General features: G+C 49.0%; 1 protein-coding gene across 5 annotated transcripts; it reads right to left on the bottom strand.

The window, feature by feature from the left end:
• Window positions 1-41,110: 41,110 nt before the first annotated feature.
• Window positions 41,111-61,346, bottom strand: ITGA7 (integrin subunit alpha 7). 5 transcript variants are annotated; one of them, XM_056120305.1, is made up of 26 exons: window positions 61,071-61,345; window positions 55,895-56,022; window positions 55,718-55,797; window positions 53,769-54,024; window positions 53,228-53,359; window positions 52,848-52,967; window positions 51,981-52,188; window positions 51,699-51,892; window positions 51,329-51,417; window positions 51,127-51,254; window positions 50,322-50,417; window positions 50,133-50,194; window positions 49,859-50,028; window positions 49,225-49,374; window positions 48,283-48,398; window positions 47,124-47,316; window positions 46,955-47,035; window positions 46,798-46,877; window positions 46,615-46,689; window positions 46,355-46,457; window positions 45,562-45,738; window positions 45,309-45,440; window positions 44,394-44,507; window positions 44,077-44,175; window positions 43,872-43,997; window positions 41,111-41,777 (listed from the first exon to the last, which is right to left on the bottom strand). In XM_056120305.1, the coding sequence occupies exons 1-26, from the start codon at window positions 61,274-61,276 to the stop codon at window positions 41,547-41,549; spliced, it is 3,546 nt and encodes a 1,181-aa protein (XP_055976280.1). In that variant the 5' UTR covers window positions 61,277-61,345; the 3' UTR covers window positions 41,111-41,546. The 5 variants fall into 5 exon arrangements, with proteins under 5 accessions (XP_055976280.1, XP_055976276.1, XP_055976277.1 ...); XM_056120301.1 differs by lacking the exon at window positions 52,848-52,967 and having other exon boundaries at window positions 61,071-61,344; XM_056120302.1 differs by lacking the exon at window positions 53,228-53,359 and having other exon boundaries at window positions 61,071-61,344.
• Window positions 61,347-71,354: the final 10,008 nt, after the last annotated feature.

The raw sequence follows: 71,354 nt of genomic DNA, 5'->3' as shown, positions 1-71,354 counted from the left end.
CAAAAAAAAATATTTTTAAGTAAAAAGTCGGGTCTGGGACTTAGATGATAGAGCACATGCCTTGCATGTGTGAGGCACTGGCTTGATCCCCAGCACCATGTGGTTCCCAAGCACCAACCACTGCTTATAGAGGAAGTGACCCTATCACCCTCTCCCACTACCACTGGGTGTCGCCACCACCTTCACAATAATGACAAAAAATTTTAAGTGAAAAATTAATATTGTTGATACTAACCTTCTTTGGCAAGGGCAGGAGACATCCCAAGAAGTGCTCAGAGCATCTGGGGGCCACTAGCTTAGCTGGCTACTCGACCAACTAAACTAGGCTAGGGTTTTGACGATGCAATGCTGCTCAGGCCCTCCAAGTTGGGACCCTCCAGGGCTACCTTTGGGTGCTCAGTGACCTCTAGAGATTTACCCAGGAAGCTCAGGAAGCCAGGGATTGAACCCTGTATTCTCTCCTGAATCCTCAATGCTATCTATTCCTACATCTCTTCTCTGTTCCCACACCTTTAATATGTTTACCTAAAACTTCAAGAGGAATAAAAGGAGGAATTAAAAGGAAAAGAATAATTAATTTGGGGTCGAATCATTGCAATTCAAGGTACACAGGTTCACGCAGAAAATCTAAAACACACTCCCAAAGGAAGATAAAGTTGTGAGGGAAGGGGGTGAACATATGGAAGGAAAAGAGGAAGATGAGGAAAAAAGAGTTAATTCATGTCAACAAAGTTTAAATTATTCTGACTATACACAATTGATTTCTGATTCTTTAGAAAGAATGAAAAGGAAACTGGCCAAATTCTCTGACTAAAAGTCTATAATCTCTTGTGATCAGGTGACTTCTCAAGCAATTGTTTGTTTAATGCTTTCTTTAAGCTAATTGCTTTTTGTGAGGTCCAGAGGTCTTTGGCCCAGTTGAAAGATCTTTGACCTGGAGCTGGAGCAATAGTACAGTGGGTAGGGCATTTGCCTTGCACACTAATGACCCAGGTTCAATTCCCAGCATCCCATATGGTCCCCTGAGCATGGTCAGAAGTAATTTCTGAGTAACCCCTGTGCATCGCCGGCTGTGACCCAAAAAGCAAAAAAAAAAAAAGATTTTTGACCTGATTAAAATAAGATTGGTCACCAAGAGATGTCCAGAATGTAAACATCATGGTCTAGAAGCTTTGAAACATTTCTGAGTGAGCCTTCATTTTTCATTTCATTTCATTTCATCATCCTGTTAATCGTCGATTGCCTCGAGCAGGCCCCAGTAACGTCTCTTTCATCCTAGCCCTGAGATTATATTCACGGCTCTTTAGGAGAATGAGACCCATCATTGTTACTGGTATTTGGCATATTTGGTACGCCACGGGGAGTTTGCCAGACTCTGCCCTGTGGGCAGGCTACATTTGATAGCCTGTAAGTTTGTCCAAAGTAGGAATGAGATAATAAGATGTCATAATAAAAAATTTTGATAAGATGTCGCGCGGCCGTGAATGCGGCCGCGCGGTTCCGGGATCTGGATTTTATAGTCTCTGAGTCTTGGCCGCTGATGGGATTACACGGGGCCGGGGGGCCAGGTGGTGGGTGTGACCCCCGCCTGCTGGAATTTGGAGGATCTGAATGGAAGATGCTCAACTCCAATCCGAGTAGGCTTGGAGGTCTCGGCCCCCGGAACCCACGTGGCTTTGTCCCTCTGCCAGTACCTTGGAGACTTTGTTGTTACTGTGTTTGGCATATCAAATACGTCACTGGCAGCTTGCCAGGCTCTGCCGTGCGGGAGAGATACTCTTGGTAGCTTGCCAGGCTCTCAAAGAGGGGCGGAAGAATCGAACTCGGGTCAGCCATGTTGGCTGCGTGCAAGGCAAACGCCCTACTGCTGTGCTATCGCTCCAGCCCAAGATTGTATATTATAATAGTATATTTGCTTATCCTATGCAATGTAATTAAACTGAATAATTAATAAGGTTATGCTCAAATCTATCTCCTTTCTCTGAATTTAGAAATGATTTTAGGTTCATAATGTTTTAATGTCATTAAAACATACTCTTATAATTAAAACATACTCTTATTATTATTTTTACTTTTTACTTTTTACTCTTATAAAGTAAAAATAATAATATAATAAAATAAAACAAGATTGGTGAGGTCTGAGTGTAGCTCAGTGCTAGAGCACTTGCCTTGTATGAGTGAGGTCCTGACACCAATAAAAAATAATTAATAAATAAATAAAATGAGACAGATAATGCAATTCCTCTGTAATGGCTCTTTGGCTCCATTTTTTAAAAATGTTACAGATGTCACATCTTTACAGTTCCAATTCTTGTTATCCTTTCAACGAACTGTTGTAAACCATTTCTCAACTTCAAACTCCAATTCATTTTACCTCAAAACTGGTCCTCAGAAAAATGTTTCAAACAAGACAGTCCTGAGTCTTATTTCCTGTGGGATAAAATCTAAACCCCAAGGGTCAGTGGGCTAATTACTTACCTTGAACAGGTCAATCTGGGTTCAATCCCAGACACCCAGACACCGCATCTGGTCCTCAAAGCTTGGTCAATCAGGAGTGATTCCTGAGCACAAAGTCAGGAATAGCTCCTGAGCACTGTTGGGTGGGGTCGAAGCCCTTAGCCCATAACTGACTCTCCCAACACACACACACACACACACACACACACACACACACACACACACACACTATCCTTCTTTTTAATTTTTCTTTATTGAGGCACTGTGATTTACAAATTTCTTCATTCTTGAGTTTCAGGCATATGATATTCTAGCATCAATATCATTGCCAGTTACAACTTCCCTCCACAGAGTTCCCAGGCTCCCTCCCAGCCCCTAGCCTGCCACATTAACAGGCACATCTTTAAGTCTGGTTGTAATAGTTTAAATCTCCTGTTTCCAGTGTTTATGCCCCGTGGTTTACATACATAGATGCGCCTCCCACCACCAATGTGCTACCGCCCCTGATACCTGCTCTCGTTACCTTCCATCTGCCTCTTCTTATTTCCCCCTCAATTTTTTTCCTTCCCTGTCCTTTTCTTTTCATAATCTGGGTGATCAAGTGCAATCTGTTTATCCCCACTTTGCATTCCCTCTTTCTGTTAGTGTATTATACCACAAACAAGTGAAACTCTCCAATATTGTCCTTCTTCTGACTTACTTCATGTAACATGACGCCCTTCATTTCTAACCAAGCTGCAACAAATTGTATGATTTTATCATTTCTTACAGCTGAGTAGTATTCCACACCTTCATTATTCACTCACCTGTCATTGAACATCTGGGTTGATTCCATATCCTAGCTATTGTGCTAAGTGCTAAAGTAAATAATGATGTGCAAATGTCCTTTTCTGTGATTTTTTTTGTGTTCTGGGAGTAGATCCAAGAAATGATATTGCTGAGTCATATGGCAGCTCTATTCTTACTTTTCTGAGAAATCTCTCAGATTTTTCCAGAGTGGCTGAACTGCACAACTTCCCACCAATGGTGTCATCCTACCAAAAAAGTTCATAGATAGGCACTAATCAGATAATACACAAAATTGCTAAGTTTGCACAATCTAGGTTGAGGAAGAGAAAAAATGCCTGATCTAAGACCTAAAAAGTGAGTGAGTAAGATTAAATAAAGGCAAGGAGGGAGGAGGAGAGCAGCTGAAGAGGAAGAAATATTATTAAACAAAGGAAATGGCAAGTTTAAAGGCATGAGGAGTCAGAATATGAGGAACTGAAAGATGTGAGACTAAAGCACAGGGTGGTAAGGGGGAGGGCGTGTGGGAAGTGGGTGGGCAGAGGACAGATCATTCACCATCTTATGAGTCATAGTAAGGACTTTGGAGTTTACGAGAAAGGTGAAAGTGAAGTCAGTGGACCCCCACGGGTGGTTTCTGTGAGGAGAGGAGAGAGATGTCCACTTTCTCCCAATCTGTCTCTGCCACCCGGGACCAACTGGGAAGGCTAGGCTGATAAAGTCTGAGATGAGCCCTGACACAGCCTAGACCTTAAATCCACCAGCCCCACAAGGCAGCCATCAAGCCACACCTGACTTCTGCTTGGTCTTCTTGGTATGGGAGTTGATCCCCACCACCCCATCTCTCCGGGAGCCACAGACTCAGGCTGGAGTGAGTAAGTGCTCTTTGGAGAAAAGGAAAGTCAGTCCTAGGCCTTCCCCAGGGTTTCCAGCTCTTTCTCACGAAAAGGAATTTCAGGTGTAGACAGCAATAAAACAAGATTGGTGAGGTCTGAGTGTAGCTCAGTGCTAGAGCACTTGCCTTGTATGAGTGAGGTCCTGACACCAATAAAAAATAATTAATAAATAAATAAAATGAGACAGATATGAAGTGAAAGCAGATTTTATTTGAAGACTTTTAGGAAAGGGAAAGAGGGAGAGAAAGTGTGTGTGTGTGTGTGTGTGTGTGTGTGTGTGTGAGAGAGAGAGAGAGAGAGAGAGAGAGAGAGAGAAATCCAATCAAGAGAGAATGCAGGCTTCTCCAAAGATGTAGAGAACCCCAGTACACATTTCAAGAGGGGAGAACATGTACATGTGCTTGGTCACGTGTGTGGGCACAAGCAACACATGAGCCTGGGCAGCTAATGCATGCACTTCCTTTGTTCAAGGTGGCTTTTATAGGGTTTTTCCCAAGCCTTCCTGATTTAAACAGATAGGTTAGGGAAGGACCCCCATATCATGGTAATGAAATTTCTGGTAATAAAGCCACTAGTCCTAAATCTGACCCACCCTGTGATTACAGAAATCAAGAATTGATAAGACCTTCTCAAGCAGCAGACCCTGATGAAGCTGGACCCTTCCTACAGAAAGGACCTGAAGGAAATTACTGAGAACCCTCAGTGCCTTTCCTTAATCTGATTAACCCTCAGCTAGCCCAGAGCAGAGAAGGCTGGACCCACCCTCCAAGAAAAGATCCAGCAGGAACAAAGGTCAAGAAAAGGAGTTTTCAAAGAGTGTGGTCAACCAATCCCAACTCTACCACTTAATAACAACCCTAGTAGTGGTCTCTTACCTAGCCAGAAAGCCCCATGTGTGGCATCTTGAGAAATCCCTATGAAAGCCACCTTGAGCAAAGGAAGGGTGCACATATGCTGCCCAAGCTCTTGTGCCCATGTAGCACATGTGTTTACTTTTTAAAGTAAAGACAATAAAATCTGTTTTTATTTTAATGCTCATCTACTCCTGAAATTCTTCTCCGCGGGGCAATAGGAGAACCCAGTAACCCTGGGTAAAGTCTAGGACTGACTTTCCTTTTCTGAAAATAACAATTCCTCGCCCCAACCTGAGTCCATGGCGCCCTGAGAAATCAGGTGGTGGGGATCAACTCCTGTGCGAGAAGACCAAGCGGACACCAGGTGTGGCTTGATGGCCACCTGGTGGGGCTGGTGGGGCACTGGTCCATGTGATGAGCAGGGCTCATGGAAGACTTGATTAATCCTCTTCTCCCTAGCTGGGTCTCAGGGGGGCAGAGGTGGATCAGGAGAAAGTGACCGTCTCTCTCCTCCCCACATCACACAAGCCACCAGTGGGGGGCCACCGACATCAGTCCCAAATGGGCCTTTCTAGCTAGGTAAGAGCCTGTTGTCTTTGAAATTCTTTTTCTTTTTTTTTCTTTTTTTTTTTTTAATTTTTATTAGTGGCTGGCCTCCAAGCCATGGAGCAAACCTCCTGGTACTAATCTCGGCCACTCTTGGGTGTTAGTCTCCTATGTTGTTACTTTATGTTCCCCAGATGAATGCAATCTTTCTATATCTATCCCTCTCTTTCTGACTCATTTCACTTAACATGATACTTTCCATGTAGTACCACTTATATGTAAATTTCATGACTTCATCTTTTCTAACAGCTACATAGTACTCCATTGTGTAAATGTACCAAAGTTTCTTTAACCAGTCATCTGTTCTCAGGCACTTAATTTTTTTTCCAGATTCTGGCTATTATAAAGAGTGCTGCAATGAACAAACAAGTGAAACTTTTTCTTGACCTTTGTTCCTGCTGGATCTTCTATCCGAGGGTGGGTCCAGCCTTCTCTGGTCTGGGTTACCTCCACATAAAGGTCTTATCAGGTCTTAGTTGCTGTAGCCACAGGTGGGTCCTGACAGCCTTAGGGCTAGGTGGTTTTACTACTCCATAGGAATTTCATTGCCATGGAGTGAGGGGAGGGAGAGAGTCCTTGCCTACTCTACCTGCCTACATCAAAAGAAATCCTCTAAAGTATTTAGGGGCTAGAGCGATAGCACAGTGGGTAAGGCGTTTGCCTTGCATGCGTCCAACTGGGTTTCGACACCTTTGCCCCTCTTGGAGAGCTGGGCAAGCTACCAAGTGCACCTCTCCCGCACAGCAAAGCCTGGTAAACTACCCGGGATGTATTCAATATGCCAAAAACAGTAACAGCAAGTCCCACAGTTTGTTGTGAGACGTTACTGGTGCCCACTCAAGCAAGAAATTTTGAAGAGTAAGGGGAAGTAAGGAGACATATTGTGAAACCACTACAGTGGGTCAGGCAGAGGCAGTTTACCTGCTCTAGTGTCGTGCCAAGGGGGATGATGGATGTGCATGAAACAGGGAACATCAATACACAAAAACCCTGTTTGATGACGCCTGGACGCTGGGAAGGGTGCATACACATTCACACATCAGCATTTCCTGCATCTCCTCAAGAGATGATGCTCTTGGGGCAGAGCGATAGTACAGTGGGGAGGGTGTTTGCCTTGCACATGGCCGACCCGGGTTAAATCCCAGCATTCCATATGGTCCCCCAAGCACCGCCAGGAGTGATTCTTGAGTGCAGAACCAGGAGAAACCCCTGAGCAGCACTGGGTATGGTCAAAAAAGAAAAAAAGAAAAAGAGATGATGCTCTTTTCACTCCTGCAGAATTGAGGAGGCAGCTGAATAGACAAATCTAGTTTTCCTTGTTTGTGGTGCTGAGGATTTAAGATCAAACCCAAAGGGGAAAAAATCCAGAAGTAGAATAACTGGGAAAAAAAAAAAACTAAAGTCTTGGAAAGAAGACTGCCCATGGAATATTAGTGGTAGCCAATGATGGGTCCTTTTCTTTCTTTAAACCTGATCCCTTTGGTAGCAGGCTGGTCATAAAGACCAGGCGAGGCCAGGCCCTCCCAGAAGCCAGCAACAGGGAGTGCAACTGACTCTCATGAGAGTGTCAAACATACCTCCCAGTCATGTGGTCATGTCAACAACTTTCTCCTAGTTGTAGTCAAATCTCCGAGAAGAGAAATATATAACTCTATGCCTGCAGCAGCCACATCATGCACCAGTTAGTGATAGTTCAGTGTTTCAAACATTCTTCAGGTTGGGGCTGGCATGATAGTACAGAGGGTAGGGCACTTGCCTTGCATGCAGCCACCTGGGTTTGATCTCCAGCATATGGTTCTCTGAGCACCGCCAGGAGTAACTTCTGAGAGCAGAGCCAGGAGTAATCCCTGAGCATCACCAGGTGTGGGGAAAAAAATAATAAAACAATCTTCAGATTCAGTATGACTTATGATTCAGTAAGGTACTTGCCTTGCACGCGGCAGACCCGAGTTCGATTCCTCTGCCCCCTCTCGGAGAGCCCAGCAAGCTACTGAGAGTATCTCACCCACGCAGTAAAGCCGGGCAAGCTCCCCTTGACAAATTCTATATGCCAAAAACAGTAACAAGTCTCACAATTTGTTGTGAGACGTTACTGGTGCCCACTTGAGCAAATCGATGAACAATGGGATTGGACTCAGGTTGGCTGCATCCAAGGAAAATACCTACCCACTGTACTATCAGTTGGGCCCCAAAAGTGATCTCTTTAGAGATTCAATAACTGAATGTTTGTTGTAAAAAACTACGCACACTGAAGGGTGTGTGTTCACCTGCTGTCCCGGCAGCTCTATCTCACCGCCCACGTTTGGTGCTCTAGAGTCGCTGTGTGTGGACTGGATGAGGATGGCTGGTGGCGAAGAGCAGGCGAAGGAAAAACGAGAGACAGGCTGGTTGATCTCAGGAGCCGTTTATTCCAATCTCATCCCCATTCATTCCTGTCTCTGTCTTCTCTCCCGCCCCCAGCCCCCATCTGGACCCCCTTTCTCCTTCTGGCTCTGGTTCTTGATCCCTCAGCCCACTCTTACAATCAAGTTAAATCCCAAAATCATGAGGGTCTGGGCTTACACATAGGTGTGGTCACAATCAATAGAGTTAAAGTTCTTTCCCTCAGCAGCTTTCCCTCAGCTGCTTCTAAGACAGATACTCTTTCTTTTTTTTTTTCTTTTTTTTTTTTACACAACGAAGAAGAATTTTTTTTTACAGTTGTAGACTTACAAATTGTTGTGCTTGTGTTTCAATTATACAATGATCAAGTACCCATCCCTCCACCAGTGCCCATTTCCCACCACCACGGATCCCAGTATCCCTCCCACCCTCCATCCCCCCACCCCCATCCCACTCTGCCTCTGGCAGGGCATATCCTTTTGTTCTCTCTCTCTTTTTGGGTGTTGTGGTTTGCAAAAGAGGCATTGAATGGCAATCATGTTCAGTTTATAGTCTACTTTCAGCATGCTTCTCCCATCCTGGGAGGATCCTCCCAACACCCTTTATTTGGTGCTCCTTTCTCTATCTGAGCTGCCTTTTCCCCTAGCATGTGTGACTGGCCTCCAAGCCATGGTGCAAACCTCCTGGTACTTATCTCTGCTATTCTTGGGTGTTAGTCTCCTATTTTGTTACTTTACAGATTCTCTTTCAGCAGGACAACCCCCAAGGATGGACTCCCGTGAGTGTGTTTCTCCTTTCCTTGTCCAACAAACATATAAGCATTCATAATATTAATCATTTTGTATAGACACAGTAAGAGATGCATTAAGCTTATAGAATTTCTCTCCTGGGGTCATCCCAATCTCAGACTACAGTGCTCAGGCCAGATTAGTCTTTCCTATCCCTAACAGGGTCCTAGTCTCGTCGTTACTTTTGGATCATGACAGCATTTGTCCATGATCAAGCTCTTAACTTATAGTTAAGAATTGTGGCACTTTGGCCAGGCCCATCTCGATGCCAGGGTAGCACATAGTTTACTGCTTGCTCTGGTTCCATTCAGTCTTCCGTCAGGATCCTGCTTTGGGGGGCGCTCGGAAGGGCAGCTGAGGCTTAGGTTGAGAGAACAGATGCCCAGGAGGAAAATAACACTGAGAGTCACATTACAAAAGCATAGCATATACTGTCTTCTTGTGTCCATACAAAAAGGACATTGCTCTGAATAAACTATGCAAAGGACTTAAGGAGAAGAAAAAGACAATATTTACAAGTCAAAAGAGCACAAAGAAGGAAGTTACAAATAAACAGAGGAATGGGAGCACTGTGATGGGAGCAACCCAATAAACCTAAACTACCTGAGGCTGTGCAAGAAGGACAAAACAGTGTTATCCTACAGTTTGTGATACTCTTTGATTGAAAAACCTTCACAAATCACAATCACAAATCATCCTGTTAATTGTCGATTGCCTCGAGCAGGCCCCAGTAACGTCTCCTTCATCCTAGCCCTGAGATTATATTCAAGGCTCTTTAGGAGAATGAGACCCATCATTGTTACTGGTATTTGGCATATTGGGTACGCCACGGGGAGTTTGCCAGACTCTGCCCTGTGGGCAGGCTACATTCAGTAGCAGGCTACTGAAAAACCTTAATCTACACTTAATCTACAAAAGAAAGCACCTTAAGGTGAATTGGATAATCAACTGTAACAAAAACCTAGCAGATTTGTTTTCTCTACTTTCTGCCACAAATTCACTGAATTTCCTATCCTCCACCTCTTCACCCACGGAATTAGTGAAAACTGCATCTAAGTAAGCTTCCTACCTTTTCCAGTTCAAGTTATAATGGATTATATGGTGTCTGGAGCAAATAATATAATAGGAAATATGTAAAATGAAAAAAGTTTTGTGAAAGTATTTTTCTCCACTTCTTTATGTAAGATCTGGAAGAACAAACGGTGATTTAAAACTCCTAGAGATAGGAGCCAGAATGATAGTGTAGTGAGTAAGGCATTTGCCTTTCATGCTGCAAACCCAGGTTCGATTTGGTGTCCCATATGATCCTTAGAATCCCTCTAGAAGTGATTCCTGAGTGCAGAATCAGGAGTAAGTCCGGAGCACCACCAGATATGGCCCCAAAACAAAAATAAATTTAAAATCCTGGAGGAACTCGAGAGATAGTACAGAATTGTTTTGTTTGGGGGTATTTTAGGGTTTTGTAGGGGGCTGGGGGGCAACACCTAGTAATTCTTAGGGGTTACTCTTGACTCTGTACCCACTCTGATAGTACAGAGGTTAAAGCACTGACCTTACACATGACCAACCCAGTTGGATCTCCCGCACTATGTAAGTTTCTTTGAGCACTGCCAAGAATGATCTCTGAGCAAAGAGCCAGGAGTAAACCCTGAGCACTGACAGATATGGCCAGAAGAAACCCTCAGAAGATAGTTCAACCAGTAGAGCCCCACCTACAAAGTACAAGGCCCTGGGTTTTATCCCAGGCACCATATGGGCCCCTGAGCACCACCAGGTATGGCTCTGGTGAGCCTCAGCATGGTGGAAAGTCAGCCAAGGATCTCCATCCCCAGCACAGTCAGGAGTGGTCTCTATTTTTTAATGGAGATATCACTTTTAAAAATATTGTGAAATAGTAAACAAAATCTCCAAACTTAAAATAAGGGACCAGAGCAATAGTACTGTGGGTAGGATCCTTGCCTTGCATGAGGCCAAACTAGGTTTGATTCCTAGCATCCCATATGGTCCCCTAAGCACCACCAGAAGTGGTTTCTGAGTGCAGAGCCAGAAGTGACCTCTGAGCATTGCTGGGTATGGTCAAAAACTAAATGAAAGGATTCAAATTAGCTTATATGGTTGGAAGCTCAGTAGGAAGTACAGTAAGTGACTCAGCACTGACAGGGCTTCCAGCTTTCAGATCAGATACTTGAGGATCAGCCAGAACTCCAGCTGTCCACTGTGGTTTGTTGGTTTAAAGTCAAGCTATGCGAAATGAGTCAGAAAGAGCGGGATAGACATAGAAAGATTGCATTCATCTTGGAAACATAAAGTAACAAAATAGGAGACTAACACCCAACGGTGGCCGAGATTAGTACCAGGAATTTTGCTCCATGGCTTGGAGGCCAACCACACATGCTAGGGGGAAAGGGAGCTCAGATAGAGAAGGGAGCACCAAATAAAGGGTGTTGGGAGGATCCTCCCAGGATGGGAGAAGCATGCTGAAAGTAGACTATAGACCAAACATGATTGCCACTCAATGCCTCTTTTGCAAACCACAACACCCAAAAGGAGAGAGAGAACAAAAGGGAATGCCCTGCCACAGAGGCAGGGTGGGATGGGGGGGATGGGGTGTGGGAGGGATACTGGGATCTGTGGTGGTGGGAAATGGGCACTGGTGGAGGGATGAGTATTTGATCATTGTATAATTGAAACCCAAGCACAAAAATTTGTAAGTCTACAACTGTACCTCATGGTGTCTCACTAATAAAAATTTAAAAAACAAGTGAAAAAATAGGTTCTATCAGATAATAAACACTTCTAAATGAAAAATAAATAAATAAAGTCAAGCTATGGCTTAGTTTCTCAATCTTATCTCCTTCCCCTGATAAATTCCATGGATGTGCCAGAAATCTAACTAGCTATATGAAGGATGCAGCAATTTCATTGGGTGCACTAGATGGGCATCAGCCCCACGGATTCTACTACAATCAGAAGATCCTATTAAATCATGTATGTTTCCCACAGATATGAGTGAACCTTGTATGTGAATTTCAGAGGAATATTTTTCACCCAGATTATCAAGTGAAGTGTGATCTCTTTGGACTAAAGCTGCTGACCTCAGGGCCAGTGAGATAGTCCAGCGGGAAAGGCACTTGCCAGGCAGGAGTGATCCCTGAATGCAGAGCCAGGAGTAAGTTTTGAGCACTGTCAGCGTGGCCCAATAAATAAAGACAAACACATAAATCTATTGACCTCTTTGAGTCTGCAGGGGCCAAAGTAATTGAATTTTCCCTGCCTCACATCAGCTATTTAATTGTCTGCTGCCACTTAGTATATCAGCAGTAGCCTCCAACATGGTAAGACTTCAACTAGAATATGGTCACCATCAAGGCACTACTGTGGCTTTTAAAGCCTTTTCCACCACAGCAGACAAGAAGCGTTCAGTAAAGTGAGAGGATGAGATCTCTAGGGAAACGTTTTCTTTTCTATTTTCCGCCATTATTATTTATTCATTGGTTCATATTTTCTTTATTTTATCTCTTAAGTCTAAGTATTGCCTAAGGTTTTTTTTCCTACTTTTTTTTTTCATATATTATAATCACTCTCTTGGCCACTTTATTTGGGGTCTTTTTTTTCTTCATTTTTGGGTCACACCCGGCAATGCACTGGAATTACTCCTGATTCATACACTCAGGAATCACTCCTGGCGGTGCTCGGGGGACCATATGGGATGCTAGGAATCGAACCTGGGTTGGCCATGTGCAAGGCAAACGCCCTACCTGCTGTGCTATTTCTCCAGCCCCTATTTGGGGTCTTTTGATATTTTTTACCATTTATTTTCTTGTTCTTTTTGTTTATTTGTTTGTTTGGGGGCCATACCCAAAGATGATCAGGGGTTACTCCTGGTTCTCCACTCAGAAATTACCACTGGTAGTGCTTGAGGAACTATAAGGGATGCCAGGGATTGAACAAGGGTCAGTTGCATAAAAGGCAAGCTCCCTACCCACTATACATACTATCACTCCAGACACTTTTTTTGTTGTTTTAAAAGTGAGTCATGTGACTTAGTGGTAGGGAATATGCCATGTATGTATGTGACCCTGGGTTCAATCCCTGACTCAAAAAAAAAAAGCAATGTTTTCTGGTTGGGTTGGATTGATTTGGAGGCCATATATAGAAGTGCTCAAGGCACACACCCAACCCCCTTGACTGCTCAAGGATTACTCCCAGTGTTGTTCAGGGGACCAAGTAGTTCCAGGGATCATAACCAGGCCTCCAGAATGCAAAACATGTGCACTGACCCTTTGAGTCATTCCTGACCCTGCCCCCCAAATTTTTAAATTAAAAGTCACAGAATTTTTAGGGGCTGGAGAGATAGCACAGTGGGTAGAGCCTTGCATGCGGCCAACCCAGATTCGATTCCCAGCATCCCATATGGTCCCCTGAGCACTGCCAGGAGTAACTCCTGAGTGCAGAGCCAGGAGTAACCCCTGTGCATCACCAGGTGTGTCCCAAAAAAAAAAGAAAAAAAGAAATTAGTGGAGAAGAGAGGTAGGTCCAAGATAGCTAGAAAGACAGCAATCTGAGAGTATTCCCAGGACACCACAGCAAAAACTGTATCAAACCCAGAACTAAATCCAGAATCCAATGAGAAAGTTCTGTGGAGAACCCCACCACCACCTCCAGCAGATTCTCTGCTGCCAGTCTGAAAGCTGAGAAGGAGGACCCTGCCAGGGCAGAAGTGGAATAGGCAGGGACGGTGAGCGTGCAAAACACTGTTGGGAGAAGAGAGGACCGAGCCCAAAACTAGTACCCAGCCTTAAAATTCTGCTCTTTATAAACCTGACGTCGAGGCAAGAACTAAAGCAGGCAAGATATTTGAGCAAGGATTACATTGGGCTGTACATCAGCAGCCCTCAGCAAGCCAGACTGCAGCCACCTGTTCTAATGCCTTTTGGAACAAGAAGTTCCCTGAAAGCAAATTCCACTATTTCAAGCCACAAGTAGAACAGTGCTGGTGTCATCTGCTGGCTGCAAGTTAAACAAAACTAGCTCTGACCCAATCCACCTCTGACTGATTCAAGATAGAGAAATCGTCAGCACTTGTAAGGACTAAAAAAAACAGGCAGCAAACATACCATGCATGGTCTGTTTTACCCACACTCAGCCCTTGTTTGAAAGTTGAGCATTGGCTTGCAGCCCAGAACTAGTGAAATTTAGGATCAGACAACAGGACACTTCCCAGCTCATCTGGAGCCCAGCAATACAGAGTCCTCCAGCATCAACAAACACAGTTATCCCAGTACACACCAGGTCTGTTCAGCGTTACAATTGTTACTGGGGGCCCTGGAGCATGAGTCCCCTTTTGTTGTCCCAGGTTATTACGATATCAACACCACAACCACTGTGAAGCTCTAGCAACTATGAACTCTGGGCGAGGGCATTAGTCTGCCAGATCTTACAGACACCGTAAGTTTGTGATCACAGTTTCCCAGTAGTGGGTTAGAGTGATACAAACTCAAACCCACAGTACCTGAGTGGCATGAATCCCAAATCGCCACCCGGGGTATGTGGGAAATCACCCTGCTAAGACAGGCCCCAAGATTTGGACAATCTCATGGTTAAAGCAAGTTCAGTAAGGAACATTTAACAGGAAAATGTGCATCAGAGCTGCAAACATGCAGCAAAACAGGAAATGTCCAGTTAGGTATGTATAAGGTTAGGCAGGTTTATGAGAACTGAAAATCACTTGGCCTTGCAGGGAACATTCTGCCCAGAAAAACAGGACAATCAAAGTTAGACATTAAGTATGCAGGTTGGTTGCTTATCTACCATATACCCATAGATTTCCAACTGTATAAATATCTTATCCTTTGTTCTAAAAAGATATGTACTGACTTCTCTAAGTAGCAATATGATAACAAAGAGGGGTATGAAAAAATGCTCTATATCACTTATCATTAGGAAAATGTAAGTCAAAAAAACAACAACGTGATAGCATCTCATATCAGTGAGATCAGCACACATCAGAAAGAAAAACAAGAGGCTCGAGAGATAACACAGGGATAGGGCATTTGCCTTGCACGCGGTCGACCTGGGTTCAATTCCCAGCATCCCATATGGTCCCCTGAGCACCGCCAGGAGTAATTCCTGAGTGCAGAGCCAGAAATAATCCCTGTGCATCACCAGGTGTGACCCAAAAAAGAAAGAAAAAGAAAAACAACAGCGAGTGTTGGTGTGGGTGTGGGGAAAACAGTACTCACATTCACTGCTGGTGGAAATGTCAATTGGTCCAGTCTTTTTGGAAAACAACAATGGGCACTGTTCAAAAAAACTAGAAATTGAGCTCCCATATGACCCAGGAATTTCACTTCTTAGCATCTACACCAAAAACCATTCATAAAGGACATCTGCACTTTCATTTTCATTGTAGTACAGTTCACAATAGTCAAAATCTAGAAACCACCCAAGTGTCAAATAACAGATTATTGGATTAAAAAAAAACACTATGGTATATATATATACAACATATTACTTGGTTTAAAAAGGGGGGGGCTGAAACGATAGTACAGCGGGTAGGCATTTGCCTTGCACATGGCTGACCTGGGTTCGATTCCTAGCATCCCATCTGGTCCCCCGAGCACTGCCAAGAGTAATTTCTGAGTACAAAGCCAGGAGTAACCCCTCTGCGTCGCTGGGTGTGACCTAAAAAAAATGATGAAATCATTCAATTTACTGCTACATGGATGGATTTGGGGAGTATCATGCTGAGTGAAATTAGTCAGGAGAAGAGAGGGACAGACATAGAATGATCTCTCTCATAAAGAGAGATATAAAGAAACACAGGAGGGGAGTAACAAATGCCCAAAGGCAACAGACACTGAGAACTGGACTTCTGTAGGAGTCATACAGGGGATGGAGGAAAGACTGGAGGAGGGTGAGGGCATGCACTGCTGGGACAATGGTGGCAGGGAACTCTCAGGAAGGGTGTGGTTCTGAAATGATTTATGCATGAAACCCTGTCATTAACTATCATAAACGTAAACCATGGTGCCTAAATAATTTTTTTAAGTAAAACAAAAGAAATAATAAAAGTATATGCACTAACTGGTGGAGAGTGGTGTATGTATGTCAGAGGAATCAGGGAGTGCTAAAGCTTGCAAAATAGAATAGCCAAGCAGCCCCTCATTCAGGGCTGTTGAGACAATCTTGCTGCCTGGACAGTCTCTTCATCTGCCTCATTCTTTGCAATCCAACCTGGCAGAAAAGCCAAAGTGAACAATCTTCATCAAAAACCCTCACGGGAGCAGGCAGTTCTCACCCCCATTCCTCACATCACACCAGACCCAGTGAAGAAGTGGAGGCTTCACCTACACTAATGGACAAAAAAACAGAAGCCCCGAGCTCTCCAGAGGCCTCAAACCTTCCTAATGAAGACTCCAAAGTGATCGTGAAAAGGAGGGTGACTGAATCAAGGAGAGCAATAGAAGAGAATTCCAACACAGGAAGAGAAAATATGAGAGAGTATGAGTCATCTGAGAAGAACTTGCCAGGAACCTCATTCTGGTCACATCTGCTCAAACTGGCATGTTCTGACCTAGAAATATGACCTCAATAATTTCCACCAGTGTTTCTGTAAGTGTCTGATGGAGATAGGCTTTATTAAGTAGAACTAAATAAACTTCCTGGAACTGATTACAGTCAAAACAATGCTATTCTTTTTTTTTTTCTTTTTTGGGTCACACCCAGCAATGTTCAGGAGTTATTCCTGGCTCTACACTCAGGAATTACTCCTGGAGGTGCTTGGGGGACCATATGGGATGCCGGGGATCGAACCCAGGTCGGCCACGTTCAAGGCAAATGTCCTACCCGCTGTGCTATCGCTCCGGCCCCAACAATGCTATTCTCAAGAGTTGTAGAGGTAGTACAGCAGGTAGCATGCTTGCCCCGCATGTGGCCAACACAGGTTCAATTTTCAACATTCCATATGGTCCTGTGAGCCCCACCAGGGGTAATTCCTGAGTGCAGAGCCAGGAGTAACCCCTGAGCATCGCTGAGTGTGGCCCCAAAATGAAAAACAAACCCCCCAAAATGTTATTTCTTTGTACATAAAATTAAAAGAAAATCATTTTTATCACATCATAGAGACACTCAGCAGCAAAACATAAATCAAGGAACAAACAGGATGCTTGAGAATAAGATAGAGCAAACCATCAAAAGAAAAAACAGAATAAGGAAAAATAATTTAAAATAGTACTATGGGACAGTATCAAGAGAAATAACATTCACATTATAAAGGTTCTGGAAAGATGGAAAGAAAGAGGAAGAATTCTTTTTTTTTTATTTTTTTTTTATTTTTTTTTTAAATTTTTTTTTATTAGTGAAACACCATGAGGTACAGTTGTAGATTTACAATTTTTTGTGCTTGGGTTTGATTATACAATGATCAGATACCCATCCCTCCACCAGTGCCCATTTTCCACCACCATGGATAATATCCCCCCCACCCCCATTCCCCCATCCCCCCCTGCCTCTGTGGCAGGGCCATCCCCTGTGTTCTCAGAAAGAGGAAGAATTCTTGACTGAAGAACTATAGCAGAGAACTTTCTGCAATTTGAAGAGGAAGAATAAACAGATTAAAGAATTTCAAATAGTTCACATTTTTTAAAAAAAATCCAAATAGAAGAACAATAAGACAGATTATACTTAAAAGGGCAAATGGCAATGAAAGAGATAGAATTCTGAAACCATCCAAAGCAAAACAAAACTCACATAGAAAAGAAGCCCCATAGGTGCCAGAGCAATAGTACAGCGGGTATGGCATCTGCCTTGCATGCAGCTGACCTGAGTTCGAGCCCCAGCATCCCATTTGTCCCCATACATCTCCAGGAGTAATTCCTGAGTGCAGAGCCAGGAGTAACCCCTGAGCATCATCGGGCATGACCCCAAAACCAAAAAAACAAAAGGAATAAAAGAACCCCCACAAAACTCACAGCAGTAAGCAAAAACAGTAAAGAATGCAACTCATAACTCATAAAGAATGCAGTGCAACTCGAGCACTGCAGAACACCATATCAGAAAGTCTGACTTTTAACAAGCACATGCTTAGGCACTACATCAAGCCCCAACAAGTACCACAACCATAAGTTGTGTACCTCAGGTAAGAATGCAGCCCCCAGTGATGTGCAAACCCGTAGCTTAAGGAGCACATACCTTGATGAGCACGAGTCAATTGAGCAAGCACTGCAATCAGACCCTCCCTGCACGATGGTCAGGGGCATGTCTGTGCAACCTCTGATCATTCCCAAAACAATCCCAAAAAATGGAGAAGAGGCAAGCTATAGATAATTTTTAAAAAGAAAGGAGAAAGAAAAAGGAGGGCAGAAGAGATAACTGGCTGAGCACATGCTTTGCATGTGAAAGATCCAGATTCTATTCCCATAAACCCAAGCACTGTCAGGAATAAACCAGGCAGGAGCCAAAAGTAGCCCCAACTGCTGAGAGTGGCCTCAAAACAAAAATAAATAAAAATGTAAAATAAGAAGAGATTTCTCTAAAAAAAAAAAATGAAAGACCCATAGCAGAGCTATAAATATGAAACCTTCCAGGCCTGAAGGGAGTGGTATAATACCTTCAATATGTTGAATGAACTAGGCACCCAAAAAGAATTCCATGTCAAAGGTTATCACTCCAACTCAAAGCAATGACACAAGTATTACGACAAACAACAAGTAAGGAAATTTGTGTCTAAGAAAATCAGCTCTGCAAATTTCCCTAAATTGTTTTCTTTAAAAAGCAAAAAAAAAAAATAGGAGCTCTCTTTCCTTTACGTTAAACTATACTAAAAATCTGTAGTGACCAATGCAGTGTGGAATTGGAATAAAAGCAGACTAACGGAATACAATTGAGACAAGAAAAATAGATTCTCAGATATGGAACCCTCAGATTGAAAAAAAGAGCCAAGAGCATAAAATGGAGGAAGAAAAATCTCTTGAACAAATGATGCTGGGAAACTAGTCAACCACGTGCAGAAGAATGACACTGGACCATTACCTCAAAACACACACAAAAGTTAATTCAAACTGGACTGAAGACCTCAGTGATCGATCTGAACCCATAAAATACATTAAAGAAAAACATACACAGAATACTACGATATTGGCTTCAGAGGTGTTTTCAATGATTCAACCCCATTGGTTTAAAAAAATTAGAGCAAAAAAATAAATAGGGGCTGGAGTGATAGCACAATGGGTACGGCATTTGCCTTGCACACTGCTGACCCGGGTTCGATTCCAAGCATCCCATATGGTCCCCTGGGCACCACAAGGAGTTATTCCTGAGTTCAGAGCCAGGAGTAACTCCATGCATCACCAGGTGTGACCCAAAAATCAAAAATAAATACAAAAATAATAAAAATAAATAAATAAATGGAACTACACTCAGTCAAAAAGTTTCTGTGTGATAAAAAAAACTGAAACCAAAAGATACCTTTTAGATTGGGAGAAAATATTTGCACACTAGGTACCTGACAAAGGGTTTTTATCCACAAAGCATTCACAAAATTTTCAACAATAAAACACAGAGGGTCCCAAACTTATATGATATATTTAGTCCTTTTCAGAAAAAAAAATTACTTTTTTTTTAGATTTTTCTGGAAATCTATTTTCTTTAAGGAACAAATACAAGATGTCTTTCAGTTGCACTGGAGGTTACTATTGCACCCTTGTATGTTCCAGAAACCCCAAGGAACAGTATTGCCCATTTTGAAAAACAAAATAGATGCTATAGAAGTGGTACAGGAGTTAAGATACCTGCCTTGCACATGACTGACCCAAATTCAATTCCTAGCACCTCACATGCTGCCACCCCAACCTCATCCCTGCCAGGAGTGATCCCTCAGTGCTGAGCCAGGAGAAAGTCTTGAGCACAGCAGGTGTGGACCAAAAAATAACCCCACAATATGGAGAGAGGAGCCAGAAAGATAGTATAGAGGGTAACCAGTTTTAATTCCCAATATAACTTATGGTCCCCTGAGCTCCACCAGAAGCAATATCTGAGCACAGAACAAGGAATAAGCCTTACACACAGCCTGGTGTGCCCCCCCCTCCAAAAAAGGAAGAGGAACAGGTACTTCTTTAAAAAAGATATATAATTATACAAGATAAATAAGTAATAAAGTGCAAGGTACCTCTAGCTATAGTGGTATGAAAAACTCAACAAATCCTCTACAGAAGATAAAATAAATTAATAAAATTTTCAATTTAAGAAATGAAGAGAGAGGGGCTGGAGCAATAGCACAGCGGGTAGCGTGTTCGCCTTGCATGCAGCCAACATAGCCGACACAGGTTCGATTCCCAGCATCCCATATGGTCCCCCGAGCACTGCCAGGAGCAATTCCTGAGTGCATGAGCCAGGAGTAACCCCAGAGCATCGCCGGGTGTGACCCAAAAAGCAAAAAAAAGAAAAAAGAAAAAAGAAATGAAGAGAGAAACAATAAACTTGTATAGTAAAGCTGCAGGCTATAAAATCAATACCCAAAAGTCCATGGCTTTCCTATATGCGAACAGTGAGAGAGAAGAAAGCAATATGAAAAAAACAATCCCGTTCACAATTGTGCCCCAGAAAACCAAGTACCTAGGAATCAGCTTAACTAATGAAGTAAAGGACCTGTACAAAGAAAACAACAAAACGTTACTTCAGGAAATAAAAGAGGACATGAGAAAATGGAAAGATATCCCCTGCTCATGGGTCAGGAGAGTTAACATTGTCAAAATGGCAATACTTCCCAAAGCATTGTACAATTTCAATGCAATCCCTGTAAAGATACCCATGAGATTCTTCAAGAAATGGAGCAAACACTCCTGAAATTCATATGGAAAAATAAGCCCCCACGAATAGCTAAAGCAATTCTTGGGGAAAAGAAAATGGGAGGAATCAACCTCCCTAACTTCAAGCTCTACTACAAAGTAGTAATAATCAAAACAGCATGGTACTGGAACAAAGGCAGAACTGCAGACCAATGGAACAGGGTTGAATACACTGACATCTCCCCTCAATCATATGATCATCTAATCTTTGCTAAAGATGCAAGAAATGTGAAGTGGAGTAAGAAAAGCCTCTTTAACAAATTGTGCTGGCAAAACTGAATGGCTACATGCAAAACAATGGGCTCAGAACTCTGTCTAACACCATGTACAAAAGTAAGATCAAAATGGATTAAAGACCTCAACATCAGACCGAACACCATAAGGTACATTGAAGACAAAGTTGGCAAAACCCTCCATGACATTGAAGCTAATGGTATCTTCAAAGATGTCACACCACTGGCGGAGCAAGTGAAAACAGAGATAGATAAATGGGACTATCTTAAACTAAGAAGCTTCTGCACCTCAAAAGAAACAGTGACCAAAATACAAAGACAGTCTACAGAATGGGAAAGAATATTCGCCGAATACACATCTGACAAGGGGTTGATATCAAGGATATATAAAGTACTGGTTGAACTCCACAAGAAGAAAACATCCAATCCCATAAAAAAAAATGGGGCAATGAAATAAGCACAAACTTTCTCAAAGAAGAAATCCGAATGCAAAAAAACACATGAGAAAATGCTCTACATCATTAATCATCAGGGAGATGCAGATCAAAACCACAATGAGATACCATCTCACACCTCAGAGACTGGCCCACATCCAAAAGAACAAAAGCAACCGATGCTGGCACAGATGTGGTGAGAAAGAGACACTCCTTCATTGTTGGTGGGAATGCCGGCTGGTTCAGCCCTTTTGGAAAACAGTATGGACAATTCTCAAAATATTAGAAATTGAGCTCCCATTTGACCCAGCAATACCACTCCTGGGAATATATCCCAGAGAGACAAAAATGTATAGTCGAAGTGACATCTGCACTTGTTTATTCATTGCAGCACTCTTTACAATAGCCAGAATCTGGAAAAAAATCTGAGTGCCCAAGAACAGATGACTGGTTAAAGAAACTTTGGTACATCTACACAATGGAGTACTATGTAGCTGTTAGAAAAGATGAAGTCATGAAATTTACATACAAGTGGTATTACATGGAAAGTATCATGCTAAGCGAAATGAGTCAGAAAGAGAGGGATAGACATAGAAAGATTGCAGTCATCTGGGGGACATAAAGTAACAAAATAGGAGATTAATACCCAAGAATAGCCGAGATCAGTACCAGGAGGATTACTCCATGGCTTAGAGGCCAGCGGGCATTCTAGGGGAAATGGCAGCTCAAATAGAGAAGGGAGCACCAAATAAAGGGTGTTTGGAGGATCCTCCCAGGATGGGAGATGCATGTTGAAAGTAGACTATGGACCGAACATGATTGTCACTCAATACCTCTTTTGCAGACCACAACACCCAAAAGGAGAGAGAGAACAAAAGGGAATGCCCTGCCACAGAGGCAGGGTGGGATGGGGGGGATGGGTGTGGGAGGGATACTGGGATCCGTGGTGGTGGGAAATGGGCACTGGTGAAGGGATGGGTATTTGATCATTGTATAATCGAAACCCAAGCAAAAAATTTGTAAGTCTTCAACTGTACCTTATGGTGTTTCACTAATAAAAATTAATTTTAAAAAATGAAGTGGGCTGGAATTATAGTACTGTGGGCAAGGCACTTGTCTTTCAAGTGTCAGTCTCATGTTGAAGCCCCACCAGGAGTGATCCCTGAGCAGAAAGAGTCATGAGTAAACCCCAAGCACCACCAGATGTGTCCCAAAAATGGAAAAAATAGAGAAACTGTGGTATAGATACACACTGGAATACTGAGCAAAGCAGATGGAAGTTGAGCTCAGAACATAAGAGAAGATGCAATCTTCCAAAGTCCACAGAACAAGACTAGGGTTATGTCTCTCAAGGGGGAAAAAAAAGTGTTAAGAAAGCTACTTTGGAAACTGGAAAGATAGTTTATCAGGCAGAGAGCTTGCTTTGCCTTGCACACCTCCAACCCAGGTTTGATCCCCAGCACTGCATATGGTCATGAGCCCACCAGGAGTGGTCCCTGAGCACAGAGGCAGGAGTAAGTCCTGAGCACCTCCAGGTGTGCACCCCCGCCATCCCAGAGAGAGTGTGCATGCATGCTACGTTTTATTTCTATAAATATAGATTTACTATGAAGCAGAGCTTTTTTTCCCTTGCCTGACAAAAGTTAAAATTTTACTTCTCCTATTTCAGAGTCACGTAATAGGGAAGCAGAACCAATCCACACGACACTCAGTTCATGCTCACATTACCAATCACAAATGAGCTCACTGACGTCACTAAAGCTCTTGCTGTAACCCAACAGACTGTGTTTAGGCTTGAATCTTGGTCAATCGTGGAGCATGGCTTTGTGAGAACGTCTCAAGATACACAGAAATAGTCATGTGAAAAACTTGAAGATAAGGTACCAAGGTTTCCAAAGAGCAAGACAACCCACACAGGATTCTGCCACTCCCCAGGCTCTCTCTTCCTGATGGTGTCCTCACATTCTTGACTTTCTTTACAAGGGCTCTTGATTTGGGTCTCTCAGTCAAAAACGAACACCAATAAGCTTCGTTATTTTTTGAGGATCCTCCCAGGAGGGAAGATGCATGTTGAAAGTAGACTATGGACTGAACATGTTTGCCACTCAAAGCCTCTTTTGCAGACCACAACACCCAAAAGGAGAGAGAGAACACAAGGGATCTCCCTGCCACAGAGGCAGGGTGAGATGGGAGGGATGGGGGTGGGAGGGATATTATCCATGGTGGCGGAAAATGGGCACTGGTGGAGGGATGGGTATCTGATCATTGTATAATCAAACCCAAGCACAAAAAATTGTAAATCTACAACTGTACCTCATGGTGTTTCACTAATAATAATAATAATAATAATGGGATTAAAAAAGAATCGCTATTTTAAATTAATATTTAAATATGTAACAAGGGCTGAAGAGATGGTACAGTTGTACAGCTGCTTGCCTTGCTTGCACCTAATCTGGGTTCAATCCCTAGAACTACATATGATCCCCGGAGCACCTTCAGGAGTGATCCCTAAGCACAGAGCCAGGAGTAAGCCCTGAGCACCATGAGTGCGATCAAAATACATACTTTTTCACATATAAAAACAATATATATATGAAAAGCATACATTTACACACTGTAAAATTTCATCATTGGATTTCTTTGCCAGAACAGCCTGGATATCTCATGTTGATGAGATTCCAATTTGGCACTTACATATTATTGAAAAGTATAAGTAGGATATTGGATTATAAATAGGAAAAATAAACTTTTCTAATGATCACACACCTGGACCTGGGAGAGACTCAAAGGGCTGGAGTACTTACTTCGTTGTTGTTGTTGTTGTTGTTGTTGTTGTTTGCTTTTTGGGTCACACCCGGTGATGCACAGGGGTTACTACTGGCTCTGCACTCAGGAGTTACCCCTGGCGGTGCTTGGGGGACCATATGGTATGCTGGGGATCAAACCCAGGTCAGTCGCGGCAAAGCAAGCACACAACCCGCTGTGCTATTATTCCATCCCCTGGAGAACTTACTTTGAATGAGAAATCCCAGGCCCAATTCCAAGCACTGCATGATCTCCTGAGCACTGTTGGAAGTGATCCCAGAGCACCATTGAATGTGGCTCAAGGTAGATATTATAAACGCTGGAGCCATATTACAGCAGGTAGGGTGTTTGTCTTGCACACAGCTGACCTTGGTTCAATCCTGGCATCCCATATGGTCTTCCAAGCCCCAGAAGAATGATTCCTGAGCACAGAGCCAGGAGTAAGCCCTGAGTACCTTCAGGTGTGGCCCCAAAACAAACAAAAATTGATATTAGACAGATATATGGATGAATCAGAAATACCTGAAGGAAAATATAAAGTTAGAATCATCTCTAGCACCACTACAATGCCATAGAGTCAGTATTTAAACTGCTGTTACTTTTTTGTTGTTGTTTTTGCTTTGATTCACACACAGTAATGCTCAGGGCTTACTACTGAGCCTGCAGTTAGGGATTACTCCTGGTGAGGCTCGGGGGATCATATAGAGTGCTGGGGATCAAAGTCGGGTCAGGCACATACAAAGCAAACACCCCACTCACCTGTATTATTACTGTTCCTAAACTGCTGTTATGTTGTTTTTGTTGTTGTTGTTGTTGTTGTTAGTGGTGGGGGCTGGAGACTGGTTTGGAACATGTCCTGCAGTGCAGTTTACTCCTGATTCTATGCTTAGCGGTCACTGCTGATGGGGCTCAAGGGAACATATGGGGTATCAGGGATGGAACCTGGATTGGCTGCATACAAGGCAAGCATCTTACCCACTGTACTATCTCGCCTCCCTTCCCCTTAAATTTTTTTAAATCTATTTATTTATTTATTTATTGCTTTTTTGAGTCACATCCAGTGATGCTCAGGGGTCACTCCTGGCTCTGCACTCAGGACTTACTCCTGGTGGTGCCTGGGGTACCATATGGGATGCCAGTGATTGAACCTGGGTCAGCCACATGCAAGGCAAACACCCTACCTGCTGTACTAAAAAAAAAATTATATATATATTTCCCTCTATGATTTGTTGATACTGTCTGAACCCCATCAAATATGGTGTGGTAATTATGGCAAATGGGTAGGGATGCTATCTACATATAGCATCCCTGATACTGCATATGGGTACAAGCACTGAGCCAAGAGTGGTCCCTGAGTACCACACACCACCAGCTGTGCCCCCTCCAAAAGAATAAAATAAATTATTTTTTTAAAGAAATGAAGGCAGAGATCCTGTTTAATCCGTGACACAGGGCTTGGGACATCCCAGGGGATCCAACTTCCCTCTGCAGCTGTGTGACTTGCTTCTCTGTTTCCCAGTGTGGATCTATGAGCCTTCTAGTATATCAGTCTCCCTCCCCATGCAACCCATCCACATGCTCCCTGGCCCACATGCTCCTCGCCAAAGTGGTGCATGAATATAAGCGACTTGACCTGACCATCTCTGATACTCCTCCAAAGCATGGAGAACGCAACTGAACTTTTGAGACTGAGAGAAAAGAACTCTGTGAACCGTAGTGTAAGTTTTGAGTCTGTATTTTTTTTTAATGTATTGAGCCAAACTGTTCATCCTTCAGCCGAAATGCGATGCTAACTGCAAGTGGAAGTGTTTAGTAGATATTAGTGGAGGTGTTTAGTAGATGTTAAATGATAAGACTCAGATACAGCATTGGTGTTGACCAGAATTAAATTTGTTTCTTGCATGCCAACAAAGCTTTTATTAGCTTCTGGAAGATGGTTAGTAGAAAGTTGTGAATATGAAAATATTTTTCATATCTCCTGACTTAATCACTATCCTTCATTTGTTTGAGTAAGCTTGAATATAATGGCAAATAGAAATGACAAATTAATGATACCGGATGACATTGACAATGACGGGGGGAGGGGGATAAAGTGAAGGGCCAGAGAGAGAATTCAATGAGCTTTGCATGCAGGAGGCCAGGGTTCGATCCTTAGCCCCACATGTCTCCCTACAGTCCACAAGCCATCCCCAAGCAATGAGCCAGGAACAACTCCTGGACACAGCTGGTTCACTTAATCACTTAATTACTTAATCACACAGCTGGTTATAGCCCCAAAATTAAATAAATAAACAAATAAAAGGAAATGTAGTCTCTGCTCTTAATCATATGAAAAATATTTAACCTTACTCATAATAGAAAAAGCAAATTAAAAACACAAATATGATACCATTGCACATCTATTTGTGCCCATGAAGCACTTGAACTCAGTAGCTATAAATACATCCAGCATCCTGATTTTAGATCATTTTTATTTAATTTGAAAAAGTATGATTTACGATGATGTCACCATTAATGTTTGTGGCATACAAAGTTACTGTACCACAACTAGTGTCAAAGGCCCTCCATTGTGTGTGTGTTTGTGTATTTTGAGGCCATACCCAGCAATTTAGGGATCACTCTTGGCTCTACACTCAGGGATCATTCCTGATGGGCTTAGGGGATCAAATGGGATTCCAGGGATCAAACCCAGGTCAGCTTCCTGCAAGGCAAGCGCCTTACCCACTTTATTAACTCTCCAGCCCCAGATCCTCCACTGTAGTCTGCCTCTTCCTTCCTGCCTTCCAATCCCCCTCCATTCACCACTCAGTTCCATAGTCAAAAAGAGTTTATGATCATTGGATATTATCCATTCCCTTGCTTTGTTTCTTTATATACCATATCCAGATCTTAATTTGGGAGGGGGGAGGAGTCACACCCCTCAGTGGTTACTCCTGGCTCTGCACTCAGGAATTATTCCTGGCAGTGCTCAGGGGACCATATGGGATGCCAGGGATCAAACCCGGGTAGATCGTGTGCAAGGCAAATTCCCTTCCCACTGTACTATTACTTTCGCCCAGATCTTGATTTTTAAATACCATCTGCCACTCAAAAGCACCAGTGCTTCTTGGATAAATAGCTGAATCCGGGGCAGAGCAGGAAAATTACAAGGTACATCTGAAACATCTTCCTGTAATAGGAAGTAAGAAAACTCCTAGAATAATGGCGCCAATTTAAGCAATAAGCTGGGCTCAGAGATCACACCTGGCACTTCTACAAGATCCAATACAGTGCTGGGGATCGAACCTGGGCCAGCTATGTTCAAAGTAAGCACCATCCCCACCCCCACCCCTGGTCAGAAAAGTGATTAATATTTTTTTAGTAATTTAGTCACCATGAAATTACAAATTTATTTATGACTGGGTTTCAGGCATATAATTCTTTCACACTGTGTCCACTTCCCTCCATAATACCTCCCACCCCATTTTTTCTCCCATCCATCAGTCTGCTTCTATAAGAGACATTTTACATATACATATATGTAGTAAAGTAAAGTAAAGGCCCTCCCGTTGATCATCGATTTGCTCGAGCGGGCCCAGTAACGTCTCCATTGGAGACTTTGTTGTTACTGTGTTTGGCATATCCAATACATCACGGGTGGCTTGTCAGGCTCTGCCGTGCGGGCGAGATACTCTCGGTAGCTTGCCGGGCTCTCCAAGAGGGGCGGAGGAATCGAACTCGGGTCAGCCATGTTGGCTGCATGCAAGGCAAACGCCCTACTGCTGTGCTATCACATATATATATACATATATATATTTGCTGCAGTGTGACTTACAATACTGCTGCTAATAGTGTTTCATATATAAAACTTGACCACCTTCCAGCATCTCCTCCTCCTCCTAGTTGAACATTTCCCTCCACCATAAACGCTGCCCCCTCCCTGACCCATTCCCCCAGCTCCTTCAAGTGGCACGTTTTCTTCTGAAGACCAGTTCTCATATTCTTTGTTTCTGTTATCTTTGGGCATTTGTTATTTCACTATTATGTTCTTCATGTCTGACTGAGAGATCATCATTCTGTGTGATGCTCTCTCCCTCTGACTAACTTCAGTCAGCATGAAACTCTTCAGTTTTCTCCACGTAGCAGCAAACTGCATACGTTTACCTTTTCTATGACCGAGTAATATACCCACAATGTATATGCACCATCGTTTCTTTATCCAGTCGTTTATTCTTGGGTTGTTTCCAGATTTTGGCTATTGTGGATGATGCTGAAAGGAACATAGGGGTGCCAATGCCTTTTCTCCATTTTGTTTTTGGGTCTTGGGGTCTTCAAATGGAAGATCAATTTCCAGATTTTTTTAGGAATAGGAATATCCATATTGTTTTTCAGAGAAAACTGACTAGTCAATATTCCCATGTAGTCTGAATGAAAAGAGTGACTACTTTCTGACCCCCCCTTCCCACTACTTTCTCCAACTCTCCTACTCTCCACTAAACTCTTCACTCCTTTCAGAAAAAGGCAAGTGGTATCTGTTCCATTCACGTGCTTTTTCCTCTGCTGGGGCACCTTCCTCTCGTAGCCCCTGTCTGTATAGTACCTCTTTTTGTCCTCCAGTTGGCTCAGCAACTTCTGTCTGTCCTCACAGCTCCTCCCGCAAAGCCCTCTGCACTGACCCTGCCCTCAGATTAGCTTCAAGCTCATTGCATTCCCACGGGTTCACTGTTCTCTTTTGCATGACCCTCTCCTGGGGCCAGGGGCTTGTGCCCCCATGAGGCAGGGGATCGCTGCCTGCTTTACTGCCTCAGCAGAAACAAAGTCTAGATAGGGTGTCTTATTTGGGGCCACAACACCTCCCTCAGACAGTGGCACAGGGATAAGCCAGAGCTTGGGCGACCGCAGGAGACACATTCCTAAAATAGTTCATCCCGCTTGACTCACTTGTCCCAAACCTCTGTCGGTGGGGTGAGGGGTGCGGGAAGAATGCACCATGACTTGGGGGATGAGCAGAAGGGGAGAAGGCTTTGTCGGCGCACTCTCCCCAGGGTCCTGACTGAAATTCAGCCCCCCCCACCCCTCCACCCCCAAGGCCAGCAGTGTCCTGGGAAACGCTCACCAGGCAGCCTCCATTCCCGTGACTTCCCACTTGCATGCTGCCAAGTCAATGGTGGTTATTTTCTACTTTATTTTTCTTTTTCACGTTTTGTTTCTGCTTTTTGGGTCACAGCTGGTGATGCTCAGGGATTACTCCTGGCATTCCTCAGGGGATCATATGAGATGCCGGGGATCGAACCCAGGTCGGCCGGGTGCAAGGCAAAAGCCCTACCCATTGTACTATCTCTCCAGTCCCAGTTTTTCTAATTTCTTGCTTTCAACTAAACAAATTTCTGCTGATTGCATGCAATGGATGTGCAGCTTCCAGGACTGTCCCTGGGAAGTATACCCAAAGATTTTGAGAGTGACTTTAACCAGAACAAAAGCCACCCCATTTAAGCTAAGATGCCTATCTCTGAGACTCCCTACCCTAGTGGCTGTATCTGGCCCTGTCCTGGAGCCTCAGGAGAACTGTCCTGGGCTGACAAGGGTCACCTGCTTCCTGTGCCATCCACTATCCTGGGATCAAACCAGCTTAGAAATGGAGAGATCTTAGGGACATTGGCTCCCTGGCTTCAAGTGCAGGGTTGTGAGTTCAAAACCCTGGTATTTCCCATGAGAGCTGAGACAATCCTAATCACCACCTAGGGTCCCCAGAAAATAGGTGAAAAAAGTTAGAGTAATGAAGAAATATCGGGGAACTGAAAAGATAACGGAGAGACAGCAGGTAGAGGTAAGGCTCTTGCCTTGCACGCAACCGACCCAGGTTTGATCCCCAGCAACCTATATGGTCCCCCAATTCCCACCAGGAGTGAGTCCTGAGCACAGAGCCAGGAACAACCCCTGATGACAAACACACATGGCACAAAAAGAGGAAAGAAAGAGAAAGAAAGAAGAAAAGAAAAAAGGAAGGAAATAGAAAAAGGAAGAAAGGAAGAAAAGAAAGGAAGGAAGGAAGGAAGGAAGGAAGGAAGGAAGGAAGGAAGGAAGGAAGAAGGGAGGGAGGGAGGGAGGGAGGGAAGGAAGGAAGGAAGGAAGGAAGGAAGGAAGGAAGGAAGGAAGGAAGGGAGAGAGAAAGGAAAAGAAGAAAGAAAAGAAGAATATTGAGACCTTAAAAACTATGTAAATCTCATCCAAATTCTTCTCCTATTATTTTGTCCATTCCCTTCCCTGCCATTTATTGGTGACAGTGTCATTGTTGTTGTGTCATTTTTTGCTGTTGCAGGGTTGCTACACTACACACTTAGCTGTGGTGCCTCACATGTGCTCACAGGGATCAAGGGCTTAGTTGTGCATTAATTGTTTTTCTTTAATTGAATCACTGTGAGATACAGTTACAATTATTTAGTGATCAGGTTTCAGTCACACAATGTTCCAACACCCATCCCTCCACCAGTGTACATTTCCCACCACTGATATCCCACACCTCCTGCCACCACTACCACCTCCTTGCAGGCATTTTTCTTCTCTCTCTCTCTCTCTCTCTCCCTCTCTCTCACTCTCTCCTTTTGGGCATTATGGTTTTCAATATAGATACAGAGAAGCCATCATGTTTGGTCCGTTACCCACTTCAGCATACATCACCGATCCAGAACGATCCCTTCCAACCATCTTGTCATAATGGTCTCTTCTCTATCCCAACTTGCCCTCTTCCCAGTCCTTGAGGCAGGCTAAAGCTCCTAGAAGCAATAGGTTTGTATAGTAAAGTGGCAGGTTACAAAGTCAATACCCGAAAATCCATGGTTTTCCTATATACAAATAATGAAAGAGAAGAAAGACATTTGAAAAAACAATCCCATTCACAATTGTGTCTCAGTAAATCAAGTACCTTGGAATCAGCTTAACTAAAGAGGTGAAGAACCTATACAAAGAAAACTGCAAAACACTAATTCAGGAAATAAAAGAGGACACACACAAAAATGAAGATGCATCTCCTGCTCAGGGACCAGAATGATTAACATCATCAAAATGGCAATACTCCCCAAAGCATTGTACAAATTCAATGCAACCTTGATAAGGATATCCATGACACTTTTCAAAGAAATACACAAAACACTCATGAACTTCATACGGAATAATAAACTCCCATGAATAGCTAAAGAATCCTTAGGAAAAAGAAAATGGGTGGCATCGCCTTCCCCAACTTCAAACTACAAAGCAGTAGTAATTAAAAAAGCATGGTATTGGAATAGAGACATACCCACAGACCAATGGAATAGAGTTGAATATACTGACACAACCCCTCAAATATACAATCACTTAATCTTTGATAAAGGAACAAGAAATATGAAGAGGATCAAGGAAAGTCTCTTCAGCAGGTGATGCTGGGAAAACTGGACAGCTACGTGCAAGAAAAAAAATGAACTCAGAACTCTGTCTAATACCAGGCACAAAATTCAGATCAAAATGGATTAAAGATCTCTATATCAAACCTGAATCCATAAGGTACATGGAGTCAAATATAAGCAAAACCCTCCATAACATTGAAGCTAAAGGTATCTTCATAGGTGAAACACCACTGACCAAGCAAGAGGAAGCAAAGATAAATAGATGGGACTATATTAAACTAAGAAGCTTCTGTACCTCAAAAGAAACAGTGACCAAGACATAGAGACAGACCACAAAATGGGAAAGAATATTTACCCAATACTCATCAGATAAGGGGTTAATATCCAAGATATACAAGACATTAGTAGAATTATACAAGGGGAAAAAACGTCCAATCCAGTCAAAACATGGGAAGAAGAAATGAACAGAAACTTCCTCAAAAAAGAAATACAAATGGCCAAAGGCACGTGATAAAATGCTCTACATCACTCACCATCAGGGAGATGAAAATCAAAACAACAATGAGATATCATCTCACACCACAGAGACTGACACATCAAAAAGAACAAAAACAACCAGTGCTGGCACAGATCTGGGGAGAAAGGGATTTTCTTTCATTGTTGGTGGGAATAGCACAGTGGGTAGGGCGTTTGCCTTTCATGTGGCTGACCTGGCCGACCCAAGTTCGATTCCTCCACCCCTCTCGGAGAGCCCAGCAAGCTACCAAGAGTATCTCCCCTGCATGGCAAAGCCTGGCAAGCTGCCCATGACATATTCGATATGCCAAACACAGTAACAATGAAATCTCACAATGGAGACATTACTGGGCTCGCTCAAGCAAATTGATGAACAATGGGAGGACAGTTCTACAGTGCTACAGTTGGTAGGAATGCCAACTGGCCCAGCCTTTTTGGAAAACAATATGGGTAAAGGTAAAAGGTAAAGGCCCTCCCGTTGATCGTCGATTTGCTCGAGCGGGCCCAGTAACGTCTCCATTGGAGACTTTGTTGTTACTGTGTCTGGCATATCGAATACTCTCGGTAGCTTGCCGGGCTCTCCGAGAGGGGCGGAGGAATCGAACTCGGGTCGGCCATGTTGGCCGCTTGTAAGGCGAACGCCCTACCCGCTGTGCTATCACTCCAGCCCTAAGAGCCCGGCAAGCTACCGAGAGTATTCGATATGCCAGACACAGTAACAACAATATGGGTATTCCTTCAAAAATTAGAAATTGAGTTTCCGTATGACCCTGCAATACCATGTCTGAGAATACATCCCAAGGATGCAAAAATGACCTGTATGTTCATTGCAGCACTGTTCACAATAACCAGAATCTGGAAACAACCCGAGTGCTGAGAATAGACAAATTACTAAGGAAACTATGTATATCTACACAGTGGAATACTATACAGTGGTTAGAAAAACTGAAGTCATGAAGTATCATGCTGTGAAATGAGTCAGAAGGAGAGGGACACCTTCGCCTGCTCCCCCTTGGCAGCTCGGTGGCCATCATCCTCCAGAGGCCATTGGACAGTCAGGTCTGGGCCTGCAGTGACGAAACTTGTTGGGCCTCACAGGATGGGGGTGGAGCCGGTCCTGGTCTCCCCATCCCAACGAGACCCCAAGTCATCGCCTACGAATGGCCTCTCTGGCTCCTGATCAAGCTGCTCAACGGCCATGACCCCAGAGACTCAGGAGCAAATCTCGAAACTCAGTGGCTTTTTGGCAGAAATCCCTCCAGATTTAAGTGTTAAAATTTAGGAATTTCAAAATCACATGACCCTACTGCAGCCACGCAACATCATATGTTAATCATAACTAGCAATAGAACACAAATTGTCTACTGTTGCCTTTTCAGCAGATCTGAGTGTTGGGGTAAAATCTCAAATAATAATGGTGGGTCTGGTGTCGAAATATTGAATGTGATCAAAGTAGAGAGAGAGTAATGTGGAAATCATCTGCCCCACAGGTAGGGGGAGGGTGTGGGATAGGGGTATACTGGGGTTTTTGATGGTGGAGAACAGGCACTGGTGAAGGTACGGGTGTTTCATTGTATGACCGAGACTTAGATCCGAAAGCTTTGTAACTGCTCTCATGGTGATTCAATAAACAAAAATATAAAAAATGGAAAAAAAAGTAAGGTGGAGTTCATGCCCAATTCAATCAGCTAATCAGTAGCTGAATAAATAGCAGTACTCCTACATTTAAAAAAAAAAAAAGGAGAGGGACAGATATAGAATGACTGCACTAATTTGTGGGCGATTGAAAAGGGTAATATGGGTCACACCCATTTTTTTGGGTGGCATTGCACACCAGGGGTCTAATGCTTTGTTGTGGCCCTCAAACAAACAAATACTGTCCTCCCGTTGTTCATCGATTTGCTCGAGCGGGTCCAGTAATGTCTCCAATTTTTTGAGACTTGTTGTTACTGTGTTTGGCATATTGGATACGTCACGAGTAGCTTGCCAGGCTCTGCCTCTCGGTAGCTTGCCGGGCTCTTCGAGAGAGAGAGGTGGAGGAATCGAACCCGGCTCGGCTGGGCTGGCTCCGTGCAAGGCAACCGCCCTACCGCTGTGTTATTGCTCCAGCCCTCATGGTCCTAAATACAAAGCCCCCGGGTGGCGCCACTCTCAGCCTTACCACTTTAGACTTTTGAGGCAGGCCTGGTGACCACTGAACTCTCCCCAGGCCTCTCTCCCTTCTTGCGAAGATGAGGAAGTGAAACCCACAAAGTAAAAAGATTTACCCAGAGGAGCGCAGCCAGTCAATGGCAGAACTAAGCCTAGAGCTAGGTGTGAGCAAAGTCGCATTCTGCCTTTGCTCCCTTCTTTATATTTTGTCGTTGTTGTGCTATTTGGGGGCCACACCCAGCTGTGCTCAGGACTTCCTCTTGGCTCTGTGCTCAAGGATCACTCCCCATTGTATGACTGAAATGCAAACACGAAAGTTTGTAAGTATGTAACTGTACCTCAACAGTGGTTCACTAATTGAAAAAAAAAAAGAATTTTAATTTTAATTATTTAAGGGTTTTAATTCATTTACGTGTTAACATTTAAAATGTAAACTTATTTTTCCCCATAGATTTTAAATAGTATTTATGAGTGATTTTGAGTATGTATCATGAATAACTTGGGCTGGAGCGATAGCACAGCGGTAGGGCGTTTGCCTTGCACGCAGCCAACATGGCCGACCCGAGTTCAATTCCTCCGCCCCTCTCAGAGAGCCCGGCAAGCTACCAAGAGTATCTCGCCCGCACGGCAGAGCCTGGCAAGCTCCCCGTGACGTATTCAATATGCCAGACACAGTAACAACAAAGTCTCCAATGGAGACGTTACTGGGCCTGCTCGAGCAAATCGATGATCAACGGGAGGGCCTTTACTTTACTTTACTTATCATGAATAACTCAATTGCAAGAATAACTGAAGTAAATCATGTATTAGTGCACAAAAGGACTATGCAATAATAAAAAAAAAACCACCAAATTCTTGTTTTTCATTTAAAAAAAAAAGGATCACTCCTGGCAGGATTTAAGGGTCTATACAAAATGCCTGGGTTGCAAGGCAAGCACCTACCTGCTGTACTATCGCTGCAGCCCCTCCCTTCTTCACTCTGCCTCTGAAGCCTGAGGCCTTGGATTTGAAAATAAAAACCAGTCAGCTGGGAAAATGCCTTTCTGTCTGCCAGAAACTGCCTTCACCTTGAATGCTGGGAATGGCTTCCTTCAGGACAAGATCTAGGGAGTGGGAGGAGGGGCCCAGGAATGTCCAGATTGCAGCATTTGATAGAACCTGAGGCAGCCCATCCTGCCTTTGGAACCCAGGAGGGTGGAATTTGAGCCCTATTTTCCCTCTTGTCCCTTCCTGCTCCTGTCTGGGGTAAGCCACACACCTGGGTCCCAGAACCTGGGCCACTTCACCTGGGCCCCAGAACTCAGCATCCATTGACAACACCTGTTGTCAAGACCTTCACCCCACATTGACCTTGAGAAGGGCCTGTAAGAACTGTGTCCTCAGGAAAGGCTCCCGGCCAAGCAGGAAGCTGGGAAGTTCGTCACAGGGCACAGGGGGTAGGAACACTGTCTGCGTAACTGGGCAGAGAGAAAATGTCAGTGTCCCGATGGAAGAAGCAGGCAGAGCTGGCCAGCATCAGGCCCTAGCCATCACAACTGCTGGCAGCCTGAGCAAAAGCTACAAAAGCCACTTGTCCTACCTGATGTGTGTGTTCACGGCTAAGAGCAACAAGTGCAAAGCAAGAAATGGGAACAGTGACATGTTGGAACAGGGCTGACGCACCAGTGCCAACTTCCAGGACTTCTTCCTGGCTGCAGATCACTGCCGGAAACCAAACCCACTTGAAGAAGTTCCTGGCATCGAGTGCGGCCTGGAGCAAGTCTCACCTGTGTGAAGGGTTCGCGGAGGCTCCTGCACGGCCATCAGACAACGGGCTGTTAGAGCCACGGATGAGGCAGACAGTGCCCTGTGCTGGGCTCTGTGCAAGCCAAGGAGGGCCTGCAGGAGTCCCCGAGGGCACTGGGCCCAGCCGAATGAGAGGGGGTTGGGCATCAGCAGGTGAACACAGTCCCCAGTATCTGAGGCATTTGAAAGGATGCCTAGCACATAAGTAACCCATCTGCTAGTAGACAGGAAATCAGACCAGTAGCTAAAAGAGCAGCACAAAATGAGTCAAAAAGTGAGGGACAAACATAGAAGGACTGCACTCATTTGTGGAATATAAAGTAACAAAATGGGAGACTAACACCCAAGGATAGTAGAGATAAGGACCAGGAGGATTGCCCCATGGCTTGGAAGCTGGTCTCATGTGATGGGGGAAAAGGCAGCTCAGATAGAGAAGGGACCACCAAGTAAAGGATGCTTAGAGGGCCCGCTCAGGAAGGGAGATGTCTGCTCAAAGTAGTCTATAGACCGAACATGATGGCCACTTAATACCTGCACTGCAGACCACAACACCCTAAAGGAGACAGAGAGTTCAAGGGAATCAGCCTGCCACAGAGGGGGGTTTCGGGGATGGGAAATGGGGGTGGGGGGGATACTGGAAACGTTGGTGGTGGAGAATGGGTACTGGCGGAAGCTTGAGTGCTTGATCATTGTATGACTGAAACATAAGCACGAAAGTTTGTAAGTCTGTAACTGTATCTCACGGTGGTTCATTAAAAAATTAAATAAATAAATAAATAATTTTTTTAAATTAAAAAAATAAAAGAGCAGTAGAACCACCTAATGCAGAGGGGACAAAGGAGGGTCACCTAAGGAAGTGATGTTTACATTAAAGTCTGGGGGGTGTTGGGGATGTGACTCAGCGGCAGGGCTCTTGCCTTGTATGTATGAGGCCCTGGGTTCAACCCTCTGCATGGCAAAACCTAACTAAAGTCTGCGGGTTTATGCAAATGTGGAGGGACTGGGAAACGTAAGAATGTTCTAGATAATTATTAGAAATATGGGGAGAGCACTTCTTAAAGTATACACCAAGGCCCCAAAAACACAATACAGAAAAGACATCTGCACCCCTCTGTTCATTGCAGCACTATTCACAATAGCCAGAAACTGGAAACAACCCAAGTGCCCAAGAGGAGTGGATAAAGAAACCATGGCACATCTACACTTGGACTGCTTCTCGGCCATAAGAAAAGATGAAATCATGCCATTTGCTGCCACGTGGATGGATCTGGGGAGTATCATGCTGAGTGAAATTAGTCAGAGGGTGAGGGACAGACAAAGATAATCTCTTTTATATAAAGGATATAAAGAAGCATAATCGGAAAATAACAAATGCCCAAAGGCAATAGAAATGAAGAGCAGGAGAACAGGTGGGTCATCTGTCGAAAGCTTGGCCCGGGCGGGGTGGGAGTTTGGGCAGGGCAGGGAACGCCATGACAATGGTGCAGAGAATGGTCACTCTGGAGGAGGACAGGGTGCTAAAAGGAAGTACTGTGATTGCACTGATTACCTACTGCAACAGGATTGTAAACCACAGTGCTTAAAAGTTAAAAGAAAAATTTTTTAAAAAGGAAAAACACTTGCCATAGAAGCAGGCTGAGGGCAGGAGGGAAATTGAGGACACTGGTAAAGGGATTGGTGTTGGAACATTGTACGCCTGAAACTTAATCATGAATAACTTTGTAATTTCATAATTTATAAAAATTCAATAAAAATAATAACTTATAAGAAAGGAAATATAAGGCCTGAGAGATAGTATAGAGGGTAGGGTACTTGCCTTGCACATGGCTCTCTAGGGTTCAATCCCACCTATTTGGTTTCCCAAGCCCCTACAAGGAGAGACCCCTGAGCACAGAGATAGGAGTAAGCCCGGAGCACTGCCACATGTAACACAAAAATAAAAATTAAAAATAGTGTTCTAGGGCCAGCGGGTAGAGCGTCTGTCTTACATGTGGCCGACCTAGGTTCGATCACCAGCATCCCATATGGTACCCACCAGGAGTAATTCCTGAGTGCAGAGCCAGGAGTAACCCCTGAGCATCGCTGGATGTGACCCGAAAGACAAAAAAAAAAAAATAGTGTTCTAAGGAAAAGGAGAAAGAGAGCAAGAAGGAAAGTGCCTCCCATAGAGGGAGGCCAGGGGGTGGTGGGGATGGGGTGGTGGGGGATGATGTTAGGGAAACAGGGGACATTGGTGGTGGGAAATGTACACTGGTGGACGGGTGGGTGCTGGATCATTGTATGACTGAAACCCAATTATGAACAGCTTTGTAATGGTCTATCTCATGTATATTCGATTTAAAAAAAATCTTTTAAAGTAATGTGGAGTTCATGTCCAATTCAATTAGCTTAATCAATGGCTGAATAAATAGCAGTACTCCTACATTTAAAAAAAAAAAAAAGAATGTGGGGCTGGAGTGATAGCATAGTGGGTAGGGCATTTGCCTTGCACACGGCTAACCTGGGTTCGATTCCCAGCATTCCATATGGTCCCCCGAGCATCTCCAGGAGTAATTCCTGAGTGCATGAGCCAGGAGTAACCCCTGGGCATCACCGGGTGTGATCCAAACAGCAAAAAAATAAATAAATAAATAAGAATTTTCTAGATAATTATTAGAACAAGAATCCAGGGCTAGAGGTATGACTCAAAGTTGTAAAGCACATGTCTGGCATATGTGGGATCCTGAATACCATCCTGACACTACCTGGCCCCTGAACACACCAGCTGAGGCCCCAGGAGCCCCCGGCCTCAGCGAGGCCCGAGCACCCTGGAGCTGAAGCTTTGAGCGGGGCTAAGCACCCACGAAGGGCCCCAGCCCTCTCTAAACTCCCAAACCCCAGAAAATCATTTAAAATTAATAAGTAGAATTTGTAAGACTTTGAAGAGCTTTTAGAAAGGCGTTTAGCAGGGCTCTGGGTTTGTGGCAGAAGCACCTGTGGTGGGAAGGATGGGCAGAGGGAGTGTCTTCCGCTGAGAGGGAGAAAGCATCTGGCACCATTTGGGGCCCAGGTGCCACTGAGACAGATCAGGGGAGGGAGGGAGCCCTGGAAGCAGGTCTGAAAATCAGAAAGACGTTGCCTGAAGGTGTTTGGGGCATCTACAGCCTGCTGGAGCAGTAGTACCAAGGGCGGGGTATTTGCCTTGCACGTGATTAACCCAGGTTCCATCCCCAGCACCCCCCAGAGTGATTCCTGATGGCAGAACCAGGAGTAACCCCTGAGCATCCCCAAAAAACAAACCAAAGAACTAGCTGCTCAATTCTAAGCATAGGGGCACAGGAGACGACTAGGGAAAGCACTTGGAGGAGAGGAGGCAGCACTGATCAGGAGGTGGGGCGCAGGCTCCTCTGGATGCTGGCCGGGCCAGGCAGAAGCACCTGGGCCTGGGAGAGTTTTGCTCCTGTGCTGGCTGCCCTGAGGAAGAGAACTGTGGACTGAGCCGTGAGAGGAAGTAAGTAGCGGCTGAAGGGTCAGGAGTCACATGTTTGTGTCTTAAATTTGGGGAGCGGGGGCTGGAGCGATAGTACAGGAGGTAGGGCATATGCCTTGCACATGGCTGACCCAGGTTCGATTCCCAGCATCCCATATGGTCCCCCAAGCACCTCCAGGAGTGATTCCTGAGTGCAAAGGCAGGAATAACCCCTGTGCATCACGGGGTGTGACCCAAAAAGAAAAAAAAATTGAGGGACCAGCAAGTCCCAATCACCAAAGTTTCGTTCATTCAAGGAAGACTGTAGAAGGGAGCCACGTCCGCTAGCTCCCCACCTCTCCCAGGGAAGTGTGACTTGTTCTGGGGCCACAGCCAAGCCACGTGGCCACAGAGTCTGCCTGTGGCTGTGTGCCTTTGAGCCCACTTGGAAACACTGTGGGAAGAACTGCTGCACCTCAAAGGCCTGGAAGATTCTCGAGGGAGCCCCTGCTCTGAAATCCAAGTGGAAAGACCACTACTCCTCTCCTCTGGAGTCAGCTGGCAGCTCCCACTTGGTGCAAAAAGCAGTGAAATGACCTGCCCCAGGACCTGCCTCCAGTTAGAATCACCCCCTACCGGCAGAATCCATTTGTTTGTCTGGGAGCAAAACTTGGCGGTGCGCAGAGCTTTCTCCTGCACTCAGGGGCCCCTCCTGGTGAGCTTGCAGGACCTTATGGGGTGCTGGAGATCGAACCCAAAGTAGCTGCATGCAAGGCAAGGGCCCTCACCACTGTACTATTGCTCCAGCCCCATTCACAAAGTCTGTCATATCCCCAGAAGCAGAGAACAGTCCGACCTCCACCACCACCCCAGTTCCTCCTCCCCTAATTTCAATCCTTCCCTCCAAAGTGAAAAACCTTTGTTCCTGGGTCAGAGAGATCATACAGGGGTTAAGACACTTGCATGAGGCAGACTCAGGTTCAATCCTTGGTACTTCATGAGAGAAGAGAGGTGGGAAAGGGAGGGATGGGGAGGGAAGGGGAAGGGAAGAGGGCAATGGGTAAGGAACTTGCCTTGTACATGACTGATGGGGGCTTGATCCCCAGCACTACCTATGTTCCCTCAAGGAAAGGAGTAAGTCCTGAGCACAGCCATATACAACCCAACCTTCACACACACACACACACACACACACACACACACACACACACACAACTATTCCTAACCTGATCATAGAGGAAGACAGTTTTACAATGACATCTACTTAACTGCAAATTCTTTTCTTTTTTTTTTTTTTTTGGCTTTTTGTGTCACACTCGGTGATGCTCAGGGGTTATTCCTGACTCTGCACTCAAGAATCACTCCTGGCAGTGTTAGGGGGGACCATATGGGATGCTGGGATCTAACCCGGGCCAGCCACGTGCAAGGCAAACGCTATACTATCACTCTGTCCCCTAACTTCAAATTCTTGCTCTGTATCTCCCAACTTTTTCCCACCCAGCTATCCACTGCTAGGACAGCTGCATGCCCTGTCCTTCCCACCATGGGGTAGTTACACACACACACACACACACACACACACACACACACACACACACCACCTCCTTCAGAGATTATACCAGGCATCACAGAAGTCACAGTACATACATACATACATACACACACACACACACACACAAACATCTGTGCCAGGCTCAGCTCCCTCCCACCCCACTCTGTCTCCTGGATACCTGGGCACAAGCGTGAGCCAAGAGCCACTTCATCCTCAAATATTTTTTAATAAATAGACAAAATCCACTAGATTGATGCAGCAAACTAAGGTCAGAGGAGAAGGGTACTAGGGAGGGAAGAGCCCCTGAGTCTGCGAGACGACCTCGTCCCCAAAACTCCAGGCTAAGGCACTTTCGGGGAGTCCAGCCCTTGGGGTCCTGTGTGACTGGGAGAGGGAAGAACGAGTATCTGTCCTCCCCGACTTTGCATCAGGACGCCGCCACCTCCTCTCCCGACCCCACAGTTCACCCTTGACATAGCCACTCTCCTCTCACAGCCTCTAATGGGGTCTTGGGGGTGGTCGTCACGGGGGAGACGTCTATGCCCCCAAGGAAACATCCTGCCAAGTTCTGCTAGACAGCAGAAACCTGCGGTTCTGTCCTCATCCCGAGGGGGCGGGAGTGGACTGCAGGTTGACACAGAGGATGCTAGGCGGTGGCTGGCATCGGGTGTCTATCGGTGCCCAGCTCAGGGTGGCCATCAGCCACGTGGATGAGGTGTGCGTCCAGGCCCTCCCGCCGGGGACTGCCCCAGTTGTTCCTCAGGATGGTACCCTTCTTCTCCTCCTTGAACTGCTGTCGATCTTCCAGCGGGATCTTCACTGCGTGGTACTGGGGCACGGTGGCCTCGGGATGCCGAGCCCGCTTGAAGAATCCCATCTGGAAGGACACCAGGTCAGCCATGAGAGCCCAGCCACAGAGCCCGCCCCACCCAGCTCCTTGTTTCCACCAGGCCTGGGACGGAAAGAGGCAGTAATGCAGAGAGGACAGAGGCTGGTCAGCACCAAGAACAGAAGAAAGCAGTCTCAGAGCACCAGATGAGTACCAGGTGCCCCAAGTCTTCACAAGAGAAAGACTGATTGGGAGTCCAGTGCATAGCATCGAGGTTTCCCCCCACTACCCCCCGCACATGGAAGAGAAGGCTGAAGTTGAAGGACATCCAGGCTGCTGACCCCAGAGGTGTCTGTCCACCCACCATGCTCTAAGAGAGCCATTCGCATCTCCAGAATCCAGGGGAAGGGACTGGAACAATAGTACAGGGAGTAGGGAGTTTGCCTTGCACACGGCCCACCCGGATTCGATTCCCAGCATCCCATATAGTGCCCCAAGCACCACCAGGAGTAATTCCTGAGTGCATGAGCCAGGAGTAACCCCTATGCACCGCCAGGTGTGAACCAAAAAGCAAAAAAAAAAAAACAGAATCTAGGGGAAAACACAGCTTCCAAGACCCCTGCATGTTCCAGATGCTTCCGCCCTAGCCTTAGACATAAAGGACCTGGGCAGGGTGCTCTCCGACAGGCACATGGCAGCCTGGCCCCTTTCCAAGTCACGTGTATGCTGGGCCTGCCACAGAAAGTAGGAAAGGGGGGGCCTCCACACAAACACGCAAACACCCCCAGACTCTACCACGCTCAGATCACAGGGCACTGCCTTGCATACGTGTCTCTGCAGACTCAGGCCTGGAAGAAAAGGCACGTGGGGCACCACCCAGCACACCCGCATGCTCACGCACCAGGAGCCGCCCAGCCCGCTGCTCACCTCCACCTGGGAGTAATTCACTGACATGCAGGAGACTCGCACCAACCCGTGCAGTCCTGTCTCTTCCCCAGGCACATACCTGGTCCCCTAAATTCTCCAAGTTTCTGCTTCCACTCACACATACCAACATACATGCATACCACACACACCAGTTACCCCACAGTCCCCGGAACCCCAACTTTCACGGCTGAGGGCTGCACGGCCAGATGGGCATGGTGATGGTTGGTGGGGAAAGATGAGCACTGGCTGCTCCAATGGAAGAAGCCACACAGGGGGAGGGGCTGCAGCGATAACACAGTGGGTAGGGCATTTGCCTTGCACGCGGCCGACCCATGTTTGATTCCCAGCATCCCAAATGGTCCTCCAAGCACCACCAGGAGTAATTCCTGAGTGCAGAGCCAGGAGTAACCCCTTTGTTTCGCCCGATGTGACCCAAAAAGCCCCCCCCAAAAAAAGAAGTCACATGGGAGCATCAGGGGAAGGAGAAAGAGAGGCACAGGGAGGGGAGACTAAGGAAGGATGGGGTCTTCTCTCCACTGCTCCCCCTCCACAGGCACAGGGAGGAGGGGCACCGTCTCATGAAGCAACCATCTCCCTTAAGACTGATGGGGTTTCCGGCGGCAATTTCCTCGCAGAGGCCTGGGCAACAGTGACCCACACGTGTCCACGGCTGACCCTGGGCATCATGGGGCCCGTTCTCCAAACCGCCCCCAGGACAGGCCTGGTTCTACAGGGCTGAAGAAGGGGCAGTTCTCTGAATTGTCGTGTGCATGAGCATCCATGCATGTGTGTGTGGGTGTGTGTGTGTGTGTGCGTGCTTGTGAGCTTGTGTGTGTGTGTGTGTGTGTGTGTGTGTACAGTCTCCCAGCCAGTTAAATCAGCCACACTTCCTGCCACCACACTTTGCCTCCTGTGGCCCAGGCCCCACTTCATCTCCCACACCCAGCTCCTACACCCCACCCCCACTCCCTGCCCCCCCACACTCCTGCTCCCAAGCCTTCCCTCCCTAAACTCCCAGAACACTCATCCCTGAGTGCCTGCTCGCCTCCCACATGGGGCTGGCCATTGCGGATGCATCTCTGGTCTCTTTCTAGAACATCTAGAGCCCCTGCGCCATACAGGGTAAGTGCTCAGAGCAGAACTGTGACCAGAAGGAGAAGGTGGCTGAGAGGATGATCCCAACCCCTAGGGGCCCCCACCTGCCCCAGGCCTCACCTTCCATAGCAGCAGCACCAACAGTGCCAGCACCAACAGCCCGGCCAGGACCGCCAGGAGGATGACCCACCAGGGCACTCCCTCTGCCACCACGGCCACAGGGTCCAAGTACACCATCACAGGGATCTGGGGAGAATGGCATGGATGAAGCAAAGAGCCAAGCAGAGAAGAGACGCCCCCACCACCAGTGTCACCCCCAGCTCACCACCGTGCTGGCATCTCTGAGCAGCAGGTTCTTGATAGAAGACTTCACTGTGATGTTGGCTCGGACGATCACCTCCAGAGACTTCACCGCTGAGTACTCCTGAGGGGACAAGGATGGAGACTTGCCTCCTGAGTACCTCAGCCCCTCCATGGCCCCCAGTTCGGGAAATCGGGACTGGAATGATGGCCATTCACACAGAGGGTGTTTCTGCCCACCTGGGGATAATAGCCTCTAGACGGGGAAAACGCAGGAGACGCGAGACCCAGAAGGGCTGTCGGGGAAGAGGATGCCCTTCCGGCTGCCCAGCCCTCTCTCACCTCCAGGAAGGTGCTGTTCCACAGGCGGCCCCAAACTTTCAGCACAGCCACACGGTCAAAGCTATACAGCGGACAGCTGAACACCATGCAGGAGGCCGTGCCCCGGGCGCAGTCCTGCGGAGCACAGCGGCAGGGTTTGCGAGCACTCGACGCCCCTCCTGAGGCTGCCCAACTCCCTCACTGACATGGCCACGGAGACCCAGACCCGGCCTGGAGCCTCCTCTTCCTCTCGGTAGCCCCCACAGAAGCCTGACAAACCACAGTCAACGAAGTCAGGCTTCCTTACGCAAAGTGACTTTTTGGTCCTGAAAGGGAACCAAAGACTCCCCAGGAGCTCTCAGAGGTGATTACAATCATTCTGCCTTCTGTAAAATGGGGTGTTTGGGGGCCCAGGGAGACAGCTTAGAGGGCTGGGGGCATGCAGGAGCCCAGAGATCAATTCCCAGCACCTCACGGGCTCCTGAACACTGGGCCAGGAAGTCGTGCCTAAAGATTCCTGGGCATGGATGTGTGTGTGTGTGTGTGTGTGTGTGTGTGTGAGAGAGAGAGAGAGAGAGAGAGAGAGAGAGAGAGAGAGAGAAGGGTACAGAGAAACCAAGCCCAGAGCCTCAAAGCAAGTGTTGTACGGTCACTGAGTCTCATCCCTGACCCTGCTCCTCCAAACACGAAGAGCAGTAATCTAACGTGTTGAACTCACTAGTAGCGGTCAGCTGCCCTGCTCTGCCCAGATGGGCAACAAGGGGGCCTGTGGCCTCAGCAGTCACTCCCCAGGGTGTGGCGAGAACATTCTTGCCCATTGGCCCCCGGAGTCAGACCACAGAGGTCCTCAGTCCCACGCCCCATAGCATCCCGGATCACCCACCTCATTCCACCACGGACCCCGGCCTCTAGCCGCACACGTGTGCCCGCCCTCACCAGGGTGATGTTTTTCTTCTTCTCCGCAGAGGACACGGGCCACCAGGATGTGCTGGGCTCCAGCCGCTCCTGAGGCACCGGCTGCTCGGGGGGCTCCAGCTCCCGCCGCCTCCTATCCCTGCTGTCTACATCCTGGAAGCAGGGAGGGGGCCCCCAGCCATGCTGAGCCGACATCTCCTCCCCACCCCAGACCCCAGCATCCCTCCCAAAGGCTGACCGCCCCCCCACCGGCACCCGCCAGCCCGGACCTCACCAGGTGGAGGATGTTGGGCCGAGGGGAGCAGAGCCCCTTCTGCCCGGGACCCTGCCCGCCCTCCAGCTCCACCCGCACGGGGTACAGCAGCCACTTCCCGTTGGCAATCTCGTGTGGCCACATGATGTTGAGGAAGGCGGAGCCCAGGGTGTTGAGTGACTGGCCTTGGTTGGAGACCTGCGGGCCAGGGGCAAGAAGGACTTGAGCTCAGTTTCCAGCCCAGGTGAGAGAGGCCTTGGGACCCCATGGCCATGAAGACCCAAGAGGCACACTGGGGGCAGGAAAACCCAGAGCTGTCTCTGGGAGGGGAGGGAGACCCGTACAGAGTGAAGTTCTGAGTTGTGAGTACGAGCATCAACCCACTGTCATGCCCCTGCAGACACCCCCAGCAGAGAAACTTCTGGGCTGCCAGGGCCTCCTGCCAGCAGCAGAGAAGATGCAGTAAAGGATAACCAGGACACCAATCACCCTGGCCCCAGCATGGCCCTTGCTCACAGGTGCTGGACTAGACACCAGCCTGCCCTCCAAGGACAGAGCCCTGCCCTCCTCCATGCCAGAAAGAGAGGAGAGGGCCGGAGTAATAGATAGTACAGCAGGTAGAGCATTTGCCTTGCATGCAGTCGACCAGGATTCAATCCCCAGCTCCCCTATGGTCGCCCAAGCCTTACAGGAGTGATCCCTGAGCACAGAGCCAGGAATCAGCCCTTGAACATCGCCAGGTAGGGCCTCAAACAAAAATTATTTCATTTTAAAAAGAGAGAGAACCATGAGGGGCCACCAAGCAGGTGCTTACCGTGACCTCGTACTTGACCTTGCTGCCCACATCCCGTTCGGACTTCATGGCACTCTCACCTCTCACCACGCCCGAGAAGAAGAGCTGCTGGGGAATGGCCACCCTGGGGTGGACCGTCAAACAGGGTTGAGGAGAAGGCCCGGGCATGGCTGAGGCGGGGGTGAGTGCACAGGGCCCAGGCAGCGTTTGAGAAAGACAATACCTGCCCCCCACACACAAACACCCTCCCCAAAGAAGGTGCCCATCTGGTCAGGGCTTACCCTGTAATGGACAGCGGCAGTTCAATGAAGACCCGCGCACGGGCAAAGGCCGGATGTAGCTCCTGCTCGCTGATCCTGACATGAGGCAGGGGCAGAAGTGGACAGTGAGGAGTGAGGGGCACACGGCAGCGCCCCTCCAAGGATCTCTAGTCCAGATGCCCTCAGCGGCCCCACCAGGCTTACGTGGCCAACAGTAGCTCCACCTCCAGCTCTGTAGTCTCAATGGTTATCCCAGAGGTGCTCAGGATGAGGTAGAAGGTGACCTGGGGTGAGAGTGGAAGGAGTCACCAGGGAAGGCCATGGGCGAGCAGGTTGGAGAGGGGGTCAGACAGGGACCAACCTGGGCGTCCCTCTTCATGGGGCTCCCCAGCTCACACTCAACACGGGAGGCATTCTCATTGGACTGGCACAGAGACTTCTCCTGGAACGGGGGGAGAAGGGTGAGTGGGCTCCGGTTTCTGGGGCACCCCCAGCCCCAGGGGCCCAGCCCTCCCTGTTCAGGTCCTCACCGCAGAGTCCAGGGTCCGGACCCCCGAGTAACGCAGAGAGTCAGGGAGGGTGACCAGGAGCTGGGCTTCATGAGCATCGTCCCCATCGGCCTGGGGCTGGGCAGGGTCGGAGGGCAGGTTGGTGACGGTCAGCTCCAGACCGATGTCTGGCTGCCCACTCAGGGCAAACAGGGCAGTGGCCCCATCTGCATCCCTGCAGAGTCAGAGCCCACTCACTTAGAGGCTCACGCACCGCCCGCGTCCCTCCTGGCACGGGTGCCCACCCCCCCGTATTCAGCCTCTGGCCCAGCCCCCGCTCAGGCCCTGCTCTCCCACTTACAGTGACTACCCTCAGGCTGGAGAAAGAGGACAGTGGGCACCATGATTTGCATGCAGGAGGCCCAGGTTCAGAACCCAGCCCCGTGTATGATCCCTCAATACTACCAAGAGTGACCCTTGAGCACTAAACTGAGTAGCTTCTAATCACCACCAGATGTAGCCCAGGTAAGGTAAGGTAAGGTAAAGGCCCTCCCGTTGATCGTCGATTTGCTCGAGCGGGCCCAGTAACGTCTCCATTGGAGACTTTGTTGTTACTGTGTTTGGCATATCGAATACTCTCGGTAGCTTGCTGGGCTCTCCGAGAGGGGCGGAGGAATTGAACTCAGGTCGGCCATGTTGGCCGCTTGTAAGGCGAACGCCCTACCCACTGTGCTATCGCTTCAGCCCAAACATGTAGCCCAAACATCAAAAAATAATAAATCAAGTAACTTAGGGTCAGAGTGTGGGCACGGCTTGCCCATAGTGGACCCAGAATTAATCCCTGGCATCGCACATGGTCCCCCAAGCCCACCAAGAGTGATCCCTGAGCACAAAGCCAGAAGTAAGCCTGAGCATTGCCAGGTGTGACGAGAAAGAAAGAAAGAAAGAAAGAAAGAAAGAAAGAAAGAAAGAAAGAAAGAAAGAAAGAAAGGTAACAGCCTGCTTGGCCTCCAGGCTTTCCCTATTGTGTGAGCCTGATCGTGACTCCTACCTCACAGGGAGGTACATGTAAACTATGTGCTCTGTTAGTTCATACAGGTGAAGGTCCCATCCCTGACCCTCATCTTGCAGCCCCTGGCCCCTCTGCTGCCCTCGGGAGGGGCGCCGCCTTCCCCCCACCCGCCACCTCCCTGGCCCTCACAGGGGCAGAGGCTGGAACTCCGTGTCGCTGATGCGGGCACAGAAGCGAGCCTGTACCAGCTGCAGGTTGCTCTGGCAGATTTTATCCTCACCACAGCCTTGCTTCAGGAAGTGGATCTGGAAAAAGAGCAGAGGAGCCAGGTCATTCCTGCTGGGCGAGGCAGAGGGCAATACTGAGGGTGAAGAGGAGATTCTACACCCCCTGTTCCCCACTCAGACTCCCGCTGCGTGATCACGAGCTGGCCACTCCGCCTTTCCCAGCTGTGGCAGGAGAATGGTACCATGAGGACCCAGTATAACTCCAATGAGGTCACATTTCCCAGAGCTACAGATTGGGAGGGTGAAGAGAAGGGAAGTGTCCCCCTTTTTCAGCGGCCATGAGAAACACTCCAAGAGTCCCACACAATTGACACAGGAAGGTCTTCTGTAAAGGAAAATACCTCGGGCCCTTAAAGACGTGGCGGGGGTTGAGGGGCAGAGAGACAGTACAGTGGAGAGGGCACTGGCCTTGCACACTTAGAACCGACCTGGGTTCTACCCCGCCCGGCATCCCATATGGTCCCCCAAGCCCTGCAGTAGTGATTCCTGAGGGCAGAGCCAGGAATAATCCCTGAGCATCACCAGGTGTGTCCCCAAAACAAACAAACAAAAAAAAAGAGACAGAATCCCGCAGCCTGGACCCCTACATGACTATATGGAACAGAGGAGTGCCCTCTGACCCTCTGACTAAGAACTTGTGGTCATCTATACCATCCTCCTCTTGAAGTTCAATTTGTTTCATACCTCAGACATGGTGGGGGGAGGGAGTATGACAGGAACATGAGGGGTGACAGGGACATGAGGGGTGACAGGAATGTGGCGAAAGTCACAGATGGCTTTGCAAGCTCTGGCTGTTCCTGGTGCGAGATCCCCAGTTCCTTTGCTGACTGGAACCCATGCTCACCTCCGCCCGGTGAGTGCTCGGCTGGTGGGCATTGAGGATGGGTGCCACAAGAGGCAACTCCTGGCCAGGAGCCTGTCGCCGGAGGCGAGGGGTCTGGAGACTATAGGACAAGGTCACCACAATGGCACGAAGTTTATCTTTGACATTCTCCTGGGAAGGGGAAAGATAGAGGTGACTATTGAACAACAACGGCCAGAACCTGCCCTAAGACAGCATCTGAAATTTGGACAGCAGCTTTGGAAGAGCAAGGAGACAAATGGGGCGTAGAGTGGGGAAGAGGGAGAGCAATGAGGAGCAAATTGGCCCTTGCAGGGCTGGGGAAGGAGGAGTCGGAGGAGGGTGGAGGCCCAAAGTCAGGATCTCCGAATGAGGCAGGAGTGTTAGGAAAGAAACTCAGGGAACTCCCGGGAAAGAGAATGTGCTGGGCTGGAGCGATAGCACAGCAGGTAGGGCATTTGCCTTGCACGCAGCTGACCCGGGTTCGATTCCCAGCATCCCATATGGTCCCCTGAGCACCAGGAGTGATTCCTGAGTGCATGAACCAGGAGTAAACCCTGTGCATCGCCGGGTGAGACCCAAAAAGGAAAAAAAAAAAAAAAGAGACTGTGCGATGTCAATGACCCTCAGTGTCCACCTGTAGCTGGAACACGGCATCTCCACAGACCCGGTCCTGCTGGTGCTTCAGCCTCACAGTTCCAGAGGCCTGGTGTTTGGGCTCATCCAGGCTGCGACTCAGGAAGGTGACGCGGGGCACCTGGCCCCGGAGCCTCCGATCTGTGTCCCCGTCTATCACGTAGTCCAGGACTGCGCATGGGGACAGAGGAGAGAGTCTGTGAAGGGGGTCGTGCTCCCGTCAGACATCTCTTCCCTGGGCGCTGCCGGGGGCAGTGGGAAGGGACCTCACTCACCCACGATGGGGCTGTAGCTGCTGGGGGTTGCTGTGTAGCTGAAACACACCTGCAGGTCCACACTGTCGGGGCAGAGGGGACCTCCAGAGTCAAGACCCCTGCCCAGCCGCCCTCTCCTGCCCCAGCCCCTCCCCTCGCTGGTCAGGAACAGAGACTGGGGTGGCCCCTGCCTTCCTTATCCTGCCTCACCAGACTGAGAGGCCGTCCATGCAGTTGGGCTGTTCCAGATCAATGGCTCGTGGGGTAATGAAGACCTCATGGGAGACGTGGAGGACGGGTCTGGCCCTGGAAACAGGATGTCGAGGGCTCAGAATCAAGAGTAAGAGGCCCAGGAAGGGGAGAAGCAACAGTATAAGTGGGTAGAGCATGTGTTTTACACTTGTCTGACCCGGATTCTAACTGCAGCATTTCACATGGTCCCCTGAGCTCCACTGGGAGACATTCATGACCTCAGAGCCAGGAGTAACCCCTGAGCATCACTGGTAGTGCCCTCCCTCCAAAATAAAGAGGTCCAGAAAGACAGCTCAGGGCCAGGGCTGGCTGACACGCAAAGGGCCCAGGTATGACCCCAGCATCACTGTGTGTGGCCCTGGTGGCCCCAGAGCCACTGGGCTCAGCAGCACCACTCCACCAACCTGAGCAACTGAACTGTGTGGCCCAGTTGGCCAAGGATGGCTGGAGAGGCTGGAAGAAACCTGAGCACCCTGAAGGACTTTCCCCCACAGAAAAAACTTTGGGCCAGAGTGGGAGTACAGTGGGCAGGGCACTTTCCTTGCCCATAGCCAGCCCAGATGTGATCCCCCACACCCCATGTGATCCCCCAAGCAATAATTCCTGAGTACAGAGCCAGGAGTAACCCCTGAGCATCACCAGGGGTGCCCCTCCCCACCAAAAGAAAAGAAACAGAAAGAGTCCGAAGAGGGAGAAGAGGGAGGCAGACCCTCCCCGGAGGTCTGGCACTGGAGTGGAGCCCCGGGGAAGAGGGAGGCCTGACCTGAATAGCACCACTGTGTCGGCCAGGGAGCCCACGAGCAGGTCAGGGTAGTGGTTCCCGTCCACATCCAGGCCTCCCGACAGAGAGTAGCCGAAGGTCCTCACGCTCACAGATTCGCCCTCCAGCACCTGCGGGACCGTCTGTCAGGGGTCCCAGCCCCAGCCCGTCTCCCCCCTTCCCTCCGCCCCGCAGCTCCCCTCACCTGCGAAGGCTCCTCCACAACCCCCAGGCTGCTCCCGTGGTAGATAAAGACCTTCCCATCCCCATCAAAGGGCGCCCCCACCGCAATATCTGCAGGGCGGGGAAAGGCAGTCAGACTTGGGGGGCGCGGGGAGAAGGCCCGAGGTCCCCGCTGAGATTCCACTTCCTACTTCACAGAGAGGCTGCTCTCCTCCTGCGCGTCCCAGCGCATGCAGTTCCCTCGTCCCTCCGCGTTGTACGGCTGAGAGAGGGCAAGGAGCTGTTCTACAGCCCCCGAGTAGAGCTCCCGTGACGCCCCTCCCAGAGCCCTCCCCACGGGCCCTGACCGCGGCCCCCACCCCTGCCCACCTCTACGCTGTCGCCAGGCCTACCTGGGAAGCCGTCTTGGTTGAGGTCCCCCAGGATGGCCAGGCTGATCCCGAACATGGAGTCGCGGGAGCCACAGATCCGGAGGGGGGAGATCCCGGCCCAGTGACCCTTCTGGTTCATGTACACATACACGGCACCCCCCAGCTCTTTCTGGCGCTCGAAGAAGAAGGGGGCGCCCACCACCAGGTCTGTCCAGCTACGGGGAAAGAGGGCCGGTCCATGGGGGGGACGCGGGGGAGTCGGAGGAGAGTCAGGAGCCCCTCCTCCCCTCCGCCCACTCTCACCCATCATTGTTGAAATCAGCCACGGCCAGGGAGTAGCCGAAGCCAGAGGTCAGGCGCTCCCCCCACAGCGTGACCTCGGGCACCAGGCGGCTGGCGCTGTCTTTGCGCAGAATGACCACAGCGCCCGTGTGGTTGGCACGGGGGGCCCCGGCCACGAAGCTCAGCTCCTCGGCCCGCACCAGACGCTTCTCCGAGTCGATGGAGAAACCTGGGTGCGGAGACTGGCCGTGAGGGATGCTGGCAGCACCAGCCCCACCCTGGAGCCCCCCACGCTCTCACCGCCAGAGCCAGACGCCCACCCGCCTCCAGCCCCGAGGCCCAGGCTGTGCCCCCGGGTGGGACGAAAAGAGAAAGACAAGGCAGGGGCCAAGTGCAGGGGCAGCGGGTGTGACCCGCCCCATCCCAGGGAGCCACGCCCCTCACATGCCAGGAGGCCCCAGACCCATCGGGGAAGCTTCTTTGTACCCACCATCCTGGCTGGAAGTGGAAGTCTGGGAAATAGGGGACATGACGGGGGACGCCTCACTCACCCACACATCTCCCAGGCCTCCTCTGCAGAGCGGTGCAGATGAGCCCAGAGAGGGGCTTCCAACACACAGGTGTCCCCACCTGTCCCTCTGGAGGACTCGCTACCCCCCCCCACACCCAGCACGGGTTCTGCCCCCTGGACCTTCCTGCTTGGGGACCCCCCTTTAATAACACCCTAGCTATACCCTGGGGTCACGATTTCTGGGACCTGGACATTGGTCCTAGCTCTTCCCTGGAGTTCGGGCCCAGCATTGTGTGTTAGGGGATATGGGCAGACGGAGGAGGCGGTGCCAGGTCCAGCCCCCAGGGCCCAGGAAGACGTGGGTGGCGCTTACAAACCTAAGTAGCTATTCAGGGCCAAGTCTCCGGCCAGTCCTGGGAGCCGGTCAGCGGGATCCAAACTTTTATACACCAGTTGGTCAGGGTCTGAGCTATCAATGTTGGTCACAAAGATCAACCCTGCGGTGGGCGGGGAGGGGGAGACACCGGGGTGCAGGGGGGACATCCAGGGCGGGGACCACGGGACAGAGCCCCACAGAGAGGCAGGAAGAAGGCGGAAGAGGAAGACGTGGGCGAAGAACGTGAGACAAAGGGCCAGAGAGAGAAGAATTGGACCAGGCGGAGAGAGAGCACAGAGACAAAAGGAGGGGAGCACAGAGGGGGAGGACAAGAGAGAGGAGCGCGGGTTAGAGCTGTCTGAGCCGCAGAGGGGTCCCTACCAAGGTAGCTGTTGGCAGGGACCGGGATGAGGCGGGGGTCCTGCTGCTTCTCGCCCCCCGCCTCGTAGGGCCCGTCGTCCAGGTGCGCCAGGTCCTGGGAGCCCTGCACAAAGAGCTCCACCCTGGCGGTGCCTGCAAGGACAGACCCGTTAGTGGCCGGGGCGGGGGTGCACAGGCTTCCAGCGGCCCCCAGGGCAGACCCTCGTCTCCTCCCTCCCCAGACACTGTCCCACTCACCGAGTGTCAGCTCAGCAGCGCGGCGTGCAGAGACGGGAGTGGGCGTGATGAGCCGGGGGCTGCAGCATGCAGGCCCCCGGGGGGCAGCCCCAGCGTGCGTGGGGGGGCTCATGCCAGCGTGTGGAGGCCATGCGAACCACACCCCCGTTCACGTGTGCCAGCATGACGGGGCAGCGTGAGGCAGTGCCCCAGGGCTCTTGGATGGGAAACTCGGTTGTGTGCCAAGTCACATGCTGCCCCCAGTCCCTCCTCCGAGGTCAGAGGACACCATGGCCTTTTCTCCCCTCCTCAAAGAGTGACTCACCCTTCCAGTTATAGGTGCCCGGGGCCCCGAAGAGAAGGTAGTGGTTGTCAGGGGAGAAGGCCGCAGCCGTGCCCTGCTGGCAGAACCCAAACTGCTCGTGGCCCTGGGGGCGCCCCTCGCAGAACTTCCATTCCCCCCCGTCCGGGTCATTGTGGATGGTCAGGTCCTGGCTCAGCACAAAGCAGCGGCCGATTATGTCCCGGGTCTCCAGGATCTGGTTCACTCGCTGCCGAGACTCATATCTGTGTGCACAGGTCTGGGTGGACGGGGGGGACACTAGGGGTCAGTTCATGTGTAGGCCAGACCTGCTGGAACCTGCACTGCCCCGTACAGACACATGCAGACACTGGTTCATGCAACGGAGGCATCACAAACACACACACACACACACACTCACAAATACACACACATACACACACATATACACACTCACAGTCACTATCACACATACACACACACACACTGGTACTGATACAGTCACACACACACACTCACTCACCTATGCAGGCACCTCCTGAACACCACCAGGCAACCTGGTACCCGGCAGATGCATACCCCACCAGCCTGCTTCCACCTACTCCCTTGTCCTAGCAGAAGGAAGTCCTTGCTCCAGACTGGGCCTGGGCACACAGGACTCAGGCCTCCGTGCTCAGGCCATACATGACTCTCCTCAACATGCCAGAAATGAGACCTTTGTAGGAGTCTCCCCCTTGTTGGCAGGGACTCCCTCCTCTCCGGCTCCCCAAGTATTGCTTGTTCTTAAAAGTCTGGCTCAAAATCATCTCAACAATGGGGAGTCTTGGGGCTGGAGCGATAGCACAGTGGGTAGGGCATTTGCCTTGCACACAGTCGACCCGGGTTCAATCCCCAGCCTCCCATATGGTCTCCAAAGCACCGCCATGAGTAATTCCTGAGTGCAGAGCCAGGAGTATCCTCTGTGCATTGCTGGGTGTGACCCAAAAAGAAAAAAAAAAATGGGGAGTCTTTTCTCTGTGCGCCTCACCAGGCCATGTGTGACCAGAAACAACTCTGACTTCACATTAATCACATACGGCCCCGCTGCCACCTGCATGAGTTACTGAGTCTGCGCATGTCAGTGAACAATACAGACAGAAACAGACAGTAAGTGCAGAACAGGAATCTCCCAAACTAGACAAGAGGCCATTTGAGTCCTGGATCAGGCTTTTTCCCATCTAAGTGTCTGTTCTATCCTCTCTCAGTCAGCAGCACAGTGGATGATGCTCAAGAAATTCTCAAACACTTGGACTAATGGTCAAATAAATAATTATATATAAATATATTGTAGCACTGTCCTCCCATTGTTCATTGATTTACTTGAGCGGGCCCAGTAACGTCTCCACTTTGAGACTTGTTGTTACTGTGTTTGGCATATTGAATACGTCACGGGTAGCTTGCCAGGCTTTGCCGTGTGGGCAAGATTCTCTCGGTAGCTTGCCAGGCTCTCTGAGAGGGGCAGAGGAATTGAACACAGCTCAGCCGGGCCGGCCGCGTGCAAGGCAAATGCCCTACCGCTGTGCTATCGCTCCAGCCCATATAAACATAAGGTAAAGGTAAAGGCCCTCCCGTTGATTGTCGATTTGCTCGAGCAGGCCCAGTAACGTCTCCATTGGAGACTTTGTTGTTACTGTGTCTGGCATATCGAATACTCTCGGTAGCTTGCCGGGCTCTCCGGGAGGGGCGGAGGAATCGAACTCGGGTCGGCCATGTTGGCCGCTTGTAAGGCGAACGCCCTACCCACTGTGCTATCGCTCCAGCCCCCCCATATAAACATATATATAAATATATATATATATCCATGGCCCGTGTCTGACATTCTATATCCCTGAGATCCCTGAGGTCCTAGGAATCAAACCTTCCAATAAGGCCAATCTGCATTCTATAAGCCTGCGTGTGCATGTGCCCAGACAGTCACAAGAAGTGATACTCACCACAATCTTGCCCCCGGGTCCCTGGCTCCGAAGGCTGACCCCCAACCACTGGTTTTCCTTGCTTTCCTTCTCCACATCAACTGGAGGCAGACACTGTACGTTAGAAGAGGGAAGAGGCAGCCAAGTCCCCTCCCCCCTCCTCCCAAGCTCCCACCCCACACCCCACGGCCCCCGCACCTTTCCCATCAATGTTCAGTCTGTGGCAGTCATTCACCTCCGAGCTGAGGGGGCAAGCGAAGAGACCTCCGGTGCGATTCGCCTGCTGCAGGGGCAGAGCCAGGGCCTGGGGAGCGCCCACCAGCAGCCTGCACAGTGGTGGGGAGAGAGGGACGGGAGGGAGTCAGAGGACTAAGCTCCACCTCCCTGGAGCTCCCTGGCCCATCCCCACAGTACCAGGAAGAGTTGAAGGATGCAGAGAATAGCAGCGTCGGTTTCCCAAAGTCTTGCAAAGGGCAAGTTAATATCCTCGGCCATGCCGCCATCACGTTACACAGGCACATCCTGTCTGGGTGCACTGCAAATGTGCTCACACATGTGCGCACACACACACACGCATGCACACATGCACACACAGATGCACAGGCGCACACACACGCGCCACACAGCTCTCATGTGCCAACCCAAGCAGCCCAGTCAGCCTGCTGGTTTGAATGAACCGCCTGCTCCCAGCACCTGTTCCTGACCGGGCCATCCCTCCCGCCCCTTGGCCCAGTCCCATGCAGTCCTCCTCCCCCCGTCCCCACCCCCGCCAGAGTTCAGTTGTTCAGAAATGCCAAGAATGCTGGGAGCCAAAGTAGCAGTAGCTACCCAACTGGTAGCCAGAGATGTCTGGGGGAGCAGCCTCAGAGGGCCAGCAAGAGCCTAGCAGGAGGCCTAGCAAAAATGAGACCCTGTTTGTCTTCCTTGAGGCCCAGCAAAGACCCCACCCAGAAACCTTGCCGCCCAGGACTCACTCCCCGCAAGGAGGCTGCATTTGCTTCTGCTTCTAATCCTAGTGCCCTGTGGCCTCCCACACCCTGAAGCCCCTTCCCATCCTTCTTTCTCCTCCCCTGATGCATGGTTTCCCCTTCCCTCCCACCCCCCGCCCCCTGCACCCACCCCCATCATTTCTCCTGCCTCCCCCCTCAGACACTTTCCCAGCTACAACTTTCTTGGCAGGACAATTTTCCATGCTCATCGCCAAGGCTTCTTCCCTGGGGGAGGACTGTGCTGGGAATGGAGGCTGCCTGGGTCCCCTGGGGCTGAACCCCCAGGCCAGGAGTGAAGGGGGGGGGGCGAGATGAAGTGACTTGGTGACCAACTTGCTCCAAGATCCTCTCTTGGCCCAAGGAGAGACTCAAAAGTGACAGCAGGGCCAACCACAGGGTCTCTCTCTCCCCCACCCTGCCCCTCAGTCTCTTTCGCTGGCTGCTGAGGCCCAAGGCCGTGCAGAGAGGCCTCCTTAGGGCAACCCGCCAGTCCTGATGGGGCAAAGGAGGAGGGCACAGAGTCGCTCTCTCTCCCCACAGCTCCTCCAGTCTCTCAGCAGCTGACATCCCGTGTCAGAGCCAGAATAGGGAGGGGCGGAGGGGTGGGGAGTGGCAGAGAAGAGAGCACACATTTGGCATTCATTAAAAACTACTCACTGGTCCAGAGCGCGTGAGCCCTGGGTTCAATCCCTGCCACTGCCTGGTCCCTAAAGCACCACCCAGTGCAACCCCAAAACAGCCAATATATTTTTAAGGTTTTTAATTAAAGTTATTTAGGGAGGATCCATCATTGGCCAAGCTCTGTGCCAGGCTCTGGTGGGACAATGAAGTCTTATTTACCAGCACCTACTGTGATCCAGGCCATGGGCAAGAGATCTGAGGAGCTATCAAGATCCCTGTTCTACCACAGGCCAGGCACCAGGCTGCGCAGTGACTCTTCATGCAGCCCTGTAGAACACTCATAGTGTCCTTTGGATACAGAAACACACTCAGAAAGTAAGCATGGGGGGTGGAGAGATAGTACAATGGGTAGGGTGTTTGCTTTGCATGCAGCCAACCCAGGTTTGATCCCTGGAATCCCATAGGGTCCCCCTGAGCTTCACCAGGAATGATCCCTAAGTGCAAAGCTAGAAGTAAGTCCTGAACACAGCCAGATGTGTTCAGGCCCAAAACATCAATTTGAAAAGAAAAAAGAAAAGAAATTAAGTGGTATGCCGAGTGCAGGCCCATTCTGTCTGCCTCCAACACCCAATGGCTGCCCATCTGCACACTGAGACCACTGATAAGAAGGAAGAGGGAAGGCCAGTGAGGGGACACCCAGAAGCAAAGGAAATAGGGGGGCGGGAGAGAGAGGGTACAGTGGGCAAGATGCTAGCCTTGTATATGGTCCATGAGGGTTGGTCCCTGGTATGCCCTATGGTCCCCCAAGCCCCACAACAAGTGATCCCTAAGTGCAGTGCCAGGAGTATGCCCTGAGCATAGCAAGATATGACCCAAAAGCCAACAAAAAAAGAAAAGAGTGGGGGGGCTGGAGTGATAGCACAGCGGGTAGGGTGTTTGCCTTGCACGCGACCCAATCCGGGTTCCATTCCCAGCATCCCATATGGTCCCCCGAGCATGGCCAGGAGTAATTCCTCAGTGCATGAACCAGGAGTAACCCTGTGCATCACTGGGTGTGACCCCCCCAAAAAAAAAAGAAAAGAAAAGAGTGGGCCAGAGTGATAGTACAGTGGGTAGGCACTTGCCATGCGCACAGCAGAACCAAGCTCGATCACCCAAAGCCTGTATGATCCTGCGAGCACGGCCAGGACTAATTCCTGAGTGCAGAGCCTGAAGTAACCCCTCAGTATTGCCCAGTGTGGCCATAAAAACAATAAAAGAATGAATGAATGAATAAATAAATAAATGCAATTGTTAAAAGAAAAATAAATCTATGGCCAACCTTCTAACAGGTCAGCTGTGCCCCTGACCACCAGAGACAGAGAAGGCCACCTACTGAGGACCAGGGCCACCTAGCTCATCTTTGTGCTGACCCCATAGTGGAGACCAGGGTGCCAGTAAGTGCTGAATCCGCACTTCAGTGGGCTCGCAGAGACACCCAGGTCCCCGCAGTGAGCACCAACTCAGCTCAACACGGAACACTCACCGCGAGGTCTCCCTGGACGGGAAGAAGGCTTGGAGAAAGGCCCATCCGAGGAAAGAAACTGAGCACGCAGGCAGGGAACAAACCCATCCAGCCTGGAACTAGAGTTCCCCCACACACCCGTCCACCCTGGAACTAGAGTTCTCCACTCCCTTCACCTCTGCCCCAGCCACGGTCCCTCCTGGCTTTATCCCACAGTCCCTGGCCACCCCAGGCTTCTGCACACAACAGTAGCCACAGCTGTGCCACTACAGCAAAAACCCGTTGACTGTTGGGGGCAGAGGGACTGCCTGGGAGCCTGGCTGAGTGCAGATGAAGCAGAAGCTCACAACCAAGCTACCTCTCAGCTCTCTCCAGGCTCCAGGCTCCAACTCAAGTCCAGCCCTCTCTGCCTCTCTCAAGCTGGGTGGCCCTCTGGGGAGGGCGCTGGGGCTGAAGGTTGGCTCAGCCTTGCAGTGCTCCAGCCAAGTCTTCAGCTCCAGTTTGCTGTAAGGGCGCTAAAGTTCTCCGTTTTGGGCGATCAAAGAGAAAGAAGACGAAGTACCAATACTTGCGAGCAGCACTCGCTCACTATGGGCCCGGCTGTAGCCTCAGCATTTTATGTATATTAAGAAATCTTTTAATCCCCACAACTCTGAGCAACAGGGCTACTGTTTATCTCCATCTTACAGATTGAAGGAAATGGGAGGGTGAAAGCACAGAGTGAGACAGTAGTACTAGGTGTGGCCTGTCCATCAGGAAGGCAACCTGCAACTCCAAACAGCAGGAGCCCAGGAGATACCTGGTCTCACGGAACCACCAGGTGGCAGAGTGCCCCCTACTGGAGCAATGGCAGCGTTAGGCAGGCAGACCCCCCCTGCGAATACCCCCAGCTTGGCTCTAGGAGACAAAAATCAGTGGTCCCTTCAGAGGGGGGGAGGGGGAAATGACAAGAGACGAAGCTATTAAAAATAACCTAGAATTTGCCTGCAAATAGCTGAGAGTTCAGCATGTCCTAAAAAGGCGTCTAGGACTGGAATTCTGACCAATGGAGGAAGGGGGGGTTGGGGGAGAAACGGACGTGAGGGAGGAAACGGAGAGAAGGCTGAAGGACAAGTCTGTGGCTTTCTACCTCTCGAAAGTTTGGGGGACCATTGACCCCGATCCCTGGTGGCAAGGATAATGGACTAAGAAAGATAAGAGCTGGCCCCACCCCCCCCCCACCTCACCCCTGAACCAGGGAAGAGAAATGAGCTCATGTCTCTCCCTTCTGCCCCCAGGCAGCAGGAGCTGGGAGAAGGCAGTCCCCAGGAGGATGGCATTGATCCTGTAATGGACACTTAGCGTGGTGTGGGCACTAGCGGAGGAGAGAAAAGGCCCTTGGCAGAAGGGGGCGGGGCGGCGCGTGAGTTGGTCTCCTTAGAATCTCACATCACACATGGAGCAGGAGCCAGTCACAAGGGAAGCCTGGACTCACACACCAGCGGGCCTGCTCCATGAGTCCTGCATTCTCAGAAAGATTGGAATCTTCTGCTTGCTCCTCACTCCTCCCTGCCTTCCCCAGACACTGCTGAGAAGCCTGAAGCTGGAAATTTCCCCAGCAGAAGGAAGGGGGACTGCCTGGCCAGCATCCTTTCTGCGTTTCTTTCTCCCTGCTGGCTACAACTTTTCGAGGCTCTGCTCTCCACCATGCTCTGAATCATCGGGAGCAGCCCCCTCCCAGGTGCCCAGTCCCCAAGCTGGGTCCCCGGTCCTGAACTGCAGAAGCCAGGTCTCTCCCGGGTGCCAGTGTCTTGCCCACTTTCACCATCCCCAGGCGACACTCCGCAGAAAGTGAATCTGGAGCTCTCTCTCTCTCACACACACACACACACACACACACACACACACACACACACCACCCAAGACACCTCCAAACCCTCAGTCCCTTTCCCCTCCTCCTGCCCTAAGCAGAGACAAAATTCCTCTGGGGGGGGGGCGTTCAGCCTGCTGGGAGAGACCCCCCGGAACTGAAGCAAGGATGCAAGTGACGGAGAAAAGCAAAACGAGCTCTTTTCTTGCTAAGCCAAGAACCTCGGTCTCCAGCCCACCCCCAAAGCCAGGGCCTGGAGGGGGAGCAGCTGAGGCCAGGTGGGGGTGTGGGACCGCCTGGGTCTCGGTGGGGTGGGAAACTGAGAGATGAAGGGGACTAGGGAAGAGGGGGTTGGGGGGCGTGGGCAATGTGGCTTGGGCATAAGGACGCCCGGCGGGCGCGGTCACTCACCAGCTCCGGGGTCGGGGCTGCAGCTGCCTGTGCAAAGCCACCGAGAAGCCGAAGAGGCTGCCCGGCTCGCCCTCCTTGGTCAGAGCGCCCACCACGTCCAGATTGAAGGCGGCGGCCCCCGGGAGAAGCAGTCCAGAGAGCAAGGAGCCCAGAAGGTAGCAAAGCACAGGGGGCCCCCGAGGGTCGCGGCCGGGAATCCGGGCCATGAGGGGCAGCCCGCCCGCGATCCTCGCAAGAAAACCGAGTCCCGAATCACTCCAGCTGGTGGGGTCGGGGGGGCCTGGTCTCCGCGGCGCGCTGGGCTTTCGGGTGGCAATCTCCCAACCTGCAGAGCGACCGCCAGTCTCGCCTGCACCGGCCAGGACACTGCAGCCGCCGCCGCAGCTCGGCGCCCGCTGAGCTCGGGCGCCCCGCCCCGCCCCGCCCCGCCCCGCCCCGCCGGCCCCGCCCCGCCGCGGCCCCACGCCGGCAGGTGGAGGCCCCCCGCAGCGCAGCGCCCAGCGGGACCCCGCCAGCGCCGGGGAGAGGCTCCCGCCTGCCTCTGATGGGGGCCAGAGGCGTGGCAGCGCCCAGGGACGGGTTAGAGGGAGGCCGCCCTGCGTGCCCCGGGCGCTGACTGCACCGAGAAGCCGCGGTGCCTGCACTGCACAGATTGCATTTGCCTCTTCAAAAAAGATGACCTCTGGGGGCTGGAGAGATGGTACCGCGGGGCAGCTGCCTTGCACGTGGCCGGCCCGGCATCCCACATGGTCCCCCGAGCTCCTCCAGGAGGGATCCCTAAGTGCCCAGTCGGGAGTAAGCCCTGAGCACCGCCAGGTATGACCCAAAACAAAAAAGAAAAAAAAATAACCACAAAGCCAAAAGATGGAAGTTTGCCTTTTGTGACCCACGTGGGCAGAACTTAAAGAGGAGTCTACTAAGAAGGAAAGCGAAGGACAATCCCCACGTGTGGATGGAAGTACCGAGCAATCAAATTTGCAATAAACCAAAAATTGTAATTCTTAGATTGAAAAATAATGCCATCACCAAAGAAATGGGAACAGAGTCGGAAGAACGGATTGAGGGGGTGATTTTGATAGTGTAGAAGGTACCAGAACTTGTAGGGTGGATGTGGTGAGACTAATACACAGAGAGGTGTGAAGCAGTACTTCCGAAAATTTTCTCTTGGGGGAAAAAGGGGTTGGGAGGAGTTATACCCGCGGTGCTCAGGGGTTATTCCTGGCTCTGCAACCTAGGGATCACTCAGGGCAGTGCTCAGGGGACCATATGCAGTGCCAGGGAATGAATTAAGGTTGGTTGTAGGCAAGACCCTAATCATTACAGTCTTACCCCCTGTAATATTTCTCTGGATCCTGAAATAATGCCGTAGATCAGTAAAATTGGTATAACAATTTCTTGAGGGGGGGCAGAGAGGTTGTCCTAAAGGTTGAGCACATGCTTTGCATGCAGAAGACCCAGGTTCAATCCCTGGCTCCACATGGTCTCCGGGACACCACAGAGAGTGCCCCCAAAGCATGGAGCTTGGAATAGCCCCATGCATGGCCCCCAAACCAAAAATGAATAATAATTTCTAAAGGAGCCACACCCAGTGGTACAAGGAACCCCTCCACCACCACTTCATAGCGATTCAGAGTCAACTCAGATGCCCCGGGGCTGCAGTCTATAAGAGGGGGCGCCCAGGGTTAGACATGTGCTCCTCTGCTTGAGCTATCTTGCAGCCCTTTAAAAAGTGAATTTTAGGGGTCGGAGAGATAATTCAGGGGGCTAGTACATATTTTGCATGTAAGTTTAGTCACCTGAGCACAATGGGTTTGGATCGAAAACTAAAGGGAAAAAATTATCTAGGTGCTGGAGCCAAAGCACAACAGGGAGGGCATTTGCCTTACACGCTGCTGACGGGGCTCAAACCCCAGCACCCATACAGTTCCCCCGAGCATCATCAGGAGTAATTCAGAGTTCAGAGCCAGGAGTGACCCCTGAGGAGTTAGGTTTCAGTTTTTGTTGCTGTTTCTGTTGTTGTTGTTCGGTTTGGGGGTCACACCCAGCAGTATTTATGGGTTACTCCTGGCTCTGAGCTCAGAAATCACTCCTGGCAGTGCTCGAGGAACCATACCGGATACCTGGTATTAAACCCGTCAGCTGCGTGCAAAGCAAGTGCCCTATTTTATCTCTCTGGCTTCAAACTCAGAAACCTGAGCAAAAGAAGCAAGTAAAAGAAAACAGAAAGGGAAAAGAAGAGCAAGAGTTTGAACAACAGAAGATGGAATGGATGGGGAAAAATCAAGAGAAGAAATTAAGCTGGGAGAAATTGGGGGTGACACAAAGACACGAAAGATACTGGACCAGAGAGTCAGAGGGATGGGAAGGGGTCCTCCAGGCACAGCCCGGATGTCCATTCCAAGCCCTCAGGGAGAGGAGATTGAAAGAGTCCTTGGCAGGATCAGGATGGGTTTCCCAGGGATCTTCGTGGGGACCCGCCTGCCTGTTCCTCTTCCCTTCCCCTCCCCCAGACTGACACAGAAGCAAGCGAGTGGGGACATTTCCAACTCTCAGCTATTTATAACTCCCATCCAGAAATGGGGCCAGGAAGAGAGGAAATAATTCGACACAACTGGAAGCTCACTCACTCCCACCTTACTTCCTAGCTCCCTTCTTACTGGGCAATGCTCTGGTGTGTATTTCCTTCTGTCCTTCCGCCCCCCCCCCCCCACACACACACACACATACTGCCTGCTTTCTTCTCTTCTCACTGTTTGACCCCTCTAGTCTCTGCTCCTTGGAATCTTCCTCATATTGGGGCCAGATCAATAGTACAGAGGGTAGAGTGTTTGCCTTACCACATCCAGACCAACCCAGATTCGATCCCCAGCATCCCGTATGGTCCCTTGAGCACTGCCAGAAATGATTCCTGAGCCCAGCCAGGAGTAAGGCCTGAGCACTTTGGGTGTGCCCCCCCAAAAAAAAGTATCTTCCTAATTTCCTCCTCCTATTCCCAGTGTCTCTAATGAGTTCTGCACCCCCAGGACATAAACAGATTCTTATAATTCTCTCTTCTCCCTCCCTTTCCTTCAAGGTCCTAATATAGGATTGGAGAAATAGCTCAAAAGGCTGAGCACAAGCTTTCCTCAGCCTGGGTTCAGTCCCTGATATACCACATGGTCTCCCAAGCACTGCCAGGAGCACCCACAAGCACAGAATTGGGAGTAGCCCCCAAGGATTACCAAGTGTAGCAACAAAACCAAACAAAGCAAAAGTCCGATAAGTGCCCTACCTATTTCCTCTTTTCTTTCCCTTTTGTCTCGTTTACTTCTTTAAGCATGATTATGCTTTGGAGGGGAGAGGCCGTACCCAGCAGTGCTCAGGAGCTATTCCTGACTGTACTCACGAGGGACCCCTAGCAGTTGCTCAGGGGCTCCTATCCAGTCACCGGAATCTAACTAGCATCAACTGCCTGAGAATCGAGTGCCCTCCCACCTGTACTACCTCTCTAGCCCAAGGATTTTCATTTTTGTTTTAATTTGGGAGCCACACCCAGCAGTGCTCAGGAATTACTCCTGGCGGCACAAACACGGGGGACTATATGGGAAGCCAGGGATTGAACCTGGGTCAGCTGCAAGCAAGGCAAATGCCCTACACTCTGTAGTATCTCACCAGCCCCCAGGACTTTTTTTTGGGGGGGGGGGGGGCGCACTCAGCATTGCTCAGGGGTTACTCCTGGCTCTGCACTCAGAAATTATTCCTGGAGGTGCTTGGGTGATCATATGGAGTGCCGGCATTGAACCCAGGTCGGCCACATGCAAGGCAAATGCCCTACCCACTGTGCTATATCACTCCCGCCCGAGGATTTTAATTTTAAAAGCAAAAGTTTGGTGATCTTTCAGTCTGCCGGCCCTGGAACCTCCTTGTTCTGCTAAGTCACTGCACATTTGAAGAACCCGATTTTCACTTTCCCAGGTTGTGGGTGTCCCCCAGAGAGTAACTCGGCACTATACAGGCCTCTCAATTATGCAAGTGACCAGCACTAGGATTCTACTGCCATCTTTCCCCCAAATACGCCCTCACCATCCCTTTTCTCTCTCAGTGCCCCAGACACTAGAGGTGATATGAAAATCCAAAGTAGTAAAGTTTGCAGAGAACCTGGGACTCCTCACTCTCTCTTAGACCTCAGACCAAGCAGTGGAAGATGCCCTGAGAGCCCCATGCCTCCCTCCGTGCTCTTGAAGCTCTTCTGCCTCCCTTCTCCACTCCATGGGCTCCTGCTATATCTGACGATGAAATCAGAGGTCAGACATCTACTTCTGACCTCCTCTGCCAAAATATTTGAAAAGTTACCTCACCCGCCACCAGGAGAAGGGAACAAGAAAGACAGACTGCCCAAAATAAGCCTGGCTATAAATAGTGGCAAAGAAGGGCAGGGAATAGGCAAGAGCCCTAGACCAGGCTAGTAAATTTAGACCCGTTGATTTTCCCTACAGGATGAGTGAGAGCAGATTGTTGGAGTGAAGAGCAATAGTGCAGAGTAGTCCTCCTAGCAATAGAAGAACAGAAAAATAAGTTAGAGGAGGGCCAGAGAGATAGTAGTGGGTAGGGTACTTGCCTTGTACGCATCAGGTTCGATCCCCAGCATCCCATATAGTTCCCTGAGCAACGACAAGAGTAATTCCCTTTTTTTTCTTTTTGGGTCACACCTGGCGATGTACAGGGGTTACTCCTGGCTCTGCACTCAGGAGTTACTCCTAGCGGTGCTCAGGGGACCATATGGGATGCTGGGAATGGAACCTGGGTCAGCCGTGTGCAAGGCAAACGCCCTACCCGCTGTGCTATCTCTCCAGCCCAACAAGAGTAATTCCTGAGTGCAGAGCCAGGAATAACCCTTGAGCATCATCAGGTGTGCCCCCCCCCAAAAAAAAGAGGTTAGAGGGAATTTAAGAACAGAGCAAGCTCAAGACTCCAAGTTCTTCAGGACCACGAAGGAGCTTCTGCTACTTTCCTTTCATATTCAGCGCCCAGTCTCCCAGCTCCAACCCAGGCAATGAGCCTAAACTGTTCTTCTTCTCTGGTTTTGTCATTTGAGAACTTGAAAATGTCATCTGAGGTGGATCATATGGTATCAGTTTTCAATATTGGCTTTATTGTCATGATATTTATTTACTGGGCCTTCCAAGTAGTGTTTGAGTGTCTGGGGACAACTCTCATCAACATTCAGCCGGACTTGGTGATGTGATGCTATGAGGAGGTGGGAGAGGGGGCAGCAGTGCTGGGGGTTGGGGGATGTGTTTCACCAGGGCTATACCTTGCAGTGCTTGGAGAACCATGCAGTGTCAGGGATCAAGCTCAGGGTCTCCTGATGCCAGCCATGCACTCCAGACCTTTGAGCTATTTCCCTGCCCTAATTTTCCTTTTTTTTTTTTTGTCATTTTTCTTCATTGTAGTAGTCAGGATTACACACATTTCTGGCTGTGTTGCTGATTGTAGTGCTTTATGGGGTCAATTTCTTTCCCTTGTCCTTTGGGGTGACACAAAGAAGTGCATAGGGCTTACTCCTGGTAAGGAGCTCAAGGGTCAAGAGAACTTTATTTGAGTCAAGGGAGTAGAAACTGAGGGTTGGAGAGATAATGCTGCAGGTAGGGCATTTGCCTTGCATGCAGCTGATTTGGATTTGATCCCTGGCATGTGGAGCACTGCCAGTAGTGACCCCTTAGCACAGAGCCAGGAACAACCCCGTGTGTGTGTGTGTGTGTGTGTGTGTGAGAGAGAGAGAGAGAGAGAGAGAGAGAGAATTGGTAGCTCAGTGGTAGAACATCTTGGCAGAAGCCCTGAGTTGGAACCCAGATACTACCCCACATGTTGTGGGCAGTTCAGGCAGCGCTGTCATTGAAGAGCCTGGCAACACAATCCAAAAAGTGTTTAATCTCAGAGCAGAGAGATAGTATAGGGATTAAGGCACTTGCTTTGACTATGGTTGGCCCAATTCTATGCCAGCACTGCATAGAGTACCCAAGCACTGTTGGGGTCACTCCCGAGTACAGAGCTAAGAATAACCCCTGAGGACCACAGAGTACTCAAAGAGCTCCCCGCAAAAAAACAGTGTACAATCTCTGGATCACCACAACCACACATGTATTCACTGCAGCTCAGGTCTATGACCCTGGTGGGCAGTGCAACTAAAAGTATGTGACGCCATGACCAAGTGTGTGACCCCCAATTATCACATCAAGAACAGAACAGAGGGGAGGGAAAAGTGCTCATTAAGAATTCACTGGGGGGCTGGAGTGATAGCACAGCGGGTAGGGCATTTGCCTTGCACGCGGCTGACCTGGGTTCGATTCCCAGCATCCCGTATGGTCCCCCGGGCACCGCCAGGGGTAATTCCTGAGTGCATGAGCCAGGAATAACCCCTGTGCATTGCCGGGTGTGACCCAAAAAGCAAAAAAAAAAAAGAATTCATGGGGTGGGGGAGCAATAGCACAGCAGTTAGGGTGTTTGCCTTACACGCAGCTGACCCAGGTTCAATTCCCGGCATCCCATATGGTCCCCCAAGCACCGCCAGGGGTAATTCCTGAGTGCATGAGCCAGGAATAACCCCTGTGCATTGCCGGGTGTGACCCAAAAAGCAAAAAAAAAAAAAAAAGAATTCATGGGGGGGGGGAGCAATAGCACAGCAGTTAGGGTGTTTGCCTTACACGCAGCTGACCCAGGTTCAATCCCCGGCATCCCATATGGTCCCCCAAGCACTGCCAGGAGTAATTCCTGAGTGCAAAGCCAGAAGTAACCCCTGAGCATCGCTGGTGAGACCCAAAAAGCAAAAAAAAAAAAAGGGATTAATTGAGGCTGGAGCAATAGCATAGCAGGTTGCACACGACCGACCCGAGTTCAATTTCCAGCATCCCATATGGTCCCCCAAGCACTGCCAGGAGCAATTTCTGAGTGCATGAGCCAGGAGTAACCCCTGTGCATCTCTGGGTATGACCCAAACACAAACAAAAACAAACACAGTCCTCCCGTTGTTCATCAATTTGCTCGAGCGGGCCCAGTAACGTCTCCATTGTGAGACTCGTTGTTACTGTGTTTGGCATATCGAATACTTCACGGGTAGCTTGCCAGGCTTTGCCGTGCGGGCAAGATACTCTTGGTACTTTTGCCGGGCTCTCCAAGAAGGGTGGAAGAATCGAACCTGGCTCAGCCAGGCTGGCTGCGCGCAAGGCAAACACCCTACCTCTGTGCTATCGCTTCAGCCCAAAAAAGCAAAAAAAGAAAAAAAAACATTTGGGGTTTTTGTTTGGGGGGATTGTTTTGTTTTTTCAAATTTTATTTAAAACATCACATTAAAAACTTTGTGATTTACAAAGTTATTCATTATACAGCTGCTTCAAGCATTTAGTTCTAATACCACCCAGATGACCGTCCCTCCACCAATATCCCCAGTTTCCCTCCCAATCCTAACCTGCCTCCTTTGCTTATTCCTACGAAACTTCAAGAACTAGCAAATAGAATGATCAGAAAAGAAACCAGTAAGGGCAATGAATGATTACTATGTGATTTTGACCTATGTAAATAAGAAAATAGCACAGCGGGTAGGGCGTTCGCCTTGCACGCAGCCAACATGGCCGACCCGAGTTCGATTCCTCCGCCCCTCTCGGAGAGCCCGGCAAGCTACCGAGAGTATTCGATATGCCAGACACAGTAACAACAAAGTCTCCAATGGAGACGTTACTGGGCCCAATCGAGCAAATCGACGATCAACGGGAGGGCCTTTACCTTTACCTTTACCTTAAAACCATTTAATACAACATAAAATGCCTATTCTCATTTGCATACATACATTTTCAACTCTGGAATCTAAAGTATATTACATTAAAAAGGCAAAAAAAAAGAAAAGAAAAGAAAGAATTAATTAAATTAAAAGCAATACTTGACTATGTAGCTGGTAGAAAAGATGAAGTCATGAAATTTACATACAAGTAAATTCATGAAGTCATGAAATTTACATACAAGTAAATTACATACTACACGGAAAGTATCATGTTAAGCGAAATGAGTCAGAAAGAGAGGGATAGACATAGAAAGATTTCAATCATCTGGGGGACATAAAGTAACAAAATAGGAGACTAGCACCCAAGAATAGCCGAGATAAGTACCAGGTTTACTCCATGGCCTGGAGGCCAGCTGCATACGCTAGGGGAAAAAGCAGCTCAAATAGAGAAGGGAGCACCAAATAAAGGGCGTTGGGAGGATCCTCCCAGGATGGGAGATGCGTGCTGAAAGTAGACTATAGACCAAACATGATTGCCACTCAATGTCTCTTTTGCAAACCACAACACCCAAAAGGAGAGAGAGAACAAAGGGGAATGCCCTGCACAGAAGGAGGGTGGGATGGGGGGTTGGAGGGGTGGGAGGGATACTGGGACCCGTGGTGGTGGAAAATGGGCACTGGTGGAGGGATGGGTACTTGATCATTGTATAACTGAAACCCAAGCACAAAAATTTGTAAGTCTACAACTCTACCTCATGGTGTTTCACTAATAAAAATTTTAAAATAAAAAATTTAAAAATAGGGGCTGGAGCAATAGCACAGCGGGTAGGGCGTTTGCCTTGCACTCAGCCGACCTAGGTTCAATTCTCAGCATCCCATATGGTCCCCTGAGCACCGCCAGGAGTAATTTCTGAGTGCATGAACCAGGAGTAACTCCTGTGCATCGCTGGGTGTGACCCAAAAAGCAAAAAATAAATTAATTAATTAAATATAAATAAATAAATAAATAAAGCAATACTTGGAGGGGGGAGTGCAGAAAAATAGTAGAGCAGTTAGGGTGTTTGCCTTGCACACAGGCTACTGGGGTTTGATCCCTGGCATCAAATATGAACTCCTGAGCAACACCGGGAGGAATTCCTGAGTGCAGAGCCAGGAGTAAGCCCTTAGCATCACCAGATGTGGTTCAAACTGTAGCACTGTCCTCCCGTTGTTCATCAATTTGCTCGAGCGGACCCAGTAATGTCTCCATTGTGAGACTTGTTACTGTGTTTTGCATACCGAATATGACACGGGTAGCTTGCCAGGCTTTGCTGTGAGGGCGAGATACTCTCAGTAGCTTGCCGGGCAATCTGAGAGGGGGCGGAGGAGTTGAACCCGGGTCGGTCGCATACAAGGCAAACGCCCTGTCCGCTGTGCTATCTTGGTTCAAACAAAGAAAAAATTAAAATTAAAAATATGAATTAAAGGAAATACTTAAGAGGCCCAGGGGATAGCTTAGAGCATCCACCTTGTGAGCATAAGGCCATAAGTTCAATCCCCAGAGCTGCCACATGCACTGAGCACAGCCCAGTTGCTCTGCCAAGGTCTGGATATTCAGCTGCCTGTTATCCTTAGCACTGACATAGCGATTTTCACCCAAACAACAGCTGGGAACGGCGAGCTCCACACACAGCTGAAAGGGGTCAACCCCAGAAAGCACCACAGCTAGAAGATGCTCAAGCACTGTGGCCAGGATGTGCCAGCCCTGGTGAGCGTGTATTCAAGCACCCAGTAACACCAGGCAAGTATGCCATTATCACACTATGGAAAGTGATCCTGGGGGTTGGAGAGATAGTACAGTGGGTAGGGCATGCAAGTGAGTAAGGCCTTGCATGCATTTCACCCAGGTTCAATCCCCAGCACCACACATGATCCCCTAAGCACTGCAAAGAGCCAGGAGTAAGCCCTGAGCACTATCAGATGCAACCAAAAGGGACAGAGAGAAAGAGAGAGAGAGAGAGAGAGAGAGAGAGAGAGAGAGAGAGAGAGAGTGGCCCCAGAGAGCACCACAACTGGCAACACAGCCAGAAATATGTGTAATTTTCCTGATGTAGCAATCCTGATTACTACAACAATGAAGAAAAATGACCCCCAAAAATTAAGTAAAATTAGGGTAGGGAAATAGCTCAAAGATCTGGAGTGCATGGCTGGCATCAGGAGACCCTGAACTTGATCCCTGACACTGCACGGTTCCCCAAGCACTGCAAGGTATAGCCCTGGTGAACCACACCCCTTCTCCCCTCAGTACTGCTGCCCCCCCCACTCCCCCACCTCCTCATAGCATCACATCACCAAGTCAGGCTGAATATTGATCAGAGTCATCCTCAGGCCCCCAAACACTACTTGGAAGGCCCAGTAAATAAATATGATGACAATAAAACCAATACTGATACCATATGATCCCTCTCAGATAACATTCTCAAATTCTCAAATGACAAAACCAGAGATGAAGAACAGTTTAGGCTCATCAGTCTAGGGATGGAGCTGGGAGA

This window comes from Sorex fumeus, unplaced genomic scaffold (genome assembly GCF_029834395.1).
Source record: "Sorex fumeus unplaced genomic scaffold, SorFum_2.1 ptg000042l, whole genome shotgun sequence".
Classification (NCBI taxonomy): domain Eukaryota; kingdom Metazoa; phylum Chordata; class Mammalia; order Eulipotyphla; family Soricidae; genus Sorex; species Sorex fumeus.
This window is presented reverse-complemented; position numbering and strand designations above follow the sequence as displayed.

What these genes read in the sequence shown, in the direction of transcription:
- ITGA7 (XM_056120305.1), bottom strand. Translation starts at nt 61,276, where the DNA reads ATGGCCCGGATTCCCGGCCGCGACCCTCGGGGGCCCCCTGTGCTTTGC. An exon ending in CAACCAAGACGGCTTCCCAG is followed by an intron (nt 51,418 to 51,698) that starts GTAGGCCTGGCG and finishes CCCGCCCTGCAG; the next exon opens with ATATTGCGGTGGGGGCGCCC. An exon ending in TCAGAGATGCCAGCACGGTG is followed by an intron (nt 43,998 to 44,076) that starts GTGAGCTGGGGG and finishes CATTCTCCCCAG; the next exon opens with ATCCCTGTGATGGTGTACTT.